The sequence below is a fragment of the Sesamum indicum genome, linkage group LG11 (assembly GCF_026168435.1).
Source record: "Sesamum indicum cultivar Baizhima isolate 11 linkage group LG11, ASM2616843v1, whole genome shotgun sequence".
NCBI lineage: Eukaryota > Viridiplantae > Streptophyta > Magnoliopsida > Lamiales > Pedaliaceae > Sesamum > Sesamum indicum.
In genome coordinates this window covers 2107168-2171875 of record NC_142667.1, presented here as the reverse complement: position 1 = coordinate 2171875, position 64708 = coordinate 2107168, and the positions used below count along the sequence as shown (strand labels likewise).

Here is a 64708-nt window from a genome sequence, read left to right as displayed (position 1 = left end):
GCCCTAAAACTAGACAATGGGCTAGATAAACTTAACTATCAGTAATCATATAAGGATAGAATGCAATTAAGTAGCCTAACATGATCAAGTTTTTATTAGTCTATTGTTGGACAAGTTAGACTATAAATTTGATCAATAAAAAAGTTCTTTTATTTGACAAGAAATCTGCTGAGTTATAAATTGTCATACTCCATGTCATAATTGGATTATGAACGCTCAAACCAAATGCTTTAATGGATAATCAAGAATAAAACTTATAGAAAATGGCATGCATAAACTAGGTCATATTCCTCTAGTTAAGATAAGTAGGTTGGTAGATGCAAGGAGTCTAGAAATAGACAACTTGAGTTTACTAGCTTATAAATCCTTCTTGTGAAAGAAGAAAGTCGTGAAGTAATTTGTAGGACAAAGTATGCTTGCCATTTAGATAACCCATGTAGTTGATTGCGCATTGGATGGCGGCTATGAAACCAACTTCTGATGATTGGTTTGAAACGTTCCAAGTCAAGAACATTGAGACTGGGCTCGAGAGTCTTATTGAGACTTGCATTGTGTATTGCATTTATTGGATGAGTGTCGTGTTTCATTGACAACACACATTGGACATCTATACAATTTCAGTAGGTTAGTTGAGAAGGTAGTCAACTGACTGAAGATGGCATGCATAAGCTAGACACATTTCCGCTTATCTATATAAAATATATATATATATATATGTATTGTGTATAATTATTTAGGAAATAATTACACAATACACACACAAAAAAAAAAAAACTCACCCTCTGTCCTCTCAATTCGGCAACTCCTCCCTTGCCCTCTTGGTGAGAGCTTTGCTTTGATCTTTTCCAGCAAATCAATCAAAGCTCTCTTAGTACCGGTATGGTGTGGATAATATTTGAAGGATTCCTACAATCGAAAGAGGTAATCATATTTTTACGATTATGCATCTCTTTCATATTTATAACCATAGCCTTGTATGAATGTTTCTCTATTTTTCTTTTCATACTACATCGAACGCTTGGAAACACCAAGGGGACACCCCTTGGTTCGACCCATTAACGTTTAAGTTTATGCCTTTTCATCTCTCGCTTCTGCTACCACGTTCCCTGCCAAACCACTTGTCCCTTCAATATTCCCCCAAATTCGTGAATTTCTCCAATAAACCTTCTGGTTGCTTATAAAGGTCTCCCAAATGGAGACGGGGACACATTCTCACATTCATATATTATGTTATATGTTCTAAACCTTTTTAGCCTACCTACTATATTTTTCACTTTTTTGCTGCCATGTTAGCTTAAAGGAGCATTGTTGTTTCATACTTAAAGCTTTGATTTTGTATCAATCTCTCTATTATATGCAAAATCGAGCAATAACATTCTATTCTTCACTCATTTGATTGTTTTTACCTTCTAGCACTTATTTCACCACTTTTCATTCCAAGTGGGCCTAGCACTGCGTTTTTTGCTCGCATCATATATTTCATAGGTGCGTTTTTTGACACATCAAATATCAATCAATATATTTTTTCTTTTTTTATTGTATATTTTAATTTTATTTTTATATTTGATTATCAAGATTATTATATTTTTATTATTTTTTACTATATTTATTTTTAATATTTATAAAAATATTATTATTGAATAAGTTATATAATAATGAAGCAAATCTACTTAAAGAATAGATTTGAAGTAGTATGATGTGCACGCCAAGGGTGGCTCAATCCAAGAGAGTAGGAGGGCTTGGGAGAGCTTAACTCCTGACCCACACATATCAGCCCATGAAACTAAGAAGTCCAAGAGAAGGACGGAAGCCCAAGGCACCCCCCAACTCGACCTAGAATTACAGCCCAATGAGGCGTTCAGCCCAAAAGACTCACGCACGTGGCGGTTCACTCCCCCATGTGGCTCTAATTGACCTGCAAGTCAACTGCCACCCGAGACCACATTAGCTCTAGAATGACACAGTAAGCAAGGAAGGACCCCCTGGTGGCTATGACTCCCCAAGAGATGTTCATTTAGTGCATACATTTTCTAATGTCACTGCCGTCATGCACGGGGAGGGCTGGCTGGAGCTCACCACTGCATGCCTCCCTTATAATAGGCTTAAAAATATTTTCTCTTGTTCCAAGAGTAGAACATTAAAATGGCCGAGGAGTGCACTTGTTCCGCATCTCCTTCGACCGACGTCAAAATGACGTGCCGCTTGAACCGTAGCGTAGCATACGATTTCCACATCATAACTCTAGAGTTTCAGCCCCATCCGATCATCCATCGCTGAGGAATTGCCCACGCAATACCCTGAAACTACAGTCTCGCCACTACATTGGAAGACTTTGAACATCATCGTCGTTTTTTATCCAAACGGAACCGTCTACCTCTGAAACATCTTGGAGGTTCTCCCAAAACTATAAGGATCTCGTCATTGAAACAGTCTTGCAAATCTCCAAGGATAGAGCACTCTGTTTCACACATTTCTCTCCTGCTCGAGCGTAGGGTGGCGCCTGATCATCGCCCTTATATCTCTGTGGCCAAACGTCCTTGGAATGACTTCATACTTGGCGGATAGCATCCCCACACATCAAGAAAGTTCTCATACGAACAGTATTGCAATCTCCAATAGGTAAGAGTCGCTGTTCAAAGGCCATTTGAGCACCTGCGTGCTAGCCGGCATCCCCTAGCCGCCCGCACGTCCTCCACAAGTCACTGCCGTCCATCTAGCCTAAGGAGCGGCCAGTGACATTCTCCCCCACTCGATTTGTTGACGTCCTTGTCAATACATACACGAATGATTAAGGTGTATGCGGTGCCCATTACTCTCTCTTAGTATTACGCGATATCAGACCGGCCTCCTGCTCTTTCGAGTGCTTCAATCGTGAGTGCCTCTTCAACACACACGTTATCTCCCCACAAACGGTGCGTCTACCGCACCCAATGTGATCAACTCAACCCAAGCGGAAGCCGTGTACTCTGTCGACACCCTCTTCCCAAACTGGTGCTAAGCTCCCCCACTAACATAGAGCCTCTGATGCACTCATTCAACACAGAATCTTAAAGCGAAAGTCTATGCCTCTCTTTGCACTCTATTCTCCAAAGTGGCGGGTAGCTCTCAACAAATAGTGCCTTAATGCATTGCATTTCTCATTAACTGCTCAAGTTGGAAGTCTGTATACTCGTCTACACTCTCTTCCCTAATGTCGCTCATGTTGAAAGTCTGTGCCTTTCTCTACACTCTCTTCCCAGTGTAGCTCACTAAAGTTGGAAGTCTGTGCCTCGCTCTACACTCTCTCCCCGACTGTTGCTCAATTGTTGTTGGAAGTCTATACCTTTCTCTACACTCTCTTCCACCTGTTGCTCAACTGATAATGGAGTCTATGTACGCTGCTACACACTCTTCCCAACATTCTCAACTGATGGGTAACAACTGTGCTCCAAGTCTGTCAAGTGCACCTCTGAAATTTCTGATGTCCCTCAAAACAGTGCCTCAAATACACCCGAATTGATATGGAACCCAATGAAGTGTGAAGTCTGTGCGCACACTTCGCACTCTCTCCCCCACTCGAGGTGTTGCCGTCCTTGGCAAACATGCAAACCCGGCTCTGTGGTTGGCCACACTTAAAAACTTGCAAGCGCATGGGCAGGATGCCCAATTGTCGGAACCACGCCGCTCGTGGACCTGACGTCTCTCCAAAGGGTTCTTGCTCAACCCAGCATGAACATGGGGCCTCTGCCCCCAATCTGGCCGAAAACCAAGCTCAAGTCCTAGCTTGGCCGGAAAACTCAAACACAAGTATCGGTCCGACTACACCGGCAAGGTTGGGATTTTCAAATCAGCACCCAACCACAACATGTCTAACATTGACAGCAAGATTGGGATTTTAGTCTCCAGCCCGTGCACACCATGCCGCTCATGGTGCCAATGGAGTCTAACGCTTCCCTCAATTATCAACTCGGTAGTCCCCCTTGGAAATCCCTTGAAGAACATTCTCAATTCAGCTTAATCTTTTTGCTCCTGTCGAGCACCCAACACACGGCTTAGTGGGCTGTCCCCACTCAAGCTCCAGACAAGCTGCCATTCTCACATAACGGATTCTTATGCCCCCTGGTTCTTGAAGCGTGTCGTCTCTCTCTAGACGCACCATCATCTACCACAACAGCACTTCATCCCACATTTCTGCTCGGCCACATACGGCTCATACCGACAACTGTCCACAAAAAGGAGGGGTCTCAACGTCCACTCCTCGCAACCCCAAGGGTGGCTTGTTCCAAGCACCTCATGGGCCATTGTGACTCAGCACCTCAACTTATGATCATCCTTCCCCGCTGGAAGGTTCCTCAAAATTTTATGAGAAGGTGGCCCTTCATCCACCACTCTCCACAAATGGTGGCATCTCGCCCACCAAAACAGCCTCATCGTCTAGATCACCTCTTAACTTGAGGTAGTTCCGCACATATGATTGCTATCTCACAGTCCACCCGACACATCGGCATGTCCCCCTCTCGCTTAGGGAAGCCAAGATGAATTTTGAAAATCTGATATCATTCTGCCCAAAAGATATTTTCGAACCACGATTGACAGTTCGCTCAACATATTTCACACAACTGCCAACCAACAATAACGAAGTTGGACCATAGCTGCTTGCTCTCTGAAGCAGCCCAAAAGCGCACAAAAGGACTCTACCCAACATAATCTCTGTGGCAGACATCCCCCAAAACCATACCATCGTGAAACGGCTCACTGAAACTAAAGCCTACACAATTGTGCCGTAATCCGGTCTGATCTTGTCTTAACTGACGGTCTCAACCCAATTTGCCTCTACCTACCGTAGAGCTCGTGTGCCAATCCAGATCTTCAACTGGGCACAACTCTCCTTCAAGAACCCGGGATTATCCGGGCTCTGATAACAACTGTCACGGGTGTACTCTTTTGTCTTGCAGCGGAATATATTTTTCGCCCGTGCGGCACCTCAAGTTACACCCAATTTTCGACCAGGCTTTGCACATCTCAGAAGTTACACCCAATTTGTCTTACACATCTCAGGCTTTGCACACCCAATTTTTGACCAGGCTGTGCGCTCACCTATCCGAAATGCTCATGTTCGCCAAAGCTCTCGACATATCCTCCTTAGCGTCTCTCTTAGCGGCCGGCCCCGACTAGCTAGTCTGCCGCCATGCATCTCGCCCACAATCTCCGAACCTGTTGACGCATTCTTCGATGGCAAGGAGCATCCTCGCTTCACCTTGGCATTACGACGCTCTGCATGCGCCCGCAACGCCCGTCTCATGCCCAATGCTCGCTTGGTGCATCCTCGGCACACGCCTTCGTTGTCGCTGTCTTCTATGCCTCACCCAAGTATGACTGCATCATAAGTCCGAGGCCCATTCGATATGCCGACATCCTGCCTTGATCTCGCATGGCATGCCCGACATCCCTTCTTGCCTTTTGGCATGGCATCACAATATGCCCACAGTGCGGCGTCGACCCACGATCGCTCATCTTAGCCAACGGACCTCCATGGATGGCTAGAACTCGATAGCGCGTGCCATGAGTTGGATCACGAGGTCTTGGAGTGCTTGCCTCGATCACCCATTCGCACGAGAGGTGTTGCCCCTAATATCTCGCAGCACGCGAGGCAACCTTGCGCGTCACACAGAGCCTCTCAGCCGCTTTTGCGCCCAACGCAGGCCATCTTGGCCCTGCGCTGTCCGTTGGGTTCCCATGCCTTCGTGGGACTCTAAGCACTCCTTTGAGTTGCCTAGAGCCGGCTCTTGAAGGCCCCCATCATGCCTCCAAGAGATGCTCATTTAGTACAGACATTGTCTAATGCCACTGCCGTCGTGCACGGGGAGGGCTGGTGAGGGCTGGCTGGAGTTCACCACTGCATGCCCCCTTTATAATAAGCTTAAAAACATTTTCTCTTATTCCAAGAGTAGAACACTAAGATGGCCGAGGAGCGCACTTTTTTCCGAATCTCCTTCAACCGATGTCCAAATGATGTGCCGCTTGAACCATAGCGTATCCTACGACTTCCACATCATAACTCTAGAGTTTCAGCCCCATCCAATCATCCATCGCTGAGGAATTGCCCACGCAATACTCTGAAACTATAGTCTCGCCACTGCACCGGAAGACTCTAAACATCATCGTCATTTCCTACCCAAACGGAACTATCTACCTCTGAAACGTCTTGGAGGTGCTCCCAACACTCCAAGGATCGCTTCATTGAAACAGTCTTGCAACTATCCAAGGATAAAGCCCTCTGTTTCACACATTTCTCTCCTGCTCGAGCGCAGGGTGGCGCCTGATCATCGCCCTTATATTTCCGTGGCCAAACGTCCTCAGAATGACTTCATACTTGGCAGATAGCATCCCCACATATCAAGGAAGCTCCCATACGAACAGTATTGAAATCCCCAATCGGTGAGAGTCTTTGCTTGAAGGCTATTTTTGGACCTGCGTGCTGGTCGGCATCTCCTAGTCGCCCGCACATCCTCCACAAGTCACTACCATCCGTCTAACCCAAGGAGCGGCCAGTGAAACCTAGGACGTCCTCCTCAACAGGAATGGGTAATGCAGCTTTAGGGGGGAGGGACTCCTGACCTCCGTCTCAACCTCGCCCAAGATGTGATCCAAATCCTATTTTGTAAATTTCCCTCAAGTGAGTATAAAGCAAGCTGGGAGGAATTAAATATTCAAAAAAAAATGAGAGAGTCACCTGATTCTATGAGAGGAGGCCCGCCATAGGAGCCGGAGGACTAGCGAAGGGGTTTGGGGCACTATCCACCACTACGTCGAAATTCAGAAATGAAGTTTCTTCTCCAGCAAGGGGATAACCCTAAGCCATGAATTGTTCTTTGTAGACGAGGAAGTTCTATTAGAGGTTGGGCCTTGCTATCTTAGCCACATCCTTCTGGAATTCTCAGTCTTATGATATTCCAGGAGGCAACTAACCTAGTAATCTCCAGGTAGTCGTGATCTTTGTTAGTATTGGGAAAATTGAGCTTAGCCTGAGTAACCGCCCTCTTGACCTCCTCTGCTTGGTCCTCCTTTAATGCAGTGACGTCCCTCTGCAGTCTTTTTATGTCTCTTTTTCCTGCTGATAGTGTCCTACGACATCTTTCTTGGCCTCCTTCATCTTATCAATCTTCGTGTTCAAATGTTCCACCCTGTCCTCCAACTTTCACCTTTAGGCATCCCGTTTAGAAGGAGGAGGTACCCCCTAAGGACGAGAGAAGACCTCCTCATACAAGAAAACCGCCTAGAATATAGAGGGTAAGTAGAAAAGAGAACAACCAAAAAACAGGGAATAGATAAGAGCAGAGTTGCTTACCTTGACCAGACTCGAGGATATCATCTTTCCAAACTCCTCTAGGGGCACGGGAAGAGAAGACGTGTGTCCCCTAGGGTAAGCAACCCCTTCAAAAACTCGACAGCCAAGGAGGATTCCTCCCCCTTTCCTCGTTCAAGAGAGTGGCAGGTATATACACTTTTGGAAGAGGAATGGTGGGACTTGAGAAGGGTATTCCCCAAGTCTCGAGGAAGAGGGGAAGGAGGAGAAAACATGGCAGAAGGACGAGTAAAGCTGGTTGGAGGAGTGCCTAAGGTACTTACTTTAACCCTTCTTTAGGAGGTCCCTGGCGTCCCTATGGCAGCACGGTTCCCCTTAGATTCATTTGAATCAGGGGTCCCCCTAGAGGATTTAGACTGATGAGGGGTACAAACTGCACGACTTCCCCTAGAGGTGTAATCACGAATCAATTTGCTAAACATGATATTCTTTGCCCAAGAGAGATTGAAGTAGCAGTCAGAATCATATCCCAATAGATTATCAAGAGTAAAGAAAAATAAAAAAGCTATAAAGGTCCCCAAAGGCTCGATCCGAAAGCTCAAACCGAAATGCCCCAATAGTATTTCATCAATTAGAGCTCTGCAATCATAGGGCCTCTCATTCAACTCCTCCAACAGGGAGAAGGGGGCAACTGTCCTGTTAGTAGAAGAAAAGGCGATAGAAAGAGGGCAATCATGGATCCACCTATTTGGAAACATCCAAGAATGAGGAGGAAAGATAAAGAAGAAATTATTCTTCCAAAGTTTTGGGGATTGGGAGCAGAGGGAAGGGCACCCCTTGAGGGGGAGAAAAATGAAAAACTCCAGTCTTAGTGTGTTTCAACTGAAATCACTAAGAAAATACCTTGGTTGTCATAGAAGCTCCATGAAAATGAAAAATCATAAAGAAACTAGCCAAAATACAAAACGAATTTGGTGCAAAGTGGTTCAGAGAAACTTGAAAAAAAATGGGTAATGTCTTTATAAAAGTGGGAAATGGGGAAACGGAGACTAACCCTTAGTTGAGGAGAAAAGAAACTTAAGCAATTGTAGGGAGGAGAATGGGGGCGACTGTCAGGATGAGGGAATATAAATAGTACAAGATAGGGAATCTGGAACTCCTCCAACAAGTTAGGGATTGCAGGGAGCTTGAGGCAGGAGAGGCCCCAGTCTGCCGTTGATTAAGCTACCTCCTTCTCATCCCTCTCTAGGAGAAGAACTCTCTTCCTTATTCCCCCCCAACCTCCTCCTCCTCCTCATCCTCAGATTGTTCAACTAGTAGATGATGGGCAGCCATCGTAGCTTGCCTTAGGCTCCACCTGATGCCATTTGCATAGTCAAACTAGCCAGGGCCCGCCTTTCTTGAAAGTAGCTTCAGAGATATCATCACCTGGTGGAACTTCCCTTACAAACCTTACCGATTCATCTGATGAGGCCATGGATATTTAAGAAGAATAAAAGAAAAGGAGGCACGAGCAAGAAACAAGAAAGAAGAAACTTACAAACCTTTGCAAATGGAACTTTCTGTCTTCGAAGGTGTAGAAGAAGGAAGCGAAGGTGAGGGGTTGAGCACTCTGAAATGAAGAAAAGTAGAGAGGTTAAACCCACATCCAACCTCATAACCGCCGTTCATTGGGCGGTTACCAAACAATGCGGGCATTGAAAGGGGTTAGTTATCAAAAGTCCCCTTAGGCAGCAGCAATGATAGCTCGGCCTAGCACATCAATTCTGGAAAAAGACAGAGCGCGAAGTCCCAGGTGGTAGATAAAGGCGAAAAGGAAGGAAGCCAAGGATACCCGATGAGGAAGAAACCCTATTTGGGCAAGGATGGTAGCTCTTCCAAATGTGAAACCCTCCTACTCTAAGAAGGAGTTGACGGACGCCCTCTTCCTCAGAGTGGGGCGAACTGAATGATGTGCATGCTTAGGGTGGCCCAATCCAAGAGAGCAGGAGGGCTTGTGACAGCCCTACCCCTGACTCAAAACATACAAGCCTATGAAACTAAAAAGCCTAGGGCGAAGGACGGATACCCTAGGCACCCCCCTGACTTGGCCTAGAATTACACTACAGCGAGGTTTCCAACCCAAAAAGCTCATACACATGGCTGCTCACTCCCCCACGTGACATCTAATTGACTCGCGAGTCAGTTGCTACTCCAGACCACATCAGCTCTAGAATGACAGTGTAAGCAAGAAAGTACCCCCTGGCTACTAGGGAGTCCTAGAAGCTAGGACTCACTATAGGCAAATGGTCTCCCAAAATGGAAGGAGACTTCTAATTACGCATATCCAGCAATGGATAAGGATAACCTACCCTTATCCAACCATCTCAATTAACCTCCGCAGAAATCTTGGCAACGGGATAGACCCCCAGCAGAGGCGGCACTCCCCTATATGTGTAGGTTTGGTCCCTCAAGTGAGGGACGTGCTAACGTGTTTTTTGCAAGTTCCCTTCTCAAGATTCACATACACTTTTGACCCAAGCGTTGAACAATAGTCCAAATCCATAGAACTCGTGCTATTTTTGCACGCATCATAGTAAAATTTTTCATTAATATACTAAAGATATAGGACAAAAGTATTTTTATTGATGTTGAAGATATTTATATGCACTTAATTATAAAAAAACTTAAAATTCAAGAATTTTTAATTATATATCATAAAATTACAAAAAATAAACTGAAAATTGAATTCTTTCCGAGTTTGCAACATGTCTTGAATTTTAGTTTTGATATAAGTAATTATTAAATAATGAGTTATTTTATAAATATTTATCAATCAAGTTAGTGGAATATAACAAAAAAATATATTAGGGATAATTACACTCTTCTCTCCTGAGGTTTGGCGTAATTATACGTAGATTTCTTGTGATTTGGAGAATTACATCTAGCACCACTGAGTGTGCTTCCGTCTAATAATTAAGTCCATACATAAGTCAATTTTTTTTTACTTTGTTGATATTAATAAAAAAAAATTAGAAAAAAAATCTATATTTACCTTAAATTGACTTATTACTGATTTATTACGGGTCCAATAAGTATTTTTGCGACCAAATTACCCTCATAATTTACGCGTTTTAATGTACGTGAGGAGGTACTGTTATAAGGGTAATTTAGTAAAAGAAATATTATTTGACCTGCAATAAGTCATTAATAAGTCAATTGAGGTGAATATCAATTTTAATTTAGTTTTTTGTTAATATCAACAAATTCAATGAGTTTTGACTAACAGGGGGACTTATTTGTTAGAAGGAAGTAAATCTCAGGGTGTTAGATGTAATTTTTCGAATCATAGGAATTTATGTATAATTACACAAAATCTCAAGGGAGAGAAGTATAATATCTCAATATACTATTAACGGGTCGAATAATCAAATACAAAACTTGGAAGGTTGGTAAAAATAAAGAGAAAATATATAGATTAAAATTTATGCAATTTTGTTTTTGGCATACTAATTATTACATTTTTGTACTTAAGGTTAAATAATCATTTCGTATAATGTGCATAAAGTAGGTTTGGAGCAGCCCAAAAAGAAGAAAAAAATACAAGGCCCATGATGCCCCCAGGAGGCCCAGGCAGACCTCCCCTAGAAAATAGAAGTCCGACCGACCTAATCCAAGAGGTCTCATAGGGCCACAAGGAGGCCAGACAGATGTCCCCCAAAAGATAGAGGTCTAGCAAGTCCTTAAGGACACTTAGCGCACCCACAGAGAAGGACCATAAACCTTAACGGACTTGCAGTTCAATTGGGAGAAGGCTCCTCAACCACTTCCTTAAACATCTTGGGGTCTCAACCTTATCCCCAAAAGACCGCAACTGTCTCCCCGATCTCCCAACACCCCTCAAATCTGAGGGGAAACAGCCAGCCATTGAAGGAGGATCAACATTATCCAATAACTTTAAAGCCATGATCCCCTCAAATTTGTGACATTCTCCAACAACCTTGTGGTTGCCTATAAATAGAGCACTCCCCTAGTAGGAGAAGCACAATTCCAACACTCCAACATTCACATATTCACAAGTTCAGAGGGACACCCCATTCTTACCCTCATACGTTCATATGTTCTTCACTTTGAGTCTACCTACTATACTTTTTATCCTTTTTGCTGTACCATATCACCTTAAAGGAGCATTGTAATTCCTTACTTAAAGCTTGAATCCGTATCAATCTCTCTATTGTACATGAAATCCAGCAATAATACTCTCGTCTTCACTCATTTAACCATTTTTACCTTTCAGTATTTGTTTCACCACTTTCCACTTTAAGTGGACTGAACATTATGTTTTTTGCTCGCATGATTCATTTGATACGTGTACTTTTTTGCATGCATCAACATAAAACATAATAGAGAAATAAATACAAAACATTACTTGAATACGAAAGTAATATTAACGTGTATTTGCTGGTATTAGCAAAAAAATTGAATGAAAATTTATATTTATTCTCTATTGGCTTATTACTCACTTACTCTAAGTAAACTAATATTTTTTCTGAGGAAGTATAGTTTCTCATTATAAGGATAATTTGGTTAGAGAAAGAATTATTCGACCGACAATAAGTCAGTCAAGGGTAAATATAAATTTTTATTTAATTTTTCTTTTACTAATATCAATAACTTTGGTGAATTTGGGTTGATGATGAAATTTATTTATTAGATATAACAAATTTCATGGGTACTAGATGTAATTTTTTAAATTAAAAATATATATATTATTCACCAAACATGAAAAGTGTGATGACGATGGCAATAATACTAGATTACAAGTAGTAACTCTTGTGGTCCAAGAACTTGGACGAGGCGAACCAAAAGAAGATGGGAGAAAAAATACAAAACATGATGTTTCTAAAAGAAACTGTTACAATGTAAAGGAGTAGTAATCCTCCTTTATAAGTTTGTTGCGATAGCTGTTATTTAAATTTCAATAAAGAAGGGATGAGGACCCCGACAAGCTTCCCCTACCCTTGGGTGTTTAGTTTTGAAAATAAACAAAAAAAGTAATAAGGTTGAATTTGTTAAATATTGAAAAAGTTGAGGACTTACTTGAGTAAGTATTAAATTTAAAGGACTGAAACTGAATAATTTGGAAAGTGACGGTCATAAATTGTAATTAGCGCGACATATACATACACATAAATCGGCTGTTCGACTCCCGCTGTACAGCAACTATATAACGTGTAGGGTTTAAAGATTTTGAACGAATAAACCCTAAACCTCTCTCTCTCTCTCCCTCCTTCAAAAGAGAGGGAGAAGTACTAAGCAACTATCGTTACATTTGAAAAATCCCGAAGCTTGAATTTTTCTACCAGTAGGAATGGCTTTCTGGGGTGAGCCCTTCTCTACTAGCGTGTGCGTTGTCTCGAGATTGTGTGTTTTCCGGCCCGTCTGTCTGAAAATTGAATTATTTCATTTTGTTCAAGTTTGATATCTTGTTATTTACAGATTAGAAATACTTAATTTTAATGTTGGATTTCGTTTATATGGATTGACAGAATTGTGTGTGTACACTAAATTCGTCGATGTGTTTCAGGCATTGAAGTGAAACCCGGAAAGCCTATCACTCATTCTTGTGAAAAGGCTAGAGGAAGGCTCCGAATCTCCCAGGTAATATTTTTTAATAACCCAGAAAGCAAGTAAAAATTTACTTGCTTTGCATTTGAATGGTGATACTGTAATGTATTGTTTGTTGTATCACGCTTTATTTTGTAGCAGTAGTAAATTAAGGACGTAATGCCCATTGGACTTGAGTGAATTTTCAATTAGTAGAAGAAGAATTTTTACTTTTGAATTGGTTTCTTGTTTATCTGCTAAGAGAAAAAAGGCTCCTTGGAGATCTAGGTTGGCGATGTTAATGATGGGAAGATTGCTTACTTCATATCCAGCCTTAGATTTTATTTTTCTGTGTAATTTAGTGTTAAAGTTTATGGAGGCTCCAATTTTTAGCATATGCTGTGATTTATTTTTTAGGCGACACTGGGTATTAGTGATGCAACCAAGAAGAGTATAGTGCAGTGCAATGTGGGTAAAAGAAGTCCAGTTTTACTCTGCGCCTTGCTGCCCAACCAAACAGAATCATGCCATTTAGATTTGGAATTTGAGGAGGCAGATGATGTGGTATTTTCTGTTATTGGCCCTCGAAGTGTCTACCTTACTGGCTATTATGTCCGACAAAGTCAGCAGTCAAATCCCCATAGTGATACGTATCCTTTTTTACTTACTCATCCTCTGTAATTCTTATGATGGTCTCACAAAGTTATTCTGTGATTTGCTTTACTGACCATTTATTAATATTTATATCTTGAAATGCAATGATGGTTTTCATGGCCACAGTACTTTATCATGCTTATGCAGATTTCTCTTGGTGGGAAACTGCTGCTTTATTGTAATCAAGCTTATATTTAGTATTTATGTTCAAAGTTCTAGGTTTCCTTTACTTTGACCCAATAGAGAATCATATGGGGTGGATATTGAAAATTCCCAGACAGAGGGATCTAGTTACTGTAGTGAGGATGATAAATATGAGGATAGTTTCATTGATGACGAAGAATCGGAAGGTTATTCACCATCCCCTGTTTCAAGCAGCAAAGGTATGCTCGCAGGCACCCAAGACTCAATTTTTGTTATTATAATTGGATGTTCGTGCTGGATGGTATTAATGTAGTTTGTCAAATTTCTAATGTATGTCATGTTTAGGTATGAGCCATAAATTATTGGAGAACCTTGTCACAATTATGCGCTGTTGAATCGGAAGATGCTTATTAAATCTTATGTTGTTGCCTTCAATCTTGTTAAATGAACTTTCTTGATCCTTTTTTATGGTTTGTGTTATTGTTTATCATCAACTATAAAACTATGAAGACATCCTGATATTTCACTTTAGTTTCTGAAAATATGTGTTTCTTTTATTTATGGATGAGACGGTGCCAGAAAATGATAAGCTGAAGAACAGAAAAGATCATGGTAAGCGACTTAAGAAGAAGTTCCAAGTGGTTGAGTCAGATGATGACACTATTTCACGTGAAAGTGAAGATGAAGATGGCTACCTTTTATCAGTTTTTAAGAGTAAAAAAGCTGCAAAGACAACTTTGGATGGTGTTGGAGAAAATATTGCTCAGGCAACAACAAAAATGGGCGATAAGTCGAGCAATGATGGTAAATGTGGCAGTAAATCAAAGGAAAAGATTGATCCAGAAGATATAAATGGCAAACCAGAGAGGTAATCTAGCATAAATTGTCATCTCTGCATTAACATTTCATGTGTGATTTTAGTCAGTTGTCCTCCAGTCCAGCCATGTGAAGAACTTCAGAATGAATTATACATACACAACTTTGTAAACCACTCTTATGTGTGTGTTACTTGCCATTGATTATTTTCTGCTTTCCTGTGGTGTGAATAGTGCAAAACCGAAAAGAAAGAGAAAAGCATGCTCTAATGAGGAGAAATCATGTGAAGTTGAGAGTGATGACCATAGCATTCTCAGAGAAGATAAAGAGCATGAAGTTGAAGTCTCTACAAAACTGTAAGAACATTGTTTCTTTGACCTGTTAATAATGGCCAGCTCATGGTGCATTTTTATGCTTGTGTGACAATTATATGCTTAAGTCTCTTCTCCATTGACAATTCTCGTCATAAATCCTTAATTGGCTTTCATCATATAATACATACTCAAGCAGAGAAGTTGGAGCCAGTCAGTCGGTGCCTCCTCCAGAATTGAGCTCTGAGAATTGCAAAAAAGCAAAGAAGAGAAGGAAAAAGCTTCTCTTGGAAGGGGCAAGCACAGAAGGAATTGGCATGGAATTTCACAAAGTTGATGAAGGTAATAAATTGGAGCAGGATTTACTGCATGTTGACACCATAATAAAGGATCTGCCAGCAGCAGATGGAGATCAGGATCAGCACAGCGATGAGTTAGTATTATTATCTTATCCGCTCTTCTTTGTGGATGAGGGAATCTTAAGCAGCAGCAATTACTTGCATTTTCTAGTAATGTGGTTTTATAAACAGAAATTTCCACTTGCAGCATTTTCGACATAAAATCTGAGTTACCTGCTAATGTTGGTCAACCTGAGAAGAAAATTAAGAAAAAGATGAAGAAGAAGAAAACTCAAGATGAGGGAGACTTGAAGATGGGTTTGCCTAATACGAGCGATAATCAACAGAACACAATCATGAAAGATGAGGATCAGACTAAAATAGCAGAGCCAATTCAAAAGAGGACCTTATCTAATGGGTTGATTATTGAAGAGATGGTAAATGGACCAAGAGATGGAAAAGCTGCTGCTGCTGGCAAAAAGGTATATTTATGTCAACCTGGTCACATATGATAATATTTTCATTTTGGTCTTGATATATTTATGATCATGCACTTATGAGTAAATAAATGAACCTTGATTCAGGTGAAGATTTATTACACTGCTATGCTGAAGGAGAGTGGTCATATTTTCGACTCAAATGTGGGCAAAACTGCCTGCAAGTTCCGGTTAGGTACAAATTAGTGTCTTTTCGCTACATCATGTTGTCACTGACCCTTCCTCACAATTGTTACTTGAGTCTTTGTTGATATGTTTTACTTACATCTTACACCATTCTATCCTTGTTCAGGTGATGAAGAAATTATCAGTGGATGGAACATTGGGATCGATGGTAGATATATTTTAAACCAATACATAGTCTTCATGCATTACTCTTTTACATCTCATATTTTCTTCACATTCAATAACCATCCCCGGAGTTCTAACCTTAATCTTAACATGTGATATGGTCAGGTATGCATGTCGGTGACAAGAGAAGGCTAATCATCCCACCATCTATGGGGTATGCTCTGAACCTTTTCCGCCTCTCATTTGCCAAACTACTTTTGCTGCAAATATGACATAAATTTCTTAAACCTAACGTTTTCTTATGTATTGTGCAGTTATGGGAAGCATGGAGCAGGCGAAAATGTTCCCCCAAACTCATGGCTAGTGTATGACGTCGAATTGGTAGGTGTCCGCAAATGATTTCACATTTTTGTCTGCCTTACTTTACCCTTTGAATCCTTCCCTTCCAACTTGTTGCCCCTAAAAATCTGGGAAGCAAAATGAGGATTGAGGCAATAATTTGGTGAATGGCTGTCTGAAGCTAAAGGCCTACGTGAGAAGGCTGAGCCTTTTCTTTCAGTTTATTCTATTGAAAAATCTTCTGTTTCAAGTATTAATTAAGTATACATAAGATGTTGGAATACTCTTAGAAAACTTGGGTAAGTCTTGATGGCGGATGCATACATGTTAAGACACCTATGTTCTTAATCTCTTTCTTTGATATTATTACACTCATGTTTAGCTAACTAATAATCATAATTAAGCGCCTAATCCTACCAACTAAATCTAACCACTTGCACAAAGACATATATGCACAAATTTAAATACAAAATTTTAAACAAGATTCAATACAAAATTTGAATTCTTTGAAGTGGGCATGACACATTAAGTTCCCAACACTTTTCTTCTTAATCAATAAAGAGGACAGGAAGCTTATCGAACTCAACTTGCATTTATCAATGCTTAATTCTAACGACAATTTTAAATTTAAGGATAAATAGATTAGGCTCTAATAAAATTTGCTATAATTATGAATATTCTTTTATTATTTGAAAAATTATAAATATTTTCCTCATAGTTGATGAAATCATGTAATTTTTGAGTAAAAATCTGAAATTGTCAATTTTGTTTGTATTTTTTTTAATAAAGTAAAACATTATAAAAAGATTATCTCCTTAATCCATAAAAGAATTTTAGAAAATTATAAAAAAATAAGTAAAATTATAAGGTTAAAAGCAGACACCTCCCAATATTTGGGTTGTTTTGAACTTTGCCCCCAATTGTTTTTTTTTTTTGCAATTCACCTCCTAACCTTTTATTTTTGTAGCACTTTGCCCCTCAATTATTTTTTTTTTCATTTGAGGCAAATCTAATTGAAATATTCCGTTGTGTGGGATGTACGCATATTTGGACGAATTAGGGTTGCGTAAAATCATAATTTCACACATCAATTTTTAAAAATAAAAATAAATTAAAAAAAAAGCCAAAAACCTATCATTGTGCAACTCCTCCGCCGTCCAAGCCATTGCCTACCTCCTTCGTGGCTGCCCATCGACACCCACCTCCAATGGCTGCACCACCACCTTCGCAACAACAACCCTCCTTAGCAACTGCAGCCACCTTCTTCATAAATGGGTCTTCTTTATCAAAAAAAGAAAAGTAAAAAAACAATGTCACTACATTCGCCATTGCCGACCACCTTCACCATTACAACTTTTTCATCCCTCACTCACCACCTTCGGCCCCGACCACACCTCTTCTGATTTTTCTAATATATTTTTTTTTCAATTTAGGGCATGAAATTACAATTTTACCCCAATTTAAATTCATCAAAAGCACGTGTCTTAATATAGTTGAAATGTTCCTACTTTATTCCTTGAAAAGTGACAAATAGGGCAAAGTGCTAGAAAAATAAACATAGTGTTTGGATTCGTTTTCTAAGTGTTTTGTTGTGTTTTGTGGAAATAGAAAGAGAAAAACAAAAATAAATAAATGTGTGTTAGAGATAGTATGTATGTTTGGATTTGGTTTTGGAGATAATTTAAAATAAGTATTATATATTTAATATTGTATTTTGGGAGACAAAAATTACTATTCACTGTCAAATCATATCTTTGGAGATAATTTAAAATAAGTATTATATGTTTAATGTTGTATTTTGAGAGACAAAAATTACTATTTATTGTCAAATCATGTCTTTTTTATATATATTTATGTATATATGTATGTATATATATGTATATTTTTATGTTAGAACAGTTAAAAACACCTATATAAGGTCTTTTTGAATGATGGTAAATATTGGGTATGTTTCAAATAAGTTGGAAAATGAAAACAAACATAGTGAAAATGTTGGGAGGTGACGTAAAAAAATACAGTTAGAGGGTAAAGAGCAAAATGACCCAAATGTTGGGAAGTGTCTGCTTTTAACCCAGAATTATAATTATAGTTCAAAATGATATTTTGATCGGTTATCACAAAATTTGAATAAAAAATTAACGAAAAGTAATGGATTTGATTAACTCTTAGATAACTGTTAAAATTAAAAAGATATTAGTAATTTTTTAAATAATAAAAAAGTATTTATAATTATATTAAATCTTAAAGAAATTGATTGTAATTCATCGTAAATTCAATTTAATATTTAGAGCACTACATAAAAATTAAAATGCGCGCGTGTGTGTGTACAAGTGCCCCCTCCCACTCCAATCAGACAGGCACCACTATAAAGCCCCATTTTCAGTTGCTCCAAAGTGGACCTAAACACACACAGACACACACACAGAAAGAGGAAAGCAGAATTGGGTTTGAGAAATGGCTTCAATGGCATCCTCCAGTACCCATTTCTACACTCACAAAACCTACAAAACAAACCCCAAATCTTCCTTAAACCCCCTCTTCAAACTCTCTATCCTATCTCACCACCAAGAGGATGAGCCACCCATTCAAACCACCCACCCCAAGGGCCGCAGGTATGACTCCCCCCCCCCCCCCACCCCCAACACACACACATATATATATATATATGCCATTCACCATTTTGCTTCTTCAATCTATTTCTTGTTCTACAAAAGAAAACCCATTATTATGGTAATGAAGAGTAAAACATTAGTCTTGTTTGTGTGCAGGGAAATAATGTTGAGGTGCAGTGAAGTTGCAGTTCTTGGAGCCATTTTCCACTTTAGGTTGTTTGAGTTTTCAAGTGTTTTCCTTTGAGCGTTTTCGAATGCCCACCTCATTATCCTTATCCCTTTTCCACCACTCTCAATTCTCACTTGTTTCTTTTGGTATTTTGGGAAATGGGACAACTTGGGATAACATTTTCTTGATTTCTGATTCCCAAGTATTGATGACTGATGAATGCTAGTTTGGCTCAATTCCATTGGATTCTTGAACCCATTTTTCTAATTGTAATTGTGATGCAGTGGGACAAAACCAAATTACTTGGGGGTGCAGAAAAATCCGGGTGGATTGGCTTTGTGCCCTGCCACCAACAACTGTGTTTCAACTTCTGAGAATATCAGTGATCTCACACACTATGCTCCCCCCTGGTAAATCTCCTACCTGTAAATTCTAATTCAAATTGGTTCTGATCCAATTAATTATACGATAAATGTAATATTTCTGTCGTCCGATTAGTATACCCTTCAGGGATATGTACTAATAACACACTTATCATGTTGTTGTTGATTTAGTTCGAGTTGGGCCAAATTTGATTTGAGTAAAAAATTTCCCTACTTCTTCTTTCTTTTAGTCTTGAGTCAGAAATTTGTTTTGTGTAATTAAATCCAAAGGGGGTGGGGGTGGGGGTGGGGGTGGGGGATAGATAGTTTGGACGGTGGGACTTCACAGACACTATATATAGTGTGAAATGATTTTCTTTTCCATTAGAGTTGGGCCACTTTTTCCTTTAGATGATAGCTAAAGTCAAAGCTCGCCAATTACTAATCTTACTTTTTGCACTCTTTTTTTTTAAGCCAAAAACACGTGAAAAATGAGGACAAATAAACATTAACTTATATTTTTGGAATAATTACATTGATATCCTTTCTGATTTATATGCTATAGCGTTAATTACACTTAATATCCTTTTAAAAATATAAAATTATATTTTTCCCCAAAGAAGTTTAACCATTAGAGTACACTCTTTTCGAAAATTCTCCATATTCACTTCATTCCCTTCTATTAGAATTTGGACGAAAAATGATACCATCAACAGAAAAATTACATAAATTTTTAATTTTGCACTTTATTTAACATCCTTATATATAATTTTGTATTTATATTTATAAGAGGATGAATATAATATATATACAGAGAGAGTGATGATGATATACATACGAGGATAATGGCAGTATAGTGTTGGTGTCGTCGTCTAATTGGATAATACTATAATACCATGTAAGAACGATCTTGATGTAATGTTTATCAGGAATTACAATCCTGAGGAGGGGCGTGGAAGTAAAAAGCCAGTGAGCAGAGAACAAGCCATGGAAGAGTTACTTCAAGTGGTAAAATCTTCACGCGCACACACATACAGACTTAGCTTCTAAAACTCAAAATGAAGCTGATTTACAACACTGTGGTACAGATCAAATCAACAAAACCAGACAACTTCACACCAAAAATAGCGGAGAAGAGGGACGACTATGTCCGAGTGGAATACGAAAGCCCAATCATGGGGGTAAGCGTAAACACATGAATAGTGGTTGTCGATGTTTCTTACCTTCTTGTCATTGTGTCTGTGTGCATGTGTGTTTGATCTCAGTTTGTGGATGATGTCGAGTTCTGGTTTCCACCGGGCAAGAAACCCATCGTGCAGTACCGATCAGCTTCGCGTTTTGGGAATTTCGACTTTGACATAAATAGGAAGAGGATCAAGGTGAATGGAAATTTTTGGAGTTTTTTGGATGTAATAATACATGGACTTATGTGGTGGTAGTAACAGAGGAATGTTGGTGAATCTGTACAGGCTTTGAGGTTGGCGTTGGAGAAGAAGGGATGGGCATCAGAGAACAGTCTTTGATTCAGCTCAGCATCTGCAATCATCAATAAAGATAGGAAGGAAATTCTGACCCTATATATTAAATGAATATTGAGACAATTCAGATTCATATAATGGGAAATCGTATTCTTGTCTGTTATTTGTTCATTAGATTAAAAGATGAATTACAACAAACTCTTTTAAAATTTACAATAATTACAATTATCCCTTATTGTTTGAAAAATTATATATATCCTCTTAAAATTAACAATCATTTAATAAATACTTCCTCATAATAGTCCATTATAAAAATATTTGTAAAAGGCATTTGTAATTTTTTTAAATAATAAAAAAATATCTATAATTATAGCAACCCATGCAGAGCTTATTGTAATTTACATTTACATTAAGTAGCCAAGGTTGTTAGCTAAAAATTCAATTGAAAACAGGAAAAAAGAAGAATAGTAGCATTTCCCTAAACACTCATCGAAACTATTTTTTCAATTTGGTATAAATTTTCTTTTAGAATGAAAAGAGTAAGAATTAATACCTATGGATTAAAATGTGACCTTCATAACGTAATGGTTTAAAAAATTTCAAGAAATCTGATTATGAATCAGCAATTCTTACATATACCACAGACAAAGATCTAAGCAAAAGCAGATCCGATCAGAGGTAAAAAGAAAAATGTAGCTGATGAGCCCTGAGAACACAAATAATCCAGCAAACTACCCCAAGCAGGCATGCTGGACAGCTGAGGTAGAAGAAACAGGGAACAAGGACTAATCTTTTCGGAGCTCCATATACTCACGACGTAGACCACTGGCATTCAATATGACTATCTCAAGCTTGTCTCCCTGTAAAAAAAAATAAGGGCAGGTACATAAGAATGGAGACAGGTGGGAGTTTAGTATGGTCAGGGCTTACACATCTAAAACTGTTTGTCAGAGAATTGAAGGTTATCATCCTAATTACATAAAAGAATATGAATCCACAATACTGATGCTAGCATGGTCAATCTTTTTACAAGAGATAGTGTGTGGGGTAACTGAGATCTTGCTTCTTTCGTAATGTAATGACATAACTGGAAGTAATTGGTAGGGCAAATGGGTAACAGGTACCGACATGCATCATATCAAAAAATTGGACAAACATGCATGCCAATATGTGAAATTGATCAAAAACATATGTAGTTGCAGGGTATTCATTTGCACCGAGCAGTAGATAGATGCATTATATTTAGTGCCTTTCTGGCATAATTGGACATCCGCAACAATTTGCAGAGATGGGTAGCGCAACTTTTTCCAAGTACACATCACATTCTGACATTGATGAGGAACAACAGTACAAAGTAGCTGGCTCAAACAGGAAAAATGCTCCAAACATGCAAGGGAAAGCTACCCACACACTCGAATCAATTGACAACAAGAGATTGCAGGGGTTCAATAATCAGGTTTTGCCCTTATATTTCAAAGAGAAAATGTTATCAAGCTGGAGCAAGCATCAAATTTGTAAGGAGAGGTTCTCCAATAACTGAACATCAATTGGTAAAAGCATAATGACATTTGGACAGGAATATTTTTTAGTTAAGTCATACCAATTGGAATAGAAGAGAAAACAAACTAACCGTGTATATGTCTCTTTCTGTCGCTGATGCAAAACAAGTTTTCACCAAGTCAATGGCTTCGGACTCTGAAAGTGGAGTAACCGCATCCTGCATGTAATCACTTCTTATCAAAATATTCTGGAAAGAAATATGATGGCACAAATGAATTCTCCAAAAGGAGTGTTGTCTAGACCAAACCTTTGCAGGTAATAAAAGAGGACTTGGAGACTTCAACTGGTTGTCCAAAAAGGGTGTGATAAGAGTAGCACCAGAACCTTGAGAGCTGTATCCCACCCTTTCATAAGATCCAACAGCATCATATGTGAAGACACAGCCCTTTCCTTCAGGTTTTTAGAAAAACAAAGGATCAATGAATTACCAGAAATATTTTTACTAATATGCAACCGAATAACCAGACTTACCTTCATTGTCAAGGCCACCCAAGACATTGAAAGCATAATAGGGGAAGAAACGTTTGTAGTACAGGGTGTTAGATAGCAATTGAGCCATTGCAGGACAGCTCATTTGCTTGTTATGTTGATGCTGATAAATCTAGAAGTCAAACAACGAATTAAATTTATGCATCAGTTTTGAGAAATATAAATACAACAGGTCAGGTTTCATGGATGATACTTTTAAAAGTCTAGTACTAATAGATGGCATCTTTTACAAGAATTTTGTACATGAGATCTTTCACCATTCCGTCTGCAGAATATTACTTGCATCACTCAGCAAGAAGAAAATAACACATAAGAGGAAAAAGAAACAGCAATCAAGTTTCGAAAAATTCAAAGCACCAGAAAGGTTTTTCGAACAAAATGGCTGTATACAGCATCATGTAATAAAATTAAAAATTAAAAAAAGTCCACACTGGGCAGGCCATGCATTTGTCGTCATCTGACCCAAAGAAATAAGTGACCTTGGTATTGATGAATAAAGTGCCAAGTGCCATAAAATAGACCAAATCAGAAGACACATTTATTGATTACGAGAACAAAGTTGCAAGCCCCTACAGCTAGTATAACACATATAGGCAAAAACACCCAGAGTGACAAAGATGGAGAAGTGAGGGATCTGGAGGACAATAACCAAAAAGTTAAGCCATGGCCGCCTATTAATTGTTTCAACAACTCACCAAATGTCTTGCTGCCAAGACTTTTTGCAGAGCTCTCACATCAGCCTGAAAACCTGAAGAGGCCATCACGGATTTGTCCGCTCTACATATTCAAATAAACAACAGCTTGCATTACAATAGAATAAGATTATCCACACTGAATATAAAGGGTATAAATTTTACATCCCTGGCAAGCCACCATGAGTAATTGAGATGTATAGAGGTTGGATTTTAGGAAGTGAACGAAAAAAAGAAAAATAAAAAGGACTTCTCTCTGTGAGGGTAAAAAACGTGCATAACTTTTTTGAGCAAAGAAATCAAAAACAGCAGAACGCATTTAGGATTCATAAGGAAAGAGGTCATGGGTCACAGATATGATTTGAAACAAAAGAACTTAAACTGGCATGGAAACATGTATGAGATGGAATTCCATGTTGAACCCAGCTCCAAACTTCATGCTGCAAATGAAACTTCAATGTTCTACTTCTGTAATAAGCTACTCCACTAGTATCTCATTAACTTCATAAAAGACATAATTGGCATTACTTCAATAAGGTACATAAGTCAGTACCAAAAATGAGCAAGAGATGTGTTCCAAATTGAACCAACGCACATATGATACATGATTGCAGATCTTAAGGTCATATCTCAGGTGGGCTTCTCTATTGTTTTGACAATGTTCATCCTTGCAAACCCATTCAATATTCAAGGGTCCAGCTTCTTACAAGCTCAAGGCCACATTAGATAGACCATTTCGCGTGAGCAAGACAAAAAAATGTCCAAAAGTGATTAAAAAAGAAACTGATTTCTCAATTGCTTGCAGCAATAACAATGGCAAAACCAACAACTAAAAACAAAGCTGAAGAGTTATGTGCTTCGTCCGCATGTTTTGCATTGACATCTTTTAATCCTGGGATCTATCTAACCAACTCCAGGTGACTTAGACATCTAGAAGAAAGATCAATACATAAGATCATGACAACTCCTTGTCGTTTAGAGCTAAGCCCCAAACAGTTGATTAGACAAAAGGACATCAGCTCCTTATCCAATGGGGAAAAGAGTAGATATTTTCTCATAGATTCTCTTAGCACAAGCACATAACTTTTCTTGAGATACTTCCAAAATAGATTTTTAGTTCCATCTCTTCTTCATTAACAGATACGTACTACATATCATACTTGAACAAAATAACCAATAGCGCACTTCCTCCTCAAAATTACTTGGAGGAAAAATTCACCTATCAAAAGACCAAGAGAAAAAGACACTCGAAGAAACAGAAATGAAAAGGGAAGGAAAAGAACAGGTATTTACAGCTGACTAATTTTGGAGTAATCGCGAGTAAGAATACTGTAGCCAGTGGACATCCGAGTGTCGGCCGCAATCACACAGTAATCAGCTCCAGCAATTGCAACACAAGTCCTGCACACAAAAATCACACCACGGACACACACAAACACACATCAGCATCCAAATTAGAACATGAGAAATCAAATTAGGGTTTATACACACCCTCCATTGTTGTCGTAAGGCGACCAATTCGCTTGCTGTTTCGTCATCGTGATCTCGATTCTTAGAAAGAAATAATCAATACGAAAGAGGAAATCTTGGTGATGATTCAGATGAATGAATCCGCTCCTTCGCTTTTCTGCGTTTTTGAGCTCTTGCTGTCTTTTTTCTCAAGAAATTACATTCAACAGCGTCTATACGACGTCGCACACCGCCTTTTTTTTCTTTCTTTATTTTCTAACTATTTTATTTATTTATTGTTTAGATAAATCACAAAAAGCCTCCCTTTTTTTTGAATATACAAAAAGCTCCTAAAGGTTTAATATAATTACAAATACACCATCTCAATTTGAAAAATCGTCAACACCCTCTTAAATTTACCAATCGTCTAACAATTAACTCAACTCGTTAGGTTTTCATCAATTTTATGTGGTAAAATAATCAAAATGTCCTTATGAACTATAATTATAACTTACTTATTTAATTTTTTTTAAATTTTTTCTGGACTATCTGGATAATTTTTTCACAAATTTCCAATTTTTTCTCAAGAGATGAAAGTGTAATTATCCTTTCTCTCTCTCTCTCTCTAAACCACCAATATTGTGGTGGGACGAGCTTTTTGGGATCCTCGTCCATTCTATATTAGAAAATTTGTAAGTAAAATAAATTTATAATGGGGAGTACTAACTCCCTTAAAACTATTTAACAAAAAAGCATAAATAACGAGTATTATTCCCTTATAAAAAAAGAGAAAAGTATTATTTTAGTCCGCTAAGTATGCCTAATTTTAATTTTAGTCCGATAACTATGTCTATTTTTGTTTAGGTCCAGTAACTTACGAAATTGCTTACTTTTAGTCCTTTGCCAGATTTTCGGACAATTTTATCCCTATGAGTGCATATAGACTAAAACTGCCTTTCAAAAGTTGCATAGGGGTAAAATTGTCCGAAAATCTGCCAGAGGACTAAAAGTAAACAATTTCATAAGTTACTGGACCTAAACAAAAATGGACATAGTTATTAGACTAAAATTAAAATTAGGCATACTTAGCGGACTAAAATAATACTTTTTCTTAAAAAAATAGTGTAAATAAATTACTTCTCTTGAGATTTAATATAATTACAAATGCCTTCTCGTTGTTTGAAAAATTATAAATACTACCCTGATTTTAACATTTGTGCTATATATATATTAATTATACATATAAATTAACTTAAAACCTAAAAAATTGAGCAAAATAAATCGAAGCTTTAAATGAATAAATACTTCTATTCAATATGATAAGTGTTTAACTTCAAAATAATAAATAGAAATTATTATTTTTTATATGTTGCACTAACTAATTTCTCATTTACGTTTCAATTATATGTAAAAGAACAATTTAAAAAATAATTATACAAAATAAGATTCATGTTTGGATTGGAAACAATTTGACTAAATTAATTATTTTGAAAAAATATGAATAGAATTAAATCAAGAAGTTTAATTTATAAAATGAGCTTTTTTATTTTTTATTACATACAATAAATAATTTTTCACTCTTTAAAAATATTATAAATAAAAGTAAAACATATTAATTAATACATTTATATGCAAAACAACACAGGAAGTTCAAGATTTGTATAATACAACGATTTTAACTAAAATAGCTAAATAATTATAAAAAAAACTAAAATAGTTAAATTGAAGTTTTTTATTATTATTATTATTATTGTTACGATTTATTGCATTATTTAACACATTAAAATTGCTAGGAAGTAGAGCATATACATCTAGAAAAATATATTTATTTATGTATTTCATTTTCAGTATTCAATGAAAAATATGTGTTTTCAAATTTGTATAGATTTTCGTATGAAAATCAGAATATATTTCGGGGAAAAGTATTATTTTAGTCCACTAAGTATACCTAATTTTAATTTTAGTCCGATAACTATGTTCATTTTTGTTTAGGTCCAGTGACTTGCGAAATTGCTTACTTTTAATCATCTGACAGATTTTCGGACAATTTTACCCCTATGAGTGCATATGGACTAAAACTGCCTTTCAAAAGTTGCGCAGGGGTAAAATTGTCCGAAAATCTGCCAGATGACTAAAAGTAAGCAATTTCGTAAGTTACTGGACCTAAACAAAAATGGACATAGTTATCGGATTTAAATTAAAATTAGGCAGACTTACGGACTAAAATAATACTTTTTCCTATATTTCGAGTAGTTAAATATATTGTGTTTTGATTGTGGTGTCAAATCGATGCATTTCTAACAAGCTGGTTAAGCCCTCGGACGGAAATTTAAATTGAAGATAATATATTTATTCATTTTTTGACATTTGAATATATAATTTGTATTATTAAATTACTCTCGATATGTATTTAAAAAAATATATTTATAGCACGAGATAGACGCTAATATCATAATTGTTACACGGCATGCACGTGATATTTAGAATTTGAGGATTTTTAAATTTCTGGACCAAATTAAGATTTTTTGGATTAAAATTATCATTTTTCAATATTATTAGTCATTTATTGTAAATCTTAAATTGATCTAGACTGAAACTATCAAAATCCACATGTTAGTGGACCAAAATAGCACGACTTTTTTTGTTCACTAACATAGGAGTGGTTACAGTTTCAATCTAGGTCAAATATATATTCTTGATCCGTACTAAATGATTGTAATTTACAAAAAAAAATCACAATTTTGGTCCGAAAGACCTTAATTTAATCGAAATTCAACACATGACCTGCACGAGACACCTAGGAATTGAGAATTTTATTTTTTTTTAAAAAATTAGAATTTTTTGTGTTAAAATTACTATTTTTTAGACATTACAGTCATTTATTGCAAATCTCGAATTGGACCCGTCAATCACCGCCCTATGTATGTTAGTGGATCGGAATTGTATTGTTCACTGTTTATTTATTCACAATATATACATTTCTCTAATAAATTAACTTTTTTTTAGTAATTTTCTACTCATGAATACTTCAATATTAATTTATTTTTCTTTAATTTTTTAATTTAATTAAAAAATTTATATTATATACATGCATCGAGAATGCTTTAATTGCTATAAAAATTAATGCTCTTATATGTGGTTAAAGTGTGGAATTTACAACCATTTGCCCATGAGTGGATTATATATATAGAGAGAGAGAGAAATATTATTTTAATCCGCTAAGTATGCCTAATTTTAATTTTAGTCCGATAACTATGTCCATTTTTGTTTAGATCCAGTAACTTATGAAATTACTTACTTTTAGTCCTCTAATAGATTTTAGGACAATTTTACCCCTATGAGTGCATATGGACTAAAACTGCATTTCAAAAGTTGCATAGGGGTAAAATTGTCCTAAAATCTGCCAGAGGACTAAAAGTAAGCAATTTCGTAAGTTACTGGACCTAAACAAAAATGGACATAGTTATCGTATTAAAATTAAAATTAGGCATATTTAACAAACTAAATTAATACCTTTTCATATATATATATCTTTTTTCCTTTCCAAAAATTTCAAGGGATGAATTTTGGACAACCTAGAATTAGTCCAAAATAAAGCTAAACCCAATCCTCTATATATACATACATACCAATTATCAATCAAATTTAACAAACTTTTGTTATATTCATAAAATACTACTAATTAAATATTATATGGCATTTATAGTAATTTATTCCATTGAATTTATATTAAGCATATCTCATTCTCTGAAGAAAATAATATTAGTGACAAAATATCAAATGATAGATTTAAATTATCATTGCAAATATTATATTAAATAATAATAATTTTGATCTTGTCATAACATAATTATTAGTGACGAAAATCATACATAAAGCTGTTACTATGGATAATTAGTGACGCATCTATAGTGACAACCTAAATATAATGACAACAAATAATTAATGTCACTAAGTCAGCCCTATAATGTATCACGCATTCCTTTTAGCAACAACTTTGTGCACAACTTTTTGTCGCTAATTTTTGTTAACGATAAATTTCATTATTATAAATTTTCAACTCGAGAAGATGATGGTCGACATGATGGGCATGATGAAGTCGATGCAGGCCAACGCCTCGACTGTTGGCCCGTCACAGCCCAACGCTTCGAGTAATAACCCATCACAGCCTCTGGAAGACCGTCGTGCCCCAGATGATGACAACATGGACCATACCAATGAGGGGGCCAAGGTAAATATTAGGTTTTCTTTCTCTTTATATTTGTAAACATACAGTTGTTATATTAATATAATAATTTTTTCATAAATATTCATAATGTAATGTTAATTGCATTCTATTATTCAATAGTTAATTAATTAATTAAATTAATTAATTTTACTAATTAATTATAATTATCAAATGATTATTTCAAAATTAAAATAAATATTTTTTTATAAATATATATATATATATTACGGATGGACTTTTGAACGATCTGTGACTGTGTTTAAACAAAACAATACCGTTCTAAATATAATGATTAAATATCATCTAAATCATACGTTTAATTCGAAACACCGTCTACTAGAATGAAAGGACTCCCATACCATGCCATTTCAAAAGTCGGTCCATCAGTATCCAGTTAGTATAATTTTTCGTTCCATCAATATTCATTTTTCTTTCTAAATACGATGAACTGGTTAAGCATGTATCATATATATATATATATATATATGCATATGAATCATTGGGTATATTATATTTATTGTGTATCTATTTTATTAACTTATTACTTTAATTGAAATTCCTTATTTATTAACTACCATTCTATATATTTTGATTAAAAATATCTTTTTTTTAGTTCGAACTGTCTTTTTTTTTTTGTGATGATTTAACTGCAAAAGTACTAAAAATATTGAGAACTATATAATTACTGATGGGACGAGGGGTAATTTTATTCGACCAATCAATTTAAAGGAGGTATATGTTACATTTGTTAGTTTAGAAAGTAAGTGTCACCTTTAACATAGTTCAGGGGAAAAAGTTTGTTTAACCCTCGATATTTTTGTCAGTAAATATATATAATTTTTTCTTTTTTTGAAGTATAATATTAGTAAAATTGAGATAAAATATTAATGCAATTTTTTTTTTTACTGTGTATAACTTATCTTCAAATGGTACAACTATAAAGAGTCCAATCAATTTTTTTTTTTTTCTAAAATATATAGTCATTATTTAAAATTATGACTTTATGGGTAATATTTTATTTGTAGGAGCATTGACTTACCTAAATATAAAATTAGAATTAAAAGATCAAACAAATAGGAAGCAAGAAAAATAAAAACAAAAAGTACATAAATTATATAGTTTCATAAAAATGAATCAGTCCGTACATTTGAATCGATTTCAATTGATTCCTCGTTACTGCTCAATGGAGCAGTAATAGATAGAGATGACAGGATTTAAATCTGTGACATTTTGTACCCAAAACAAACGTGCTACCATGCTGCGCCACATCCCTTCAATTGTTCTATAGTGTCATTGTAGAGAATTTATGTCTTGCTTTTTACATCCATATTTCCTCCATTGGAAAACATACACTATGTTTGGTTTCGTTTTTAATTTGTTTTGATGTATTTTGTGGAGATAGAAAGAAAAAAATAAAGATTATGTATGTGTTAGAGTTAGTGTGTATGTCTGAATTTGTTTTTGGAGATAATATAAAATAAGTATGATATGTTTGATGTTGTTTAGTAGGAGATAAAAACTACTTTTTATTATCAAATCATGCCTCTTTTATATATATTTATATATATCTATGAGTATGTGTATAATTTTGGGTTAAAAGCAAAATACCCCCCCTGTGTTATTGATAAAGAGCAAATTACCCCCCTCTGTTAAAAAAAAAAAAAGCAAAATACCTCCCAGACAATTAAATATTGTAGCACACTACCTCCGTACATGAATTAAACGTTGGTGAGAAGGGTTTCTCCCCTCCTTATATTTGAAAATGCTGACTGTTAGTCAAACTTAGGATTTTCATCTGTTGATTTTGTTTCTGGCGAGAGAAAAAAAGAGACGACAGAGGCGACTAAGAGAACACGAAATCCACTTAAATCCACCACCGCCGCCGGTGAAATCCTCTCAAACGCTGTTGGTCGCTGCTGCAATACCGTTTTTTGCTATTTTTGGGCTCTAATTTTCGCTATTTGGAGCTCTGATTTCCGCCGGCGAACTGTTTTCCTTTCCCTTTATCCCCCGCCAAACGCCGTTGCTCGCAACTGCGACACCAAACAAGGTTAGTCTCGATCTATATAGCTTCATATTTCGAGATCTTATTTTCGATTTTCGCTTCTTCTGCTCTTAATCCATTATTTTGCTTTTAACCCATTAAATAATTATTTTGCTTTTAACCCATTAAATGCTTCATATGAATTCACCCCCAAGATTTGATCTGTTTAAGAATTCTGATTTTCAGTGGATCCGGCCAATTTTCATAAGAATACCACCAAGATTTTTTAAACACTAATTGATGAAGGAGTATAGAATCCTCAAAGCATCTGTTTTGTTAGTAGTTCTAAATGGATAAGAACTTATAGATATTCCTACTTATCTATATTGTTAGTAGTTTGAGATAAAATGTGTTTCAGGTTGGTTTATTGAATGGGGGATGTAGAACTCCTAGATTTGGCAAACTACCCGTTCCTCACTTCATCTTTCTTACAATTTTCTGTGGCTAATCCATATGAATCAAGATTCTTATACAAATTTGATACCGTTACCAAACAAAACATCTTCTTTTTTGTCTGCTGTTCAAGATTTAATACAACAAATTTACCAAAAAAAATTTCGTGTGTAGTGACTGATCGAATGATGCAAGTGGTCCAATCTACATTATATCAATTGATTTTTACTTAGTATACTTTGTTATTCATCATACACAGCATTACGGTGTTCCTAAGAGTTCATTAGAGAGAATATGAATAGATTATGGAGTTTGAGCCAAAGCATGTTGAGATGTGGTCTAACCATGCTGACATCATTAATGGTTTATTGCAATTAATTAATGAGCTTGTTATTTCAGACTGTACCATTTGAATCTCAGAAATTGGATCAAAATCTAATTATATTGACATCTGAATTTATATCCAGTCAATAGGTCAGTAGTATAGGAGGCTTTTTGTGAGGGGAAAAACTGACAAAGCATCTGATTTGGAAGCAGTTAAGGTAGGCCTTTCTATCTATACTGTTTTTATTCTTATGTTCATGAAAAGCACCCTGTGTCAGGGTTTTGCTTCTTACTGAAGCATTATTGATTGCTTTTTTTAGTTGGAAAGTTACTGTGCTTTTATTGTTATGTGTATTTGTACCCCCTGTGTTATGGTTTTGCTTCTTGCTGAAGCATTATTTTTGTATGGTTTATTTTATTTATGTGCAGATGTTTCAAACACATGATATAAATTTTGATGGGGTGAAAAATTTGTAAAACATCCTAAACTTAGTTATATAGGAGGGCATAAGAAAGTATTTGAGAAATCGGATTTGGATTATTTGGGTTTATATGAATTAGGAGAAATGTATGAATAGTGTGGGGGGGTGGGGAAGTCAGTGCTTAAATTTTATTATAAAGATCCCACTCTACCATTAGAATGGGGCATAAGACAAATTAAAGAAGAATGCCAAATGCTGAACCTAGATTTTGTTTGAGACACATGTATGAAAATTTCAAAGTGAAATTTAAATCTGTTGAACTGAAAGAATACTTTCGGAAGGCAGCCTCAACTGCAAACAGAAGGGAATTTGAGGGTTTTATGAAAAAAATTGAAAAACTTGATCCAAAAATAAAAGTTGATGTGGAAACAGTTTCTGAATGGCTAAGAAAGATAAATCCACAACATTGGGGAAGATCACATTTTCCAGTTCATAGCAAATATGATATTTTGGTGAATAACTTATGTGAAAGCTTTAATAATTATATACTTGAGGCAAGGGCCAAATCAATTATATGTATGTTTGAGTGGACTAGAACAAAATTGATGTCTAGGTTGCAACTGAAAAGAGGGGGAATGGAGAAGCATGGAGGATCAATTTGCCCTAACATCCTAAAGAAGATAAACAAGCAACAACATGCTGCAAGAAATTGTTTCATTAGGTGGTATGGTGGGGGAGAATATGAAATTGACCACTTCTTGAACAAGTATGTGGTTGACTTAGAGAAGAAACATGCAGTTGTGGCATGTTTCAATTGACAGGATACCCATGTTGTCATACTTGTTCAGCAATTGTTTCAGAAAGGGCTAGAGTAGATATTTATGTGGATGATTTTTATAAGCAGACAGTTTACCTCAAAGTGTATAATGACATGATACATGTTGTCCCTGGGTCACAAGATTATATAAAAACCAGTTTTCAGCCCTTTAAACCTCCTAAGATTAAAAAGAAAAGGGGTAGACCTAAGAAACTGAGGAGAAAGGGCCCTAATGAGCTGCAGTCAAATACATCAACATGAAAAGGATTGACGCATACTTGCAGTAAATGCCTTCAAATAGGCCACAATAAGGACAGCTGCAAGAATGAAATACATCCAGAGTCGAAGTTTTTCAAGGTTTGTGTCAGTTTTTTAATATGTTATATAATAATTTTTAATCTGTTATTTTAACAAAATTAATTTTTTTGCAGGCAAATGCTGCTGTTTCAGAAGAAATCCCACATGGATCTCAAACCCCCCCCCCCTTTAAGCCAGGAGCAACCAAGTAAAAAGGTAACATCAAACATGTTCAATGAATTATGCTCTTTCTGTTTTATCCCTTCATCTTTTTAAACTCATTTCTGATCACAATTTGCAGGCTACATCAAAAGGCAAGAGAAAGAGCAGCAATGTAGTACAACCACATGCACTTGCACCAGACTTTGCAACCCAGGTATGTTCTTCTTTATTAAAATACTTTTAAACCAACCTAGCTGCAGCAAATATTTTCTAAATCCAAAATTTAATGCAGCAGCAGGTAGGCTATCAAGGCCCTAGAAATGCATCCTTGTTGGGGAATGATATTCCAACAGCTTCTTCAATACCTGCAACTAGGAGATACAACAAGAGGCCAACTATTTCAAAAGTTTTGGACAAGATGAAAGAGAGACAAAAGAGAAGACAACAAGAGTAATTTAGACTGCATTTTCATCTTGTAAATGACCTTTTTTTGGGTAAATGGCCTGTTCCTTTTGTAAATTTGAAAAAAATTGTCTATAATATGGCACTCAGTTCCTTTTGTAATGTGGCAGTAAAAAAAAATATCAAGTTTCAATCCTTTCTAATGGAATTCAATTTTATATTTTGTCAATTTTGCTTAGTGTTGGTGTTTATTTTCTCTGTACATTTTCAACTTCTATTTCTGAAATTTAAGCATCAGGAATCCAGTCACAAAAACGCCAAAAAAGTTAAAATACAGAATGAGGTAGATGACCTTGACATTTTCTCTGTTTTTAGAGGAAAAAAAGGTTAGAAACAACTGGAAGAAGGAGAAATTGCAATAACATATGACCAAGTTGCTGCACTTTTATTTGGAAAAAAATGCAGGGGGGGGGGGTAATTTGCTCGTTACACTAACACAGGGGGTATTTTGCACTTAATATCTTTCATTTGATGAAAGAGGGGCAAAATTATCAAAAACAACATAAATATGGCCCCCCAGTCACAACATTGGCACGTGCGCCACACCTTCCACTTGCAAGGGTCCAATTGCTCCAATAAAATTTTCACAGGGAGGTAATTTGGTATTTTTTATATCACAGGGGGTATCATGCACATTGCCCATATCACCGGGGGGGTTCTCTGCATTTTTCCCGTATAAATTTTTTAGTTGTAGGGCCTATAATTAGTGTAGACTTATTTTGACAAAAACAAATGAGGCACAGTTTCAAAACATCTCAAAACACCACCAAAACTTCCAAAATAAATCAAGACAAACATTATCCATGTTTTGACCCCTCTCGAAAATGAAACAAAATTGAAACCAAATATTATGGTAATTTTTCTGGCCATTTTGTCTTTTTGATCTCATATAACATATAATATAATAATAATAAAAAAAGATTTATTATATATACGAAATACAGATTCCATCATAAAACAAAAATGAGTATAATAATTGAGTGGTATGATGACGACTTTGATCATAGATCATCATTGTGGCGTAGTTGTAGAATCATGGCAAAATATCTTGGGACCATGTTCAGTAGCTTGATTGCTCACACAATTGTTTATACATGCATAATGTATGTGTCTTTATTATTTACTTTTTGATCAAAATTTAAATATAGGATTAAATGTGTTTTTTTTTTTTTTAAATTTGGAACTATTTTAAAAAATTTATAAAATATAAGACTAAATGTGTCAAATACTTCAATATTAGGACTATTTTCAATATTCTGTAAATTAGAGGATTAAAAATGTTAACCCCGTCTCCTATGAGAGATTAAGAGTGTAGTTTCACCAAAATATTATTTTTGAATTATAACAATTAGATGAACTAGTCATTTTTTTTTTTATTTTTTGCTTTCCTATATATACGTGCAGAGGTTAACACTATTGTTACTTCTATTTCTTGAAGCACCAGATAAAGTACTTGAACAAGATATTTCTAACCTTGCTCTTTATGTAGGGGTGGCGATGAGTCGAGGCGACTCGCGAAGCACCAGATAAAGTACTTGAGTAAGATATTTTTAACCTTGCCCTTTGCCAGCTCAGTTTTAAGTTCGAGCTTGAGCTCAATTGTCTCTGTTCACCAGCTCGCGAGCTTTTTCTATTTTTATTTTTTTATGTATTTTTATTTATAAAATTTTTATGTATTTAATTTTATATTCAACACTTTATCAATTTTATACTCAAAATTGACCATATATTATAATTATTAATTAATATCGTATATTTTATTTTGAATAATAATAAATTATGGTATTTTGATTTATACATTTAATCTTTATACAAAAATAAATTTAGTCAACAACTTAGTAACTATAATATTTTTTGTAATTAAAACTATTATTTAATATTACACATATAAACTTTATGTTATAGTTTAATATATATTTGTATCGTGTTATACTTTTTTAAAATTGACAAGTAATTCACTTATGATTTTTTTTTATCTATTGTTGAGTTTTATATTTATATCAACATACATACTATGCATTATGCCATTCTATTTTATTACTTATAAATTTATGTCGTCATTTAGTGATTCCTATGAATTAATTTAAAAATAATGATAACAATAATAATAATAATGATGATGCTTGAATAATTTTAATTATTTTAATTATTAGTTTTATTTTATATATATATATAATGAGATCAAAAAGTTTAATAAACAATTACGATATCTTAAAATTCGAGCACCTGATTCATATCAAATTTAAATATATAAGACTATCCATTAGATCATAACAGACGGTATGATTTAAAATAACATGGCCTGATTCAACGATACACAGTTTTGAATGATTACTCTAATGTTTCGAGTGCGATATCTCGGCGTATATCTAATAATTCTAAACCTTTACCAGATGTATTTTTCTGTAAATTTGATCATATGTAACGATTGGATCTGAATTTTAAAAAAAATCAGCTCGAGCTCGTCAACTCAAATTTGAGCTCGTCTCAGCTGCAGCTAAATCGAGCTCGAGCTCATCATATAGGAATTGAGCTCGAGCACGAGCCACACAACTAAACATCGAGCTCGAGGTCGAGCTCATCAAAGAAGGTCGAGCTCGACTCGAACTCAATTTATTTACACCCTACCTTTATATAAGAATTAGAAGAAACATGAAAGATGATTAATTTTTTTACTCATTAACGTCAATTACTTTCTATCCAACGGCTAAAATTCGTTAGTTATTTATTATAGATGTGTAAAATTAATTGTTTATAAATAACTAGTTCTAAATATATTATTAATTTTGAGAAAAAATATATTATAAATTTTGATATACATCTAAATTTATATTACTAATAGCATTTGTAATTTAAAAATTATTAATATTTTTTTATATTTGATAAAATTATATAATTTTTAAATAAAAATTTGAAATTTGAAATTTTGTTATTATTGTATTTTTTTTCCTTAAAACTAATTACTATAAAAAAATTGAGCGAGACGAATGGAAAAAATTTTATAATTATAAAAAAATTATTCACTTAGTTCGTATAAAAATTTCATAAAATTATAATTAATAGTTCTAAGGGGACTTTTGTCAGTTCATCATAAAAAAATAGATGAAAACCTAACATAGACTAATAAATTTGATTGGTTGTCATACGACTGTTAGAATTAAAAAATAATATTAATAATTTTTTAAAAATAAAAAAATATTTATAATTATATTGAAAAAGTGATTATAATTTACCCTTACGGTAAAATATTTGGGACTTGATCTTCTACTTTTGGCTCTCTAAAAAGCAAATACCGAAAAGCGCTTCAACGACTTCCGAAATTCTCATGAATACTTCCAAGTTCATATGCACATGCTCTCTATTTTTGTCTACTTTTTTACCAAACACGCGCGCGTACACACATACACTCCCCACTGAGAAATAATTCAATATGTTTGTTTTCATTTTTAAATTATCTTTGGGACGAGTTAAAATATATTCAATATTTGCCATCATTTAAAAACACCTTATCTAGATATTTTTAACTGTTTTAGCATAAATACATATATATAGATATGCATATATATACATAAATATATATATATATATATAAAATATGATTTGACAATAAATACTAATTTTTGTCTTCCAAATTATAATATTAAACATACAATACTTATTTTAAATTATCTCCAGAGACAAATTCAAACATACATACTATCTCTAACACACACTTATTTATCTTTATTTTTCTCTCTCTATCTCCACAAAATACAACAAAACACTCAGAAAATGAATGCAAACACTATAATTGTGCTTTAATTCTAATAAGATTGCAATTTTAACTCATTTTTTATTTTATTTTTTCTCTATCATCTATATTATATATAAATAAAAAAAAAACTCTATTTTCACCGTGATACTAATTCTTTAGATTACCAACAATGCCCTTATATTTTTTCAACTACCCCTACTCAAATTCTTCTTTTACTCTGTATATTCTATATTAATACGAATATTTCAATCACAAACAGCAATTTGTAAAACAATGCCGCCAATTTTTTTTTATTAATATCATTAAATTAGTTTATTTTTAAATATGACGTATTGGTTTATTTACTTTATTCTTATTTATAATATATTTTAGAATATAAATAATGATCTATTATATACACACAGAAACGACGTGTCATAACGGCTAACAAAATATTAGAGTATGCACGTTTATTAAGCTTGCCCTGTTAACTATGTATAATATTTACTACAAAAGACATAGATTTTTCCCTACTGTATAAGTCATTATGACAAATCAATACATTCTACTACAGTTAAATAAAATCAGTACAAAAGATTTAAATTTTAACTGCGGTTAATCAATATTTGTCATGATTTTACCTGTAACCAAACTATTCATCATAGTTTCAATTATAACTAATGTTCTGACCTTATTTATAAAAATAATAGATAATAGTCATTGTGCAGTCGATGCTAATTAGCATTTGTAATAATTATTTTAATATCGTAATTAATCATAATAAAAGCATCTTTTTATCCATATTATTATAAAAACGAAGTGAATTTTTAAATTTAAAATGGTTGATACCACTACACTATTTATTATAGTGCTATAAATGCCATTCAATTGATAAAATCTATACAACTTTTCATCTCTTGTTGAATTAACTATTCAATCACGTTTCTATAGATAATTAATTACGTACACTAACAAATCGATTTTTCTCTATTTTTTGTTTACGCGTTTGTGAATTAAAATAGAAATAACACATTAATAATTTGTGCTGCACGTACATATATTTATCTATCTATATTAATATAATATAAAAAAAGATAGTTTTTTCATTCACACCGACGATTTATGATATTATTAAATTACTTTTTTTTGTTATATTGAAAATATTTCTTAATTCTTTAATTTTTTTATTTTAATTTAAATTATGATGTATTAATTTGTGTAATTTTATTTTATTTAAAAATAAAAAATATTTATTTATCAAAACGAGGGAGGGTGGTTTAAGTCGAATATCTGAGAATCTCGAAAAGGGAGGACATTAGGTACCAAGTTTTCGACTTCCGAGGACGATGTACGTTATGACGTCGTTAGCTGATCTCAGCTCGGATGACGGTACATAACTGCGAACGTGGACGACGTCAGCATTGGTCCACGTGTTGACGTAAGGGAGCGAGTTGAGATGACGAGGATGCAGGTTTATTTATTTATATACGACTGACTTATTTAAAGGAATTAGAGAGGCCATCTGATGAGCAGTAGAAAATTGGAAGCAGCAACACAAATCCCAGTCCAGGTTCCTTTCTTCTTCTATCTACGGTTCAATAGCTTTTGTTTGAGTTTATAGTGTCCTCTACACACACAAACACCCTTCATTGTGTGTATAATTCTTGTAATGAACTTACATGATATTCAACCTTAATTTGAAGTGTGTATTTGATGGGATGTGTTTGTTTGAGATGATTGCCAAGTAAGAAAACCATTCTTGAGGGATTTTTTTGTCTAAGAATCAATGTTAAAAAGATTTCTTACCACCGTTTTGTTTTGTCCGATCGACAGCCAGATTCTTTTATTTTGTGAAATTTTTTTTATTCAAACCGGATATCATAAAATCAAATTAATCCATATGCAAGTTTAAAATATCTATCGTGTAAGTGTATTATATTTATTGTATAATTAGTTAAAATCTAACTAAACCCGATTCAAATTAGAATTTTTGTTATCTCTTAAGATACTCTTTATGACGTTTTTCTTTGAAATTTAGGAAATTTCGTTGGATTATGAACGAATGTTTTATCTTAGATTTAATTTTATATGTACACATCAAGAACTTGTTGGCCTATGATCTTTGTTTGAGTGATTTCATTGGTATTTGAGTTGATGTTTCGTTTTTATATTTTACTTCACATTTAAAGCTCCAAAGAGCGGGTTTCTTGACGGTTAACAACCTTAATCACATCATCATCACTAGGTTCCATGGCGGCATTCCTATGAGTTACATTTCGTCTGGAATCCGACAGGCCAACCTGTTGAAGTTGCTGATTCCAACAACATTCTCGTAGAAGGCATAGCAAATGAGTTGCGTTCGACCGAACTTCTGTTAAAGTTCATAGATTCACCAAACCTCTGTCCACTACTTCCTCGAAAACAGGACCATCACATGTAAAGCTCCCACTTCCCGCTGAGAATGAGCGATCGGTTCCCCTCTTGGTCAACCTACTCGATTCCCCTATTGTGTACTGTTGGGTGGAGAGCCCATAACATTATTGCAGAAATAATACACAAAGATATACAAGATATTAATAAGAAATTACATCAACATAAAGCAGCGGAAATAATCGATCAAACGAAGGCTCAGAGAGCCAGATCCATTTCTTAGGCTTTACTTACGATCACTAAGATCGGAAGCCTTAAGATAAAACCCACGGTTGCACACGGTTTTGGCACAAAGCCCTTGCCACAAAGGCTATAATCCTCGATCACATAGATTTTCTTAGCACACGTCACTGAGACCTTCAATCTCTCTATTTCACAAAGATTTGCACTGTTGCTTATCGGAATAGTTTTCTCTTATAAGATAGGAGAAGGAGTCTCCTATTTATAGGGCCGAGAGAAGAGATGGAGATGGAAGATAGGGACCACCTTCCATAAACCATCAGCTTGGTTTTGGAAGGAGAATCGTTGCAAGAGGAAAGTGAATCACAAAGAGGGAATAGAGAGATGTGAGATATGAGAGAATATTAGGGTTAGGTAGAAATAAGTAACCAATCCGGGTCGGGTCGGGTCGGGTCGGGTCGGGTCGGTTTGTGGGTCGTGGGCTTGGGCCAAACCGTAGCCATCCAAGTGGGTGTATTGGGTCTCCCTATTTTCAGTCCCGGGCCATAAAATTTTCAACATATTCCCCCTTGGACCAGGACCAAAAAAGAGCCAAGGCCCAAAGGGAGAAATTAAACGGATCTGGCAATCATAGCCGATTTTTCCTGCAAAATAAAGAGTATTAGCAACAAAATTTAACTTATGGTATTTTAAGCACAAAGCATAGCACACAACATAATTAACTTTTGCACAAAGCAAGCACCAAGCAAATAGCGACGCTATAAACTCCTAGCCACCAAGGCTAAATCAAACAGCCACTAAGGCTTAATCAGCCACTTAGACGAATTCACGCAATCAAGGCACACAAAGAACTCAAGGAGCCACTTAGGCAGCCACTAAGGCACAATCACACAACTACATAGGCTACAAATTACCACCAAAGTAATGTCACAAAGACATACAACCACATAGGTTTATCGAGCCACTTAGGCTTATTCATAAAACCACTAAGGTTCATTCATACAGCCACTAAGGCTCAATTAAAATAACCACACAGGCTCATTAAAAAAAAATATTAGCCACTTAGGTATAAATCACAAACACTAACAATATTCACAAAGAAACATTACTTAATGCACTAAGCAATAATATCACTCACAACATAAGTGTACATAGCGATTATTGGCACAAAGCCTAAAAACATATCCTTCAAAAATAATGCAAATAGCATACACGAAGAGAAAATCAAGGATTCCCAATACAGCAATTTCGCGAAAAATAAAAATGGTTAGATGTTACCGTGAGTCTTCATGATCATAGCAACCATGGCTCTGATACCACTGTTGTGTGGAGAGCCCATAACATTATTGCAGAAATAATACACAAATATATACAATATATTAATAAGAAATTACATCAACATAAAGCAGCGAAAATAATCGATCAAACGAAGGCTCAGAGAGCCAGATCCATTTCTTAGGCTTTACTCACGATCACTAAGATCGGCAGCCTTAAGATAAAACCCACGGTTGCACACGGTTTTGGCACAAAGCCCTTGCCACAAAGGCCATAACCCACCATGTACGTTGATTTCCTCTTCTCTTCCCCCTTCTTCTTGTCCTCCATTACTGCTTCTTCCATTCGACCGCTGATTCAACAAGAGTTTTAAAATTTGTAATTCTGACTGCAAAGCCTCTTTTGATCTCAGGTCGTAACCCTAGCTCAAAACGGTAACAACGATCCTCCTGCATCGGTATTGCTTCTGGTGCATACTTGGCTAATATCGCAAAACGGAGTTCATATTCTGCCACTATCTGATCATCCCATTGCACTAAATTTAGGAACTCCATCCTCTTCTTATCTCGGTACATCTTGGGTTTGTATTTATCATCAAACTCTTTTTGAAATTCAACCCAAGTTATTTCTCTTCGCTCATATCCCCTCTTTATATACCTCCACCAAATCAAGGCATTCCCTACGAATAAGGAAACAACATACTTAAGTCGATTCTCTGGAGTGCAATTTACTAAGTTCATCACATCTTCGACTTTTTTCCACCATCTTTCAGCAATCTCTGGGTTTAGGGTACCTTCAAATTCTGTAGCCCCCACCTTCCAGATTCTTTCATAATTACGATCAATTGTAGGGACTACTGGTGCTGGCACTAGAGATGCGCCTGTGCAAGTAATTGTGCTTGGGCCTGAAAAACCATTTGAAATATCTGTGCATACTCTGGTGGTAATCCTGCCACTGGAGCACCACCGAGGGAGGGTGTTGGTGCTGACTGTCTTTGCACCCCTACCTCCTTTATCACTGAGCGATCATTTAGGGGCCTTAGCTGGTGATCCGGGCTGTTTCCCTCTCGACGATGAAGCTTATCTCCCATCGTCTCACTAGCCGACCTTGACCCCTGTTTTTTGAGGTCTAATAAGTTCTACCTACTATTGATTGAACCAATGACTCCCGCTGTATGAAAACAATACTCTAACCACTGAGTTAAGTAGGTCATTTATCATCCCAAAGAGAACCAAATGGAACCCATCCCATCAATGGATTATAAATATCATAGTCCTTGTAAGCAATAATAATCTAAGCAATACCACTCAAAAATTGAGGTCACCACTTGCAGGTGCCACTGAGCTCCCTACGGACTCCACTGACTCTTCCCTACTAGCTACTGGGTCAGCACATACACCTTAAGAAGCAATCCTACATTAAACAATTCAATCATTAAAGACATCTCACAATCAACGTATTACCCTAAAAACGTAGACCTACTCTGATACCACCCAATGTGGCACCCCCTACTCGCTTCATCTAATTATCACTATTTCATCTTTTCTTTTAATTAGAACTCATTCTACAAGTAAGTCCCTATCAACTTGTAAAATAAATTATAATTTATCAATATAATATATATCATAAAAGATAATATATACCATCAACCTTACTAGATGTCCTCATGTGCATAACCTCAAGGAAAATAGTATCACAGTTTTAAACACCAACCCGATAAGAGACTAGAATATTTAACAACCAAACAGCCAAAAACTCCGGCTTCAGATGTCACGGCTGATCCACCTAATAAAGACCACAGCACGGCTCGAAGTCCGATATGACTAGTCAATGTGACCTATCTCCTGAAAGTATATGGCAAGGAATGAACTGCCTACTCAATAAGTATAGCCAATCAGTCTATACATATACACAGGCACAATTCACGTACAAACAGTCACATCGACTAACGGTCTTTCGTCATATAGCAACATCAGATATAAGCAGTAATACATACTCACAATCCACGACATAATATTTGACGTTATCGTTTATTAATTAACGGCCCCACTTACTCTAGCTGGAGTACATCAGTCAATGGTTTCGCTGGCCATTATCATCTCAGCGTCATATCATATACAACACAGGATACCTGTTGTATGTGATATCCCCACACTCTTTTACTTCAACTGTGTAACAATATCAGCACAAGACATCACAATAAATATGGTACCCTACACCACCTTAGTGTGTAGCTAACAGCACAGGATATTCCCCACTGCCCGGAATACCCTGGTACCCTACGCGCCATGGTACCTAACTTAATTCAGATGTTTTCATATCACATCATCAATCACATTTTCATAAACCATTGACTGTGTTCCCAACTAGATAAGTATCATCTTTTATTTGAAATTCACGATCATCATTCTTTTCTTTATAATAATTACTTTCTCAATATAGCTCCTAATTTGATTTCATATGACAATCAATTATACAATCACGTATTCATACCACTCCCACGTCCAACCATTACAAACACATATGACCAATTCCACCGATATTAGGATAATCTAACAAATAATCCACAACTAATTATATAAACACTCAATATACGAAAGCCACGTATAATAATATAAAGCCAAGTTCACGATCGCATCCAAGAAACCAATATATATAATATATATAATACTACACATATAGATATATATATAAATTCAATTAGCTATACTTACCTTAAATTTCCAAAATGCTTCGATTGCACGAAGGACTGCTTAACCCTCTACTTTGTTGTCACGTCTTATAGTAAATATTATACATATAATCAATATATAAAGATATTATAAACTCTAAATAAATTATTATACAATATTCGTACATTATCCACCAATCTTTTAATATTCAATTTATATTGAAGCTCAACTTCTGTTCCCTTTTATTTTAGATAATTACACTTTCTAAGCTTCTCAATCATATAATTAATTTATGAACTAATTCATAAGAATTCATTTAATCAAACCCCATATATATTTATAACTATCGTTTTTAATAGCATCCGTAAATTATATTACCACTGAAACCTCATTTTTCTTCTTTAATAACATAATATTTCTTAGATATAACTTTTCGAGGCATTTCTATGAATTTTCTGTCAATTTATCATTGCTATACAATTTAATTGAGCAATAATACATAGAATTACATATTTGGTTAAGCATTCAGATGGAATTGTATAAATTAGCTATAATAATAATAATATTTTAATTAACCAACTATATCATTTTTATAGCAAATGCGATATTTACTTCGACACTAATTTAAATAGCCAAAATTATAAAATACTCCAATAAAATAGTACATCGCTTAATATAATAAATATTTAATAAAGAAACTAATTAAATAATATAATTATATAAATTATTAAAAATTAAATTCCCAAAATCTCGTACCTCTATTCTCCGCAATTGCGTGTGTGTGTTAAAGTGAAATTGCTATTTCAATTAACATACTTATATATATATATATATATATATATGTGTGTGTGTTTAATAATTGGTGAGGCGGTGGCGGCACATGCTGTGCCCACCTTTTTTTTCTTTTATATATTTTATATTTTTAATAATTACCATTACGTCCTTTTTAGTTTTCTAATTAACATAATTTATTTTTAAATATTATAACGAACTCCAATTTAATCCGTTCAAATTTTATTATATCCAAAATTTAGTCTATAATTTGTTTATTAATTAAATTTAAATTTTTAATAATTACGAGTTAGTCTCCTAATTATGTAAAAAATTCTACGGACGTTATAATACCGACTGTGGCGTATTCCTTGGTCTGACGAGAGTACTGTCTGAATGGGGCATTGTTGTAATATATCTTTCACTTATTAATGAAATTTATATTTACCCAAAAAAAAATTTCAAGTTCATATGCACATGCTCTGTATTTTTGTCTACTTTTTTACCAAATACACACACACACACACACACACACTCCCCACTCTCTCAAAAGAAAAATAATTTAGTATGTTTGTTTTCATATTCAAGTTATCTCTTGGACGAATCAAAGCATACCCAATGTTTGTCATCATTCAAAAACACCTTATTTAGGTATTTTTAACTGTTTTAGCATAAATACATACATATGTATAAACATATATATACATAAATATATATAAGTTTATCTCTCTATTTCGACAAAATACAAGAAAACACTCAAAAACGAATCCAAACACTATGTTATGTTTTAGTTCTAATAAGATTGGAGTTTTTACTAATTTCTAATTTTATTTTTTTCTCTTTCATCTATACCATATATATAAATAAAAAAATAAAATTCTATTTTCACCTACAAATAGCGATTGCTTACACCGTGATACTAATTCTTTAAATTACCAACAATGACCTTATATATTTTCAACTGCCCCTACTCAAATTCTTCTTTTACTCTGTATATTCTATACTAATACGAATATTTCACTCACAAACAGCAGTTTGTAAAACAATGATATCAATTATTTTTTTTGTTAATATCATTAAATTAATTTATTTTTAAATATGACGTGTTGGTTTATATACTTTATTCTTATTTATAATATATTTTAAAATATAAAATAATTATTTATTATATGCACACAGGAACGACGTGCCATAATGACTAACAAAAAATTAGACTATGCACATGCATCAAGTGCATGTGCACTGGTAACTATGTATAATATTTACTATAAAAGACATAGATTTTTCCCTGCTATATAAGTCATTATGTCTTAAAAACCGTAGCAAGTCAATACTTTCTACTATAGTTAAATAAAATCAATACAAAAAATTTAAATTTTAACTGCGATTAATCAATATTTGTCATGATTTTACCATTAATCAAACTATTCATCATAATTTTCAGTTGTAACTAATGTTTTGACCTCATTTATAAAAATAACAGATAATAACCATTGTGCAATCAATGCTAATTAGCATTTGTAATAATTTTTCTAATATAGTAATTAATCATAATAAAAGCATTTTTTATCCATATTATTATAAAAAAAATGGATTTTTAAATTCAAAATTGTAATTTCAATACCAGTACACTATTTATTATAATGCTATAAATGCCATTCAATTGATAAAACCTATACAACTTTTCATCTCTTGTTAAATTAACTATTCAATCACGTCTCTATTGATTATTAATTACGTACGTACACTAACAAATTGATTTTTCTCTATTTTTTGTTTACGTGTTTGTGAATTAAAATAGAAATAACACATTAATAATTTGTCTTGCACGTACATATATTTATCTATCTATATTAATATAATACAAAAAAAAGATAGTTTTTTCATTCACACCGACGATTTATGATACTATTATATCAATTTCTTTTCATCATATTGATAATACTTCTTAATTTTTATCTTTTTTATTTTACTTTGAATTATGATGTATTAATTTGGATATTTATTTTTTATTTAAATATAAAAAAATATTTATTTATCAAAACGAGGGAGGCTGGTTTAAATCGCAAATCTGGGAATCTCGAAAAGGGGAACGTTAGGTACCAAATTTTCGACTTCCGAGGACGGCGTACGTTATGACGTCATTCGGATGACGGTACATAACTGCGAACATGGACGACGTCAGCATTGGTCCACGTGGTGATGTGAGGGAGCGAGTTGAGATGACGAGGATGCAGGTTTATTTATTTATATACGACTGACTTATTTAAAGGAATTAGAGAGGCCATCTGATGAGCAGTAGAAAATTGGAAGCAGGAACACAAATCCCAGTCCAGGTTCCTTTCTTCTTCTGTCTACGGTCCAATAGCTTTTGTTTGAGTTTATAGTGTCCTCTACACACACAAACACCCTTCATTGTGTGTTTGATTCTTGTAATATCCTTACATGATATTCAACCTTAATTTGAAGTCTGTATTTGATGGGATGTGTTTGTTTGAGATGATTGCTAAGTAAGAAAACCATTCTTGAGGGATTTTTTGTCAAGAATCAATGTTAAAAAGATTTCTTACCACAGTTTTGTTTTGTCCGATCGACAGTCAGATCCTTTATCTTGTGAAATTTTTTTTATTCAAACCGGATATCATAAAATCAAAGTAATCCATATGCAAGTTTAAAATATCTATCTTGCAAGTATATTATATTTATTTGTATAATTAGTTAAAATCTAACTAAACCCGATTCGAATTAGAATTTTCGTTGTCTCTTGAGATACTTTTTATGACGTTTTTCTTTGAAATTTAGGGAATTTCGGTATGAATCTTGGAATGTTTATCTTAGATTTAATTTTATATGTACACATCAAAAACTTGTTGGCCTATGATCTTTGTTTGATATTTGAATTGATGTTTCGTTTTTATATTTCACTTCACATTTAAAGCTCCAAAGAGCGGGTTTCTTGCCGGTTAACAACCTTAATTGCATCATCATTACTAGGTTCCATGGCGGTGAAGGTCATTAGCGCGGGCCAGTTCTCGAGCATTCCTGTGAGTTACATTCGTCCGGAATCCGACAGGCCGAAACTGTTTGAAGTTGCTGATTGCAACAACATTCCCGTTATCGACTTGGGTTGCAAAGACAGGAGCCTAATAGTCAGACAGATAGGCGATGCCTGTCGAGAATACGGCTTCTTCCAGGTTACTCAAACATTGATGTTTCTTGTTGTGTCTAACTAGGGCCGGGAGTATATGTGTTAATTGTTTTCTGGGACTAGGTGATTAATCATGGAGTGTCCAAGGCAGCAACGGACAAGATCCTAGGAGTGGCTCATGAGTTCTTTGGTTTGCCGGTGGAGGAGAAGATGAAGTTGTACTCGGATGACCCGTCCAGAACGACCCGATTGTCGACAAGCTTCAATGTGAGGAAGGAGACTGTGAACAACTGGAGGGATTATCTCAGGCTGCATTGCTATCCCTTGGACAAATATGTGCCGGAGTGGCCCTCCACACCCTCTTCTTTCAAGTAAGTCTACTGTTGTTCTTACATTAATTGATGTCCTGGTATGGTACTGTCTGTCCTATTTAATTTAATATGTACAAGCAGTTGAAGCACATTCGACGAGTGCAATTATTTAAAATTTTATTATATTTATTTAATTCGACTAAAAAGAAGGAGATAGAATGAATAACTGATCAAAACATTAATAAGATGAATTAAATTTAAATAAAAAGATTATTAATTAATTAGAAAAGATAGTTCCAATGTGGAGTAAACAAGTGTAATAAGGGTATTTTAGGCAATTCATATTTTGACGAAAATGATAGTTAGTATCCAAAATTCTCCTCCTTAATAAATAGTATAGATAAAAATAACTGTAAAATTTTACCTAATTTGTATATTTAAAAAAATATATTTTATATACATACATGTTGGATATACTAAATGAATATGAAATACAAAATTATTTTATGACAGAAAGTCCGAGCTGTAATATTCCATTCAACAAACCTCTTATTAGCGAGGGATTATTATATTTACACCTGATCTATGATTCATTTAAACAAATTATCCCTGACTTTTGCATAATTATAGAAACTATCCCTGACAGCTAAACATAGAGGTACTTTGTGTAGCGATGCGAACATTTTTAAAGTGTGTGATTTTTCAAAAAAGTAAGGGATGATTTGTGCAGTGATAAGGATTTTTAATGGGTGTATGTGTAATTATTTAAAAGATAAGGGTGGTTTATGTAAGCAGGCCATAAATCAAGAAGTGTAAATCAATTATCCCTTACAAATAGCACAAGGGGATAATTTGCATATACATCCTTAAGGTTTTGACATATTTCAAGTTTTGCAATACAAGCAATGAAAACGAGAATATGTTTGAATTATATCGGATCTTGGATTTCGGTGCCCGGAAAGGCAATTTCATGCGGAAAAATGCTCACGTTTGCAGGGATATCGTAAGCAACTACTGCATGAAAGTTCGACAGCTTGGATTCCGGCTGCAGGAAGATATATCAGAGAGCTTAGGACTAGAGAAAGACTGTCTGAAAAACATATTAGGAGAACAAGGACAGCATATGGCCATGAATTATTACCCAGCATGTCCACAACCTGAGTTGACATATGGATTGCCAGCACACACAGATCCCAATTCCCTCACCATTCTTCTTCAAGATTTGCAGGTTGCTGGGCTTCAAGTTCTTAAGGATGGCAGGTGGTTGGCAATAAAACCCCATCCTAATGCTTTTGTTATTAACATTGGTGATCAAATCCAGGTGAGTCATATCCAAATTTAGGAATAATTGCAGGGACACCCCTATGGTTTAAGCATATTACGAACCGATTTTTCACTTGTTTAAAAGAATTTATATGCCGTGATGTCGACACTCATCTGTTTTATACTACAATTCCTTCTGCAAACTTGGGGGATGAGGGGAATTAACACTTTTAGTCCTCTATTTTACGGGATTTTTAAAATGATCTCAAATTTGCGAAAAATCGCTCTTATACATCACAAGATTTTTTAAATGGTTCCAGAGTTGAGAAAGCTCGACACATTTAGTCCTCTGTTTTACGGGATTTATAGGACTAATGAGTTTTTTCTAATTTTTGAACCATTTTGAAAATTCCGTAAAAGTGTTGGTCTCCCCATTCTGTAAAACGAAAAGTGTAATTTTGGTATCAAGTGTCACTGTACTTTTTTTATGAACGACTTTTTTCTTGTGATATACCTTAACTATAGCGATCGTCGTGTAACTTTATGAATGATAAAGTGACGATGAAAATACATAAAACGATGGATATAAAGTGACCGTTTAGGAATGATTCTAATAGTCTACAGTATTGAAATTTCTGCAGGCACTAAGCAATGGAAAGTACAAGAGTGTTTGGCATCGCGCGGTTGTTAATGCTGATAAACCAAGACTTTCAGTAGCTTCCTTCCTCTGCCCGAGCGATGCTGCAAGTATCAGTGCTCCGAAAGCACTCACAGACAGAGGAGAACGATCCATCTACCGAGATTTCACTTATGCCGAGTACTACAAGAAGTTCTGGAGCGGGAACTTGGACGAAGGACACTGCTTGGAACTATTCAAGAACTAAGTTATTGATCAGTTGATTCTTCGTTTCTTCAAACATTTCCCTGTTTAGAGACTGTTGCTGGAACGGTCTCAGTTTTAGGTATCTGTAGTTTCTTGTTTCAACTTTCGAGCACTAGTTTTTGTATATGGAAACAGTCGAAATGCTTTTGTTGTCCGAGTACACCTCCTCGGCTGCTGCTACTTCGCTGTTGATTCTGTAAACATGTTAAGGTGATTTCAACTCTACCCGTTATACATTTGCTCTAGCACCCATCAATCACTACTTGCAGATTACTTATTATTACAGCAGTTGTCATATCGATAGAAGGATCATCAACGTAAGATCATTCAGACAACCTTTGACGCAGAAAATAGCCCGTTTTTACCAACTAAATCAACATCGGATCATCCGGACAACCTTTCCTGAAGAAAATAGCCGGTTTTCACTAATTGAATCAACGTGTATGACTGGAAGTGAATTCTGACTCTTATTACGAACGACAATTCTCCGTTTATTGTAGGTTTTATTTCTTTTCATCGTTTTCCATTATTTTCTACTATTGATGACGACCAAGATTCTAGTAATGTATCTCGTAGATCAACTTTCATCAGTTGTTTCGACTTTACTAGTTCGAATTTACTTCAGTTTCTGCCGTAAATTCCACTGATAACATGAAGTGCCAGAATCATAATTGCCAGAAAATCGACAATTTCCCAAGAACTCCTGATCAAGATTAAACACACACAGACGCACACAAGAAACAAGAAAAATACGTTAGATTCCATCAAATTCTTACAAAGGTTTCGAGTTCTGCCTCCTTCAATCAGAGATGGCCTAAAATGCACAGCGAGGAACAACCGGAAATGGCAAACCGAGAACAGGCACACAACCATGATTCACCACAAGCTATCAGGCAGCAAGGTTAAAACTAAATACAAAGGTTCGAACAAGACTAACCCTGTAAGGATATGTTTATGTCCGCAGTAGATTTCCTTGATCGCTCTGCAACTTGCGTGGCTGCCCAATTAGTCGGGTTCTCAGACGCAGAGCAGCTAGGCCGTTGTGTCTCATTAGGAACCCTTTTATCAACATTGGTAGCAGGAGCCGCATTTGGACCTGATGCATCAACTGTGAAAGCTGCTTCCGTTTTCTGCTTCCTGGATTTCGGCACAAAGGGACTGCCCAGCAGAAAACTCGCAACGACAACCTGATAACGTTAGAGAGAGCAGAAATGGAAGCCATGAGGGGGAATTATGGTTAGATGTCTTAACTAGTTATGTTAACCGTAACTATAGCAAAAAGTTTTTCCGGGTTTTTCACAATAACTAGACTAAAGCATGACGTTTCTGTAGGACGTTGGAATTCCATATTTATGTTTCATAACCAGTAATGTGACAAAACTCTCCTAGTTTCCACTAATTAACCAATTTATGTTTGCATTTATTCCTATTTTTATAATAGTAAAATAGCATGAGATATGTACGTTAGTTACGCGAACTTGTTATTCTATTTTTCCTAATTCATGTATAAAGTATATAAGTTTATCAGATAAAATAGATTTTATTTGACAATTTTTCGTATCAGATAATATAAATGCTTTAAGGGACATTGAGACGGAAAATTGAACTGTACCTTCACAGGGCTGGCGGCTATCGTAAGTCCAGCAATTAAGCCTCCCACCACACGACCATCGGCACCAGACAAACTTATGGCCATCATGCCGGATCTCCCAAATTTCGAGTCCGGCATCTCAACTGGAGTAAATGAGCCGGAAAAGGAAAGAATTTCAAACAGACCCTGCAAGTGAATTGTTGGAAAAAGCTTGAGGCAACCATATAGATCAAATAGGCAAGAATTGCACATCTGATAGAGTTGTGCTAAATCTTGCCATCTCTAAAAAGCTACCATAAATTTTGGCACGCACACGTGTAAGTAAAGCAACTATGAAGCTATCAAGGGTGGTCAAAAATCTAGATGCACTCTTAAAAAATAGGCGAAGAGGTAAGTAGAAACACTTCAAAAGCTTTGTTTTAGAAAAAAATTGTCATGCTTGATTGTAGTCGTCTAGTTTTCCTCGTCGATGGATAGAGGCTCGTCAAGTGAACCGCATAAATCTGTATGTCTACTTTGTCGTCAGTCTTCCTGGTTCTTCCCTACTTTGTGGATATTCTCCAAGCGTGTGTCGTCATACCTAATACTCATGGATAGCGAGTATGACTAACGATCTTTTGGAGAAATTACACAGCAGAATAAACATTTTTGGAAGATTTTATCACGAGATAGACGAGAGGCAGGAACAACACACAATGAACGGAACATTGCTAATTACACAAATCTTTAGCTAGTAAAGGATGAAAACAAGGAGATCATTCATGTGTTAACATAAGGTGGAATAAAATACTTTAAGATCAATGGCGCACCTCATATGTTAAAGTGCCGCCGGAGGAGCTGGGATGCCGAATTGTAACATTCGACACCGTCCCACTTCCGGATATTACGCAAACAGTTCTTGGCCCTTGTAGAGAGAACTCCATTATCTTTGTCGAAATATCCTAGCAACCAAAGAAATCTGTTAAAACCACTTCATAATTTTTATAATGAAAGAATTCACAAAATATTGACACAAATTAGAATTTATTCTAGTTCTTATAATTGAAATTAATTAGAATTTTGTTATTTGTTCTTTGGACCCTTTGAGTACAATGAATTGCTTAATGATTTATAAAACCCACAGCTTTGTCCGTGATATAACAACACTTCCTACACAACTTCACACAAATAAAGCATATAGAGATATAACAAACGGTAATAAGTCAATTGCACGAATATGTATTAATCGCCAACATTTCATCTCAATCTTACTGAATATACCTCGCCAGAGTTGATAGTGATCACATGTGGCAAAAAACTTGAACCCGTAAAACAGTCACCCCAGTCATCTGCAGAACGAATGAGACAAAAATTTATCAGATATTTATTCACACTATTTGATAACTTTTACTTCTTTTCCGACGCTGCAGTAAAATTGAAAACAGAAAAGTTATACATGAAATGCAAAATGAGCCACTTTTAAAGGTATATATGACTTGAAAAAGACATTGATAATTATTTACCTTGATTCATTTTGTGAAAGCATAAAGCATTACCAAGATTTACTTCATAAAATCAAATTGGCGAATCTCCAATTGAAACTATCCTCAGCTCGTACTATGTTGTTTTTAATGGTAAGAGAGGAAAAAATGCCCATGAATAGTATGGAATACATCTGAAAACAATATCATAGTTGATACATGCAAGCATCATGACTGCTCTGGTCAACTGCACGGCTCCATCCCCCTTTCCCGGTTTTACTTATCCTCGCATGGCCTGCCCGCCCGATGCTTGCATAAGTAAAACTTGGGATCTCATGGACGAAAAGCATGAGAACGAATACCTATGGGGATTACAGTCCCCATACTTGCCGTTGAGACTTGAGAATTTCACAAGTGAGATACAAATGATTGCCAAACAACTTTCATAACAAGTTAGACAGTGAAAAGGGGCATGGAGTTTAATGCCTTGCAGGTCTCTGTGTGCAAGTTCGAAAACTTCGAGCGACAAATTCAGGTCTTTCCATATGACAATTGGCTATCATAAAGTACTCTAAAGAAGACATAGAAAGAAGGAAGGATTTGTCTATGGGGCATAAGAGATTTCTATATATCCATTGAAGGCTTTTAAAGCTCCCAAATCAATCAGAATCTATTAAAACCTCTAGTTTTGTAAACATATATAAGGCTGCTCAGGTTTGTTTTCCAAAACTGTTTCAAGAAATTTTCTCTGTTTCACTTGAGTGGTAATGCAAGTCCATCATATCTTTAAGCACTCTCGACTAATAAACAGGACATGAATGAAGCTTACCTAATTTTTCAGCTCCAACTTTACTTCTATGTTTTTTCTCCGAACTGACGGGCCGTGCAGGAGTTGGCTTCTTCTCCTCCACATAGGACTTGCCGGTGGCAGGTGGAGCTGACGACGACAGTGGCACAGGTGACAACACCCTGCTTGTAGACTCATCAGGTTTGTACTTCCTAGGTCTACCTCTCTTCTTCCTTTCTGAACCTGAAACCATCAAAGGCGAAGCCATCGGCAACGATCCCGGTTCCAAATTCTCAGTTCTTGGGGCCATTTGGTAGCTGGATGGAGCTCCAGGAGCAACTACTGTCACCCCTGAAGCCATTGCTTTGGCAGAATCCATGGCGCTTGCAATGAAGATTTGTCTGCTTCTGATGTTCCTACAAGAACTTGATCATATAGGCTTAAGTTGAAAGCAATGCTATTATCTGAAGTTCAGAGAAGAGTATAATATACCAAAACTCAGACAGCAACGCTCGATTAAAATGAAAGCTTGAAAGTCGGCACCGAACCTCAAATACTGCGAGACCCCAGAAATTCAAACATATCAACCAGACAAACTAAACAAAATTCTGACAAAATTATCGCTTAATAGCAAGGAACCTTCCATGAACAGTAAGCTTTTTCTTCAATGTTCATAGCTCTATTGCTTAACACTCCGACCAAACAAAAAGACTCAATCTTTTTGCGATCACAAATAGAAATCGTACCCAAGTGCAGAAGTTTTCTAACCCATAAGAATCAAGCCATGCAAAACCCATAAAAAAGTTAATACACCCCCACACACAAAAAAACACAGAAACAAGAAATGGGAGAATTAACAGGATGAGATTTTCTCAACTCTAGTACAAACTCTTTGCTTATTCAAGAACTGCAAGAAACAAAGAGAAGGGAAGAAGCTCCATACGTACACAACTAAGTGTGGTGAATTCCCAATCTCAATGCCACTGCAATTCAAAATTTACCCAAGAGAAGACAAACAAAAAATAATTTTTTATTATCTGATTCATAAAACTTGAAGCCCAAAAACTAAACAGGAACGTGATTAAGAAAAATTTGAAATCCGGGTTCTCACTTCCAAGAAGCTTTCTTACCATAGGTAAAATCTGGTAAAAAGAAAAAGTGGCAGTAAATTCTAAGTTCCTTAAAGGGAAAAAGATGAAAAATCCTTTTGAAAATACAGATAACAAATTTCCATTTAAAGTAAAAAAATAATTTATGTGGGGGGCCACAGTGCTTAGAGTAGATCTTTTGGTCAACCTCTTTTTCCTGCAACTGATCTGACTTTTGTCCTTTTCCCAGATGTTGAAGGTGAAATGGCCTTGAAATTGGAGTAAACTACACATCATGCCACTGTCTATTTCAGTGTGTGTAATTTGGATTAAGACATGATTAAGGTAATCCCAAACTGCAATTAGGACAGTAAGTGAAGGTGATAAGGTTTGTGGGACATTGAGAAAACAGGGGATGAGCGGAGTCTTGGAAAGATTTATGAAGTATAATTATCTTTCCCTTTTGGGAAAGTGGAAAAGAGCTTATTGCACTTGGCAGACATGCAGGGGAACGGAATTTTGGTGCTGACAGCAAATTCTGACATGATTGGTTAATTCCTTCATTAGATTCCTTAATGACAGCATTAGGATTGGCTTAGTATGCAAAACTGCAATGATTGATGAGATCCACCTTCTTACATGAACACTATTTCGCCCTCCCATGTTAATTCAAGGAAAACTTTTGCTCGTATTTATTATATAATTGGTGTATAATTTTAAAAAATAATTAATTATGTATACTTGCTCTTATTTTGTGATTGGTTTAATTCGATCAAATTTGATTTAAGTAAAAAAATTTGGTTAATTCAATTATTAGAAATAATTTTTTCAAGGATAAATTACAATCACCTTCCCTAAAATTTAACATATATATAAGTACTTTCTAGTTATTTGAAAAATTACAAATACTCCATTATTTTAACGTGCATTTAACAACGAGCTCATTTTGTTAGCTTCTGATAGTTATTCATCTAATATTTATGATGAAGTGACCAAATGTTCTTTAGGATTACGAATTATAATTTTATTTATTTTTAAAAAAAATTAAAATAAGGATAATTACTCCCCTCCCTTGAAGTTTGGTGTCCTTGCACGTAAACCTTATGTGATTTGAAATTACATGTAGTACCCTTAAGGTTTGCTTCTGTCTAACAAATAAGTCCACTCATTAGTCAAAATTCACTAAATTCGCTAATATTAATAAAAGAACTGAATGAAAATCGATATTTACTCTCGATTGACTTATTACTGACTTATTGCATGTTAAATAATTTTTTTCGGTTATACTATCCTTATACGGTGAATGTGTACATCCTCACATGCATTAAAACGTGAAGACATATGAGGATAATTTAATCATAAAAAGATTTAACCTGCAATAAATCAGTATTAAGTAAATCAAGAGTAAGACTAATGAATAGACTTATTTATTAGACGAAAGCAAACTTCAAGAGTGTTAGATGTAATTTTTCAAACTACAAAGTGTTTATGTATAATTACACCAGACCTTAGGGGAAGGGTCCTTTAAAATATTTTTATGGACTAATATTCCTCATAGATTATTACTCATCCTTATTTTTTTGTTACATTTTTTCAAATACTTTTTTTTAAGTTTAATCAAACGTAAAATAATAATACCTAGTTCACTGTTTAAGGATTATATATTATTTTTCATTCTGGGGGTGTAATTATATCTAATATTAGGAGAGGAAATTGTAATTTATCATTTTTTTAAATAAAATTGTGTATTATTCTATCTTGATATAATTGGGCTGACCAGTAATTTGTATATATACAAATTTATAATTTATGAAACATTAATTTAGTCCGTATTAATCACCACTACAGTCAGAGTCATTCAAATTTATGTAAAATAAATGTATAAAAATAGAATAAATACCCAATACATATTTTATTATTATGTAAAATCATTGTAATAATCCTTAAATTGTAGTGCCATTCAGACATAGTTCTGCACGTATAGGTTTCAAATTTTGTATTCACATTGCGTTTGGTTGGGGTGAAAATGGGAATATAAGATAAGTAAAAGTAAAAATAAATCTATAAGAAAACTTTTATGTTTGGTTAGGAAAAAGAGATGGAGGTGAAGTAAAACTCGATATATATAAAACTCTTTTATAGTCCAATTTTATTTTTGTGAAAAATTGGGCCGAAAAGTGGAAGTATAAGGCCCAAAAGATAAAAAAATATAGTTTTTATTTTTATTTACTCTATTACCCATATATATCTAAATATATAATTTTCCTCCAAAGTTTTCTTAGTATCAATAAAAGCACTGATGTTTGAACTCGAATTCGTTTGTTGAAAATATTGTAGTAATTATTATTTTATTTAAACTAACAATTTAAAATAAATAAATAATACTCATTTTGATGAAAATTTTTATTAATAGAAAATATTCCTATTCTTATTTGATAAAATATTTTTATCAATAAGGTTTTTAAATTTTTGATATACTAAAATTATATTAGTATAATATTAATGTATTTATTTTTTAATACAAAATGAAATAAAGGGTTATTCAGTAAAATTATAGAAATTAGTCTATTATTATCAATCTGTTTTCCTTATACCAAATAAGAGTAAGAACATTTGAGATTTACTTACCTTTCCACCGTACTAAAGAAGTTGAAGAAAAATTATTATTCATTTCCTCGCCTTCCCCTTCCACTTTGCTTTTTCTTTTTCATTTGAACCAAACTGACCCTTCATAAGTTTGCAAATGTAATGTGTACAGTAATAATCCTTGTAATACTCGAATCTGAGGTACAGAATTCTTCAATCAAGTGGCTCGAAAGCCTCAAATAATCATAACAGATACGAGGCAATAACATTAGGCTAGTAGCTAAATCTTGATTTCCCAGCAGCCAAAAGAAGTATCAATTCAAGCACATCAATGACGTGTCGAAGTTTATCCTATATACATGAATAGGAAGTAGTAGAAGCCATAGATCAATGGCCTGTGTGGAATGGGATTTAGATGGTCAATCAAGAAGCAGAAAGTGATCCTATGAACCTAAAACCTTACAGATGTCAATGGCTCAACCTTCAAACTAGTTGCAATGTTTTAGAATGTGATCTAGGAAGGACGAAACCAGCTCTTTTCTCCTCGAAAGAATACTCAACTCCTCCAGCAACACGAATGGCAGGTGTAAAAGGGGTCGTGGTCGTTTGCATTGCAGCAGAAACCGTTGGAGGAGTAGCGGGCACTGGAATTGGCATTGTCTTTGGTGTTCTGTTCTCATCATGAGTTGATACGTTCTTCGTTGGTGTTGTTGCTGGAGTTTTACATACTACGTGCGTATCCTGGAAGTCGCCGCTTTTGGTGTTCTGGTCCTGAAAATTGCACGAAATGATATTGGAAGATAACGAAGATAGGGGGGAGAGGGCCTTCCGCAGTGGCAATAGTTCTGCATGCTGTGAGTTTGATGCGTTGCTGGAATGATGTTTAACAGGGCCAGCAGACGTGTTTTTCTTGCCTGTTCCAAAAATTAACACCATTATAACTAATAAATAATGGAAAATTTTCATCAAAACTTGATAAACATTTATGTAAGAGTAGAGTCTTATCAGGACATATTTCAAATTGGATCATTCATGCACCTTTACTTGTTGCTTTAGAATCCACCACGATGCAACTCATGATCAATTAGAACAAATTCTCAAATATTTGAACTGAAAAGTCTCAAACCAATTTTACCAGAAGAATGGGGCATGAAAGCTTTGTTGCTATGGTTGTGAGAACTCTGCCGCTTCACAGGGTTATTCTTCAGAAGAGAACGGGAAGAGAGAGCTGCTTTGTCTGCAAGTGTGTTTTGAAGCATTGCCCCTCCTAACGAAAACCTCTTATTACCCACACCTCCAGTTGATGGTCTCAAATTCTTGTTCCCACTCTTGGATGGACTGGGTTTTGACCCATATATTGCTTCTTGCTCTGCTAACAGCTGTCCCTGAAGCTTCTTCCGATCCTGTGTCATAGGTACGTACGAGCAGAAACTTATAAATATTTAATTTCACTGAAGTGTAGACGAATTCAAATGATATTCAACCCAATGGTATCCATACCCTCTGCCTTTGACGCTCTTGTTCTTTCAAGTGTTTTAACTCAAAGTACTGGTCAACCATGGAAACAAGCCCAACCTAGACAGGAAAAATAAGATTGAAAAATTGATTGCGGCAAACAAGAATTGAAAGCAGAACTCATTCAGAAGCATCATATATAGTACAATAAAAGTTGCAGAATAAATAGCTAATCCAAAGAAAAGCAGACTGAAGTTCAATTTAAAGGACGATAAGTAGTTCAAGAAAAGTGCTTACACCATCATATAAGAACTCTACTTTTCTTTCTTTCTCCCAAGCTTTTGCTTTTGATTTTAGTGCCTCCACCATGGCTTTGGTGCCAAGAAGTAATAAGTATTAGTAAATATAAATTTACACCAAGTACATAACTGCAGAATGAATAGGGACATGCTGCTCAGTAAAATTCCAAGAAACACAAGACGAATAATATGATAAAATTCCAAACACAAATTATACAATTATGTTCAGGTCTCCAAAATTTCCGTTTTGTTTGTGATTAGAACTCTGTTTGCACTTTGGATAGACAAAATGTGTTTGGGTCAAAAACAAAAAAGGAGTTGCCACTAAATCCTTTTTGCTTCTTCTCAGTACACTTGATTAAGTATGTGAAAGTAGGTGGAACTTAGAATCTATATCAGAAGTACTATTAAATGAGAGCCAGACAACATGGTAACGGTTGATGGTAAAAAAATTAACAGATTTTTAATTTGATTAATTCCTATGAGAAATGGTAATATTCTCTGCTGTACCAGGTCTTTCATTAATAAAACCAACTTAAATTTGTTGTCTCTTCATAAGAGTCAAGAAAAAACTTTTCCAGCTGCAGTCTCTGTTATCATGCTAGAAAGCAGGCCATGTACCTGGAATTTTGTTGACAATAACACGAGCTTTCTCAGCACGCTTTAGCAATAGATGTGTGCCTCTCCCAGCATTATAACGATTGTCATCCTACTTTAGAAATAAACTGTGAGAGAGGGGGAAAGAGGCATAGTGCGGTAGGGGCTGGGGAAGTGCTGATGTAGATAATGAAAGTAAAATTCAGTGATATAAACAAACATTATGGCCAACCCTGTTGTACTCCTCCAGCCAGCATTCCTCTTCACGAGCAGCCAACCATTTCTGAACCTTTTCAAGAATCTCCTTTCTACTGAAAGCTTCCTCTTTAACCTTGGAAATCTGATTCTCCAATTGTTCTAGTAGAAAGGATGTACTGATTGCTCCTGAAAGATTGAAATAAGATTAAGCAGGAGCGGAGAAACTGCAAGTTGTTGCCTGCTATTCGTATTGGTTCACAAGGTCATACCTAGTGACCCTATTTACAAGTTTTGCTGCTTCCTTTTCGTTCAAAAAAAAAAAAAAAAAAAAAAAGAAAAGAAAAAGAAAGACAAACGGAGCCAAACCTGACTCTATAGATTCCAATGAAAAATCTGTTCCAAATTGTCCTTCAACAACCATGTGTGCCTCTCGGCATATTTCCTCTAAAACCAATCTCTTTTTCAAAAAGACCTCCTTTATTTTACTCATCTTCATTTCTTGTAGCCTTATCACTTCTGTCTCAGCCTGAGGACAAGATACATTGCATGCATATTACTGCCAAGGATGATGTTGCACACTCCAACATTGGCACTTGGGGGAATAGAATACAAGATGGAGAAGGAGTGATAAACTACTCCACTAGCAGCAAATTAATACTTTAGTTGGAGGAAATATTGAGAATGTACATTATTGATGAACTCCAAAGAGAGACAGTTCGGCTCTGTTATTTCACTTTCAGCTGCAGCAATAGTACATGTGACATTTTGGAACATTTGTTGCTCCTCGACTGGTGCATCCATCAGATTCCATAGCTCTACCATGGTCATTGCAAGATCTTGAAGCTGAAAATGCAAAGATAAGAGAACAGAGGATAAATTGCAATAGACTTGACTTGGAAAATGCGTACCCTTCGCATTCGCTGCAGCTTGACATCTTTAAGCCTAAATATTGTAGCAGATAAGCTCTCTATTGTATCCACACTTATACTTTTTGCGCAACATGAGTCATCCAAAGATGGATGAACACCACAAACTGTTAATTTGAAGTCCATCCCAAGCACCAGGCACAGAGCTTTCAGAACATTCAATTGGTCAAGCACTTGCTTCAGGCGCTCACCCTGGATGTAAATTCATTAAACTAAATTAGAAACAGAAGTCAGAGTCAACTACAGAATGGAAGCAGAGAGCTTCCAGATGATAAGAAACTAATATGCTTGAAATTTAAAACTGAACATTAGTGTTCCTTAATGTTGCTTCTGACGAAAGAAACCTTCCTCCATATCTTCAAGTTTCTTGGGACTAAAAGTAAACAGTATAGTGTTGTGACAAAATAGTTTGAACATCTTCATATTATCTCTTTAACTTTTCTATTGGGTTTCAATCACCATCACTGTTGATCTAAGTCGGAACAACAAGATGAACAAGTTAACTGGGAGAAAAGGCACCTTCTCTTCCTGCAACATTAGTAACTGACTTCGTAAATCATCCAATCTTTTCATTGACAAATCATTCTCATCAATGAGAATTGTATTAAGGTTTTCTTTTGTGGATCCTGCGAGCTCAGTAGAGATGCTATTTATTTGTTTCAGAACCTCGGCAAATTGACCCTTCCTCTCATTTCTTTTCCTTTTCATATCTTCTAGTCGAGGCATAATTTCCTGAAGCTCTTTCTTCAAGCTCCCAGAACTCTGTTCCAAACAGCAAAAAGAGCACTAGTAATGAATAGCATAAACTACTTGCATAGAGTAAAAGATTCTTCCTTCCATATGTTATCACCTTCTTTATATGAGAAGGTCGCTCTCCCAACGCAGAGCAGATGTCTGCAAGCTGTGCTTCAGCATCAGCAACTGCTTGCCTCAGCTGTGCTCGGCAGCGGTTTGCCTGATCAACTTTCCTTCTATATGCATCCAAGCACTCTTGTTCAAGTTCAAAAAGCATTTTGTCCCTTTCTTTATCAACTTCTCCAACTTCATCCCATATTTTCTGATTCCAGTAACCATTGTTAAATAGCAAGAAATGCACATTAGACAAAGATACATACAAAAGATTATAATCAAAGATCACCTGTAGCTCGGATAAAAGAGAACCACAAGTTGTTTCCATCTGCAGATGTTTATCGGTTGGGTGACTATGCGTTCAAAGCCTGCTTCGCCAGGAGTGTCCAGAAAAAACAAAGAATCAGAAAACAACAATAGGGAGATGAGACACACCACTTCCCATAATTGCAGTAGACATCCACCAAAAACACAGTAACAAGTAGCGAAAGATTACAACTTAAGCATGGGACCACCAAGCTTTCAAATTTGAAAATAGAAGTTTAATGTATATGAAGCATCTACATCATGCCAGCCCAGATAACAGTTACAACATTTTACAAAATACTTTCAGGAAAAGAAAATTCAAAATCCAACCATTTCAAACCATGTGAGATAAAAATAAGCATCAATATAGTTTTGGTTAGCCTACAGCGATGCTGCTGCAGTGAAGCAACTTTTCTCCTCACTAAGTTAACCTACTGATTCAATTAACACTACTCATCAAACTTCACTCAGAACATCTAGTGTCATTCCTCATCTAACGATTCTGCTTCAAACAAGAAATGAGGAAAAAAAGAAAAAATAACATGTATAATTCTCTCGAATTTTGAAATACGAAAATCTTTAGATTAATAATGATGATAATAAAGGAAATGAGGAGAAAAACAGATTACTAAAGAACAACCGTGACGAAAATGGCATCGGAATTCATAAAAACTATCCATTTTCTACAAATTAAAAACTTCGTTAGAAAGAATTCGAAACACGCATATCAACCAATTATCCACCACCAAAACCTCTCTTTTGTTCAAACGCATATACCAACAACACGCATTTTACACAATTGCAGTCTAACTCCACCTTCAAGAAAGCACGCAACATCTAACTTAAAAAAACAAAAACAAAACCCCGCTTAATCTCCACGATCGTCCCCGGCGGAACAGAAGAAAACACAGCACTGATCACACAAGAGCGGTCATGAACCAAACCTGACTGGAAGGCCGCTCCCTGATCACTTCAGTACTACCTCCCGAACTTGTTGGAGAACTAGCAGAGGTGTTTTCAGTGGGGAGTATCAGCATTTATAGATTGCATGAGAACCCTCAAAAATTTGAAAAAGGGAAAATTCGTAACGCTTGCATTGAATCAAATCAAATGTATTCGGATTGGGAGGGAAATGATTATGAAATTGAATCCATTCTTCTTGAAAGAAATAAAGAAAAGGAAGCGTCGAGTCGGGCGAGCGTTTTTGTCGTTAAGGAAGGCCTCTGTGGGGTCCACCCCCGTACGGCTTTTGAATTTCAAAATAGATATCGGATTAAGTTTTGTCTTTTCTATTAAACTTAAAAGTGATCGCTACAAAGGAATGAATTTTGAGAAATACAATCGTAATGTTTGGATTCGTTTTCTAAGTGTTTTGTAGAGATAGAGAGAGAAAAACAAAAATAAATAAGTGTGTGTTAGAGATAGTGTGTATGTTTGGATTTGTTTTTGGAGATAATTTAAAATAAGTATTGTATGTTTAATGTTGTGATTTGGGAGACAAAAATTACTATTTATTGTCAAATCATGCTTTTTTTATATATATTTATGTACATGTGTGTGTATATATATATGTATACATTTATGCTAAAACAGTTTAAAACACCTAGATAAGATGTTTTTGAATAATGACAAACATTGTGTATGTTTTGACTTGTCCCGGGGATAACTTGAAAATGAAA

General features: G+C 35.2%; 7 protein-coding genes and 1 long non-coding RNA gene across 27 annotated transcripts; 5 read left to right on the top strand and 3 right to left on the bottom strand.

Annotated features, from left to right (window-relative positions):
* Positions 1-12477: 12477 nt before the first annotated feature.
* Positions 12478-16555, top strand: LOC105173229 (peptidyl-prolyl cis-trans isomerase FKBP43). 2 transcript variants are annotated; one of them, XM_011094910.3, is made up of 12 exons: positions 12478-12648; positions 12852-12925; positions 13289-13521; positions 13769-13908; positions 14249-14537; positions 14719-14841; positions 14996-15229; positions 15343-15616; positions 15719-15806; positions 15924-15965; positions 16088-16136; positions 16237-16555. In XM_011094910.3, exons 1-12 carry the CDS (start codon positions 12636-12638, stop codon positions 16319-16321), a joined length of 1644 nt encoding a protein of 547 aa, XP_011093212.1. In that variant the 5' UTR covers positions 12478-12635; the 3' UTR covers positions 16322-16555. The 2 variants fall into 2 exon arrangements, with proteins under 2 accessions (XP_011093212.1, XP_011093211.1); XM_011094909.3 differs by having other exon boundaries at positions 14993-15229.
* Positions 16556-18637: 2082 nt separating this feature from the next.
* Positions 18638-21040, top strand: LOC105173228 (DUF1499 family protein). Its single transcript, XM_011094908.3, has 7 exons — positions 18638-18873; positions 19030-19086; positions 19327-19452; positions 20334-20412; positions 20493-20585; positions 20670-20783; positions 20874-21040. The coding sequence occupies exons 1-7, from the start codon at positions 18716-18718 to the stop codon at positions 20925-20927; spliced, it is 681 nt and encodes a 226-aa protein (XP_011093210.1). The 5' UTR covers positions 18638-18715; the 3' UTR covers positions 20928-21040.
* A 400-nt stretch (positions 21041-21440) lies between these two features.
* LOC105173227 (proteasome subunit beta type-1) lies at positions 21441-25290 on the bottom strand. Its single transcript, XM_011094907.3, has 7 exons — positions 25115-25290; positions 24917-25024; positions 23627-23708; positions 22914-23043; positions 22690-22832; positions 22513-22599; positions 21441-21742 (listed from the first exon to the last, which is right to left on the bottom strand). Exons 1-7 carry the CDS (start codon positions 25159-25161, stop codon positions 21668-21670), a joined length of 672 nt encoding a protein of 223 aa, XP_011093209.1. The 5' UTR covers positions 25162-25290; the 3' UTR covers positions 21441-21667.
* Positions 25291-31094: 5804 nt separating this feature from the next.
* On the top strand, positions 31095-33561 carry LOC105173225 (uncharacterized). Its single transcript, XR_848712.3, has 3 exons — positions 31095-31350; positions 32205-32279; positions 32491-33561. It is a non-coding gene; the product is annotated as an uncharacterized LOC105173225 (long non-coding RNA).
* Positions 33562-33565: 4 nt separating this feature from the next.
* On the top strand, positions 33566-34384 carry LOC105173226 (uncharacterized). Of its 2 annotated transcripts, none has more exons than XM_088875791.1 (4): positions 33566-33657; positions 33732-33813; positions 33899-33973; positions 34055-34384. In XM_088875791.1, the coding sequence occupies exons 1-4, from the start codon at positions 33626-33628 to the stop codon at positions 34211-34213; spliced, it is 348 nt and encodes a 115-aa protein (XP_088731917.1). In that variant the 5' UTR covers positions 33566-33625; the 3' UTR covers positions 34214-34384. The 2 variants fall into 2 exon arrangements, with proteins under 2 accessions (XP_088731917.1, XP_088731916.1); XM_088875790.1 differs by having other exon boundaries at positions 34052-34384.
* Positions 34385-39447: 5063 nt separating this feature from the next.
* Positions 39448-51143, top strand: LOC105173222 (protein DOWNY MILDEW RESISTANCE 6). 2 transcript variants are annotated; one of them, XM_088875547.1, is made up of 5 exons: positions 39448-39524; positions 48277-48476; positions 48554-48801; positions 49738-50062; positions 50646-51143. In XM_088875547.1, the coding sequence occupies exons 2-5, from the start codon at positions 48282-48284 to the stop codon at positions 50886-50888; spliced, it is 1011 nt and encodes a 336-aa protein (XP_088731673.1). In that variant the 5' UTR covers positions 39448-39524; positions 48277-48281; the 3' UTR covers positions 50889-51143. The 2 variants fall into 2 exon arrangements, with proteins under 2 accessions (XP_088731673.1, XP_011093200.1); XM_011094898.3 differs by lacking the exon at positions 39448-39524 and adding an exon at positions 47513-47618.
* Positions 50944-55816, bottom strand: LOC105173223 (AT-hook motif nuclear-localized protein 1). Of its 16 annotated transcripts, none has more exons than XM_020698089.2 (8): positions 55673-55816; positions 55218-55281; positions 54768-55150; positions 53739-53806; positions 53288-53419; positions 52500-52664; positions 51825-52074; positions 50944-51081 (listed from the first exon to the last, which is right to left on the bottom strand). In XM_020698089.2, the coding sequence occupies exons 3-8, from the start codon at positions 55102-55104 to the stop codon at positions 51065-51067; spliced, it is 969 nt and encodes a 322-aa protein (XP_020553748.2). In that variant the 5' UTR covers positions 55105-55150; positions 55218-55281; positions 55673-55816; the 3' UTR covers positions 50944-51064. The 16 variants fall into 16 exon arrangements, with proteins under 16 accessions (XP_020553748.2, XP_088731670.1, XP_011093201.2 ...); XM_088875544.1 differs by having other exon boundaries at positions 54768-55132; XM_011094899.3 differs by having other exon boundaries at positions 54768-55141; positions 55673-55815.
* Positions 55817-58608: 2792 nt separating this feature from the next.
* LOC105173221 (65-kDa microtubule-associated protein 3) lies at positions 58609-64180 on the bottom strand. 2 transcript variants are annotated; one of them, XM_088875160.1, is made up of 13 exons: positions 63974-64180; positions 63013-63091; positions 62725-62931; positions 62394-62636; positions 61857-62066; positions 61636-61791; positions 61315-61474; positions 60971-61134; positions 60775-60862; positions 60152-60225; positions 59900-59974; positions 59535-59802; positions 58609-59313 (listed from the first exon to the last, which is right to left on the bottom strand). In XM_088875160.1, exons 2-13 carry the CDS (start codon positions 63049-63051, stop codon positions 58883-58885), a joined length of 2115 nt encoding a protein of 704 aa, XP_088731286.1. In that variant the 5' UTR covers positions 63052-63091; positions 63974-64180; the 3' UTR covers positions 58609-58882. The 2 variants fall into 2 exon arrangements, with proteins under 2 accessions (XP_088731286.1, XP_088731287.1); XM_088875161.1 differs by having other exon boundaries at positions 60983-61134.
* Between the last annotated feature and the right edge of the window lie 528 nt (positions 64181-64708).

Excerpts from the sequence above, each read along its gene's own strand:
- LOC105173229 (XM_011094909.3), top strand. Across the intron at positions 14,842-14,992 it reads GTTGAAGTCTCTACAAAACT|CAGAGAAGTTGGAGCCAGTC; the intron begins GTAAGAACATTG and ends TACATACTCAAG. Across the intron at positions 15,230-15,342 it reads CAGGATCAGCACAGCGATGA|CATTTTCGACATAAAATCTG; the intron begins GTTAGTATTATT and ends TTCCACTTGCAG.
- LOC105173228 (XM_011094908.3), top strand. The coding sequence starts at position 18,716 with ATGGCTTCAATGGCATCCTCCAGTACCCATTTCTACACTCACAAAACC. Across the intron at positions 18,874-19,029 it reads ACCCACCCCAAGGGCCGCAG|GGAAATAATGTTGAGGTGCA; the intron begins GTATGACTCCCC and ends GTTTGTGTGCAG. Across the intron at positions 19,453-20,333 it reads ACACACTATGCTCCCCCCTG|GAATTACAATCCTGAGGAGG; the intron begins GTAAATCTCCTA and ends AATGTTTATCAG.
- LOC105173227 (XM_011094907.3), bottom strand. The coding sequence starts at position 25,161 with ATGACGAAACAGCAAGCGAATTGGTCGCCTTACGACAACAATGGAGG. Across the intron at positions 25,025-25,114 it reads CCTTACGACAACAATGGAGG|GACTTGTGTTGCAATTGCTG; the intron begins GTGTGTATAAAC and ends TTTTGTGTGCAG. Across the intron at positions 23,044-23,626 it reads TCTTGGCAGCAAGACATTTG|ATTTATCAGCATCAACATAA; the intron begins GTGAGTTGTTGA and ends TTTGACTTCTAG.
- LOC105173226 (XM_088875790.1), top strand. The coding sequence starts at position 33,626 with ATGAAATACATCCAGAGTCGAAGTTTTTCAAG. Across the intron at positions 33,658-33,731 it reads CAGAGTCGAAGTTTTTCAAG|GCAAATGCTGCTGTTTCAGA; the intron begins GTTTGTGTCAGT and ends ATTTTTTTGCAG. Across the intron at positions 33,974-34,051 it reads CACCAGACTTTGCAACCCAG|CAGCAGGTAGGCTATCAAGG; the intron begins GTATGTTCTTCT and ends AATTTAATGCAG.
- LOC105173222 (XM_088875547.1), top strand. The coding sequence starts at position 48,282 with ATGGCGGTGAAGGTCATTAGCGCGGGCCAGTTCTCGAGCATTCCTGTG. Across the intron at positions 48,477-48,553 it reads GAGAATACGGCTTCTTCCAG|GTGATTAATCATGGAGTGTC; the intron begins GTTACTCAAACA and ends TTCTGGGACTAG. Across the intron at positions 50,063-50,645 it reads ACATTGGTGATCAAATCCAG|GCACTAAGCAATGGAAAGTA; the intron begins GTGAGTCATATC and ends AAATTTCTGCAG.
- LOC105173223 (XM_020698087.2), bottom strand. Across the intron at positions 53,420-53,738 it reads TCACTATCAACTCTGGCGAG|GATATTTCGACAAAGATAAT; the intron begins GTATATTCAGTA and ends TTTGGTTGCTAG. Across the intron at positions 52,075-52,499 it reads TAGCCGCCAGCCCTGTGAAG|GTTGTCGTTGCGAGTTTTCT; the intron begins GTACAGTTCAAT and ends TAACGTTATCAG.
- LOC105173221 (XM_088875160.1), bottom strand. The coding sequence starts at position 63,051 with ATGGAAACAACTTGTGGTTCTCTTTTATCCGAGCTACAG. Across the intron at positions 62,932-63,012 it reads CTCTTTTATCCGAGCTACAG|AAAATATGGGATGAAGTTGG; the intron begins GTGATCTTTGAT and ends TACTGGAATCAG. Across the intron at positions 61,135-61,314 it reads ATTGGAATCTATAGAGTCAG|GAGCAATCAGTACATCCTTT; the intron begins GTTTGGCTCCGT and ends TCAATCTTTCAG.